The sequence below is a fragment of the Cryptomeria japonica genome, chromosome 2, assembly GCF_030272615.1.
Source record: "Cryptomeria japonica chromosome 2, Sugi_1.0, whole genome shotgun sequence".
Lineage (NCBI taxonomy): Eukaryota > Viridiplantae > Streptophyta > Pinopsida > Cupressales > Cupressaceae > Cryptomeria > Cryptomeria japonica.
In genome coordinates, this window is record NC_081406.1 from 284496787 (window position 1) to 284568875 (window position 72089).

At 36.0% G+C, this 72089-nt stretch overlaps 1 protein-coding gene across 1 annotated transcript; it reads right to left on the reverse strand.

Moving 5' to 3' along the window:
- Positions 1-35914: 35914 nt before the first annotated feature.
- Positions 35915-36313, reverse strand: LOC131859972 (uncharacterized). Its single transcript, XM_059214290.1, has one exon. The coding sequence runs from the start codon at positions 36311-36313 to the stop codon at positions 35915-35917; it is 399 nt and encodes a 132-aa protein (XP_059070273.1).
- Between the last annotated feature and the right edge of the window lie 35776 nt (positions 36314-72089).

Here is a 72089-nt window from a genome sequence, read left to right on the forward strand (position 1 = left end):
AGACTTCTAGGAGGAGAACGGGAAAGAGGCAATTGGACCAAGCATCGAAACCGCATGTCCTTGTCACTGCATCTGTTGTGTCTGATACAGATTGGTACTCTAGTGTCACCTGTAAGTGGTTTCTAAACATGTGAATGGTGCACGCATTTATTTAGTCATCATGTCTTGTAGTCGGTGAAAGTGATCCACACTTATGTGTGACAGTGTTCGACACCCCCTCAACACCTGACCATAGGAGTCATCATCGGCGATTAGCTTTTTATGGTCTTTTTGTTGGCTTATGATGAAGCAGTGATAGTGTATGTTATCATTAATGTCAATAAGTGAATTGATATATGATGCTCAAGTAGGTGAACCAGTATGAACCAGTGTGAAGACTGGAAGTAGCTATGGTCAACCGGGATGGAGTGGACCGGTGTCGGGGTTCACTAAGTGTGACTAATGGTTGGTAGTCTTTTGTTTAGCTCTAGGGTTTCCGGTTTGGCTTATGCGGTGCAACCGATGGTGTTTTGTGAACAATAAGGATAAGGATCATGATACCATGTCAGTTATGTACATATGAAGGATTTCCTTGAGGATCTTGCGTGTGATGATCGAATGCATTGAATGCCTACCTTAGGAATGCGTGATGTTCTGAGCGGTGTGTGAAGTGTGTGTGATGACTGATTTCCAGATGCGGTGAAGATTGGATGATGCAAAATGACTTGAGATCTCTTTTTAAATTGTTTCACTCTATGAAATATGTTTGGATGGTCAGAATTGGATCGCTTGTAATTGTAAACCTAAATTGTTTAGGGTTTAGGGTTTATGCTACCGACCTAATTTTTGTCTATAAGGTCAATGATGTTTGTTATTGTTTTTTGTTGGCAAATGTTATGTATGTTTCCGCATGTTGAGATACTTGCCAAACCAGAGTGTGGAATCTGCAGAGTGTGATTGCAGAGGAGAGGAGCTGAAAAGGATATGCCTTAGCAAGTAGTGCTATTATTAGATCAAAGCTTTACCTGTTGACTTCTAACTATTTCAACGGAAGGAGAATCCCTTGACCAGGTAGCTTTAATAGGTTTGTTGCAAATCCTCTAACCAGGTGACTCAAGTTCATTGAGTTCTTTAAATCCTCTAGCAAGGTAACCTTTAATAGGGTTTCAACCTTTAACAGGGTTTATAGCCATCCCTTAACCGAGTGATCCCTAACAGGATCGGTTCCTAATAGAACCTTATTGTAAAGCCTTTAATTGAACTAGGCTCCTAATAGAGCGAACTTCAAAAGAGTTCAAAACAAGCTTGTGGGTATTCATCCCCACCGTGGTTTTTCCCATTTGGGTTTGCACGTGAAAAATCTGTGTTATGGGTTGTGAGTTTTCATGTGATGATTGAGTAGTTTTTTATTAAAGTTGAATATGCATGTAGTGCTAAATGATTGTGGTATTATTGATGAAACTCATGCATGACTAAACTGGTAAAGTAGCTATCAAGATCTGAGATCTGTTGAATGTTGTTTTAAGTACTTTTGGTTAAATGGTTTAGCTATTTGAAGCATTTTTGTTTAACTGGTATTGTTATGGTTAACTACAGTGGTATAGACAATCGGTTATGTGTGTTAAGAGAGTGTCAAAATATTGAAGCAAGTTTTTATCTGTACTGATTCACCCCCCCTCTCAGTACCGATTAGGGTATTAGTTGTTCATCATTATTCATCACTTTTACGTGGATAGGGATCACATAATGATCCTCCCTGATACTAATTTTGGTATTATTTATTTAGATTAAGCTTTCTATTTGTAACTATGTCATATATGTGCTTGATGTTTAGCCATTCTTCATTCAACCTGTTGTGTAATATGGAACAACTTTGTTTATTGTAGTTGCATTGTAATGTTTACTATTACTATCCCTAACCATCGTTTATAATGTATCTTTGTATGCAGGTCCATTTTTTTTGCCATTTTTATCCCTTAATGGCTTTCACATACATGTCGGGTGACAGGCGTAGGTTTTATGCAACTTAATTTTCAATATTACACTTTTATGTCTTCAAATTATTGAATGCTCTTGTTAAATAATTAATACTCTTATGGTGTGATTATGTCTTGCATTTTTTAGTTCTTAACACTCTTATGTCTTACATTTATTGAATGCTATAGTTATATTACCAACACTCTTATCGTATGTATTTGCAGACTGCTACAGAGGTTGGCAGAGGACGACGAGGAGTCTGCCTTATTTCAGCACCTCCCGAATATCATCATTGCGGATATTATTTGAATGATAACTCCTAGACAAGCTGATGAGTGGACCATACGAATTTGAAGACATTATTTCGAGGACAATATGTACACCGTCCACATAGAAGAGGTGTTGTTGTTTGCCCAAACGTCGACTCCGGTGATCGTCACTTTGTATAGGCGACTATGGCTAGTGTATTTCACCCTTACATACTGGTCACTCACTCTCCCTCAGTTTCATGTACTGTGTGCTGACAGACCCCATTGGAGACGTGGACGGGCCCTGGTGCCACGCTTTGATGAAAATATCAAAGATGTCGTGTTAGTCTATTTTTCCGTTTTGTAGGCCAAAAGGAAATGGCGGCCTGCCATTTTGCAAATCAATGAAATAAACTAACACAACATGTTAGTCTATTTCGCTATTTCGTGGGGCAAAAGGAAATGACGGCCAGGCAGTCGGCGAATCAGAAAAATCGACTAACACGATGTTTTAGTCTATCTCGTCGTTTCGCGGGGCAAAAGGAAATAGCGGCCAGGTAGTCCGCGACTCAGCGAAATCGACTAAGACGTCGTGTTAGTCGATTTCATTGATTTGCGGACTGGTTTCCTGCCATTTCCTTTTGCCACACAAAATGGTGAAATAGACTAACATGTTGTGTTAGTCGATTTTGTTGTTTTCGTGAACCAAAAGGAAATGGCGGCCTGCTAGTCCCCGAATCAACGAAATCGACTAACACGACGTCTCAATCGATTTCGTCATTTCATGGGCCAAATGGAAATGGCGGCCTGCCAGTCCATGAATTAGCGAAATCGACTAACACGTTGTGTTAGTCAATTTTGCTGATTCGTGGATTGCCTAGCCGCTATTTACTTTTGCCCCGCAAAATGACAAAATAGACTAACACCCCATGTAAGTCATTTTTGCGGACTAGCAGGCCACCATTTCTTTTTGGCCCACAAAATGATGAAATCAACTAACACGACGTGTTAGTCTATTTCACCATTTCATGTGGCAAAAGGAAATGGCAGCCATGCAGTCCATGAATCAACAAAATTGACTAAGATGTCGTGTTAGTTGATTTCGTTGATTTGTGGACTGCCTGCCCACCATTTCCTTTTGCCACACGAAATGATGAAATAGACGAACACATCATGTTAGTCGATTTCACCGTTTTGCAGGCCAAAAGGAAAGGCCATGGCTATTCTGGCTCCAAAATGAACCTTTTGTACAATGTGATAGCGATGTGTTAGTCAATCGCACCCATTTATTGCAAAATTGATGGTGTAAAATGCGCGACTAAGACGCGTGTTAGTCAATCCATACTGTAAAGGAAATGGCAACCTGCCAGTTTGCGAATCAACAAAATTGACTAACACGATGTGGTAGTCGATTTCGCCATTTCATAGGGCAAAAGGAAATGGCATCTAGGCAGTTCGTGAATCAACGAAGGCGCATAACATGCTATCCTAGACACTTTCATCATTTGGCGAGGCCAAAGAAATTTAAAATGGAGTATGACAAGTTGTCGGTTTTTGAGGACATAAGTGATTGACAACACAACTTAAAAATTTCACAATTGATGGACAACACAACTTAAAAATTTCACAATTTATGGATAGTGCAACTTAAAAATTTCACAATTTATGGACAACACAACTTAAAAATTTCATAACTGATAACCCTATTTTCAGCTCCAAATTCTCATTCAACGACAGAAATTCGCGAGGGTCAGCGACAAAATTTGGGGAAAAAATTGGGTGGAAAATTGCAAGTAAGTATACAATCTCTCCCTCAACTTGATATCTATAGACGCATGTTTGCAAGTGAGAAATATGGAGAAAAATGCCTAAACAAAAAGTGAAAACTGGGGACGGAGAATGTCTAAAATGGGAGGTCAGCCTAGAAAAAAAACCTAGGATGGTAAACTCGGCCAAAAGGCCTATGAAAAAATCACTGTTAGATGCATTGCCTGGTTCTGCAGATAAATCAACCAAGTGTGTTTTATAAGACACTTTAGAGAGTTGCAGAGATGCTTTAATCCCAAATCCCAGAAAAGACCTGTTTTGGTTTTTCTATAAAAACATAAATGAGAAAATTCCAATATCAAACGCTTGGACATACGATGTAGCCAAATTAATTGTGCCTAATGTATTTATAGACCATGAGTTGATTCAGGTATTGGCTGACAATTACGACCCTGTCACTAATGTTGTGAGGATGCTGAGTGGGAAACCTTTGGTGGTAATTACTAGGTCTGTGATTATTGATTGTTTCACATTGAACAAAGAAGCCCTCACTAAGGTAGACCTAGAACAATTTAAAATGGAGTATGACAGGTTTTCAAGGACATACAGGAAAGATGAGCTCCCATATCATAGGAGATGGGGTTTGAAGAACCAACAGTTGATGGTTACAGGGAGCGAGCCATTCCTCATCGATGATTTCCTTGGGTATTTCTAGAAAAAACTACTTTGCCTTGTGTCAGATTCTGGGGGAGGATGCCAGTGAGTTTTATGTACATGGCTATGAGAATTCAAAACTCGGATGTCAATGTGGAGTTTGATTTTGCTTCCGAAATTGAGAGGATAACACGAGTGCAGTTGGTGGTGTGGAAAGAGAAGAGCACTGTTTTCCACCACTATTCCTTATTATGTCATCTTATCTTGTTTCAAAAAGGGCAGACATTTGTAGAAAGATTGAAATTAGGAATAGTTGACAAAAATGGATACAGGCTCCCAGTTCAGCTTTGGTGTTACCTATGGGATACAAGATGCAGGGATTCAGATTACAAGGTCTTCCGTGACTCCTTTGTTTGCAGTATTCTTGTTGTTTTCCATGGAGTGGTTGATAGATTGTCTCTTGGAATAAGGAAAGTATTGAGACCTTTGGCCTATAACCCTGAGAAGGGTCACACTCACAATTTTGCAAATTGGTTTTACATGGGTGAATATACTATTATTAGGGTCTATGGTTGTCCCCAGACTCCCCATTTGCTGCCCATGTTTGTACCGGAGAGGCTTGGATTTTTGGAATTTATATGGAAGATGTTATGGTTGGAAAGAGAGTTGATTATTCCAAGGAGGAAAGGGTCATTTATGCCTCATCATGTTACATTTGGTGGATTCTAAATCGAATCCAACATGCTCGAAAAGTTACAAAGTTACTTAAACATCAATTTCAAGCTCAGACATGGTAAGGAAAGAATGTGTGATCCTGAAAACCACATCGACTGTGTTATTAAGTCAATTTCACATGAGTTACTGATAGAAGAAGACCTGATTAGAAATCTCACATCAAATAGACAAATTATGGATAGAAGGAAGAAGTGGGAAATCATAGTAAGAGTTCAAGAGAAAAAGAAACAAAAGGATCCATCTTTCCCTGGGTTCTATGCTGGTGTGAGTGATGGGTTGGAGAGAATAGAATTATGTTTCCAAAATTTTGAAAATATTTATTGCAAATCAATAGGTGTGGAAGGCCCACCAGAAAAGGTTGATGGTCCACCAAAGAAACCCACAGGGGTTGTGATTCAAGAGATAATAGTTAACAAATCAACAAGAGAAGTGCATGAAGAGCAGGACGATACACTTGAAGTTGCTATTGCATTGAGGGCACCACGGATAGAGGAGCCATCTGATCAATCAAATATAGTTCCACCCAGGTACCAGGAAGAGGTACATGGCTATGAGGCCCAAGTAAGAAAAGAGGCAAATCCTACCAATACTAGCGATGAAAGAGTGGCCATGTCAATGAGGTTCGTTGATAATGAAAATTTCATCCATAGTCAGGAATTTAAAGATTTATGGTTAAAGACAAAAATGAAGAAATTTGAAGAGAGGAAATAAGTGATCCTGAGGGGAGTAGAGGAAACGAAACATGAAGAGTTGATTGCTCAAACTTTGAAAGAAACGAGATTGGATGAAACAAACTTGACCCTTGCAGAAGCAAGAGAAATGGTTTTAAACAATAGCATGCTCATAATTCTGGGGATGACCATGAAACAAACATTCTTATTGGATCAGGTCAGGCAACCGGATGATCCAATGCTAATTGCTGAATTTGATTTAGATGAAGGGGTGAGTGGAACAAGGTATAATCCCAAAACTGAGATATTAGCCTCATGGGCGCTCAAAAACTACTCGTAAGTTGAAGTTGGTTGATTTGGTAAAGGAATGTCAGGGGGCAACATTTTTCAAATCCATAAAAGAAACATCTCCATTAGAGGCCGCTACAATGACCATGCACTCTGCAATGTTTACGAGGGATACAGTAAAGAAAATGGAAGGAAAGTTACATGAACTAGAGGCTGGGCAAAAGAGTATGAATGATAAAATAAACAGGTTATATATTGAGAATGCTAAGTTGAGAGGAAAGCTAGAAGGTCAGCCTAACAATCAAAATAAGGCACTCGTTCTACATACGCATGCCCCTTCAAAGCAAATTGATAAAACAAGCGACAACAAAGAGTGGACTGAAGAAAAGAAGAAATATGAGAAAGAGATACTGGAGATGAGGGTGGCCAATGAGGAGATCGTACAAAAAATGGCACGAGAAACTCTATGAGTTTTTGAACAAATTATCCTACGCAAGGTCAAATTTATAGTTGATAAATTGGAAGAGATATATGGGAGTTATCAGACTTTGTTGAAGATGTTATAAGTGTTCAAAGAGAATAGGCCGAAATTGGAAAAGCTATCAAACAGGTGGCAACCTGCATATGGGACATTGGAAATGCTACGCAAGGCGACTCACAGAAACCCTGATGCTGAATCGAAAATAAAAAAAACTTGGCAAATGGTGCAAACAATCGAAAGTGGACTCAATGATGTCAGAAGTATGGAGAAAAAGGTGAGAGCAAAAATTGATTATTTCTACACGTTTGAGCATTGGACTATCCCTCGTATCATGGGCAATGACAAGCATATCTGGGACTTTGATGATTGGAAGAGAGACTTCACTCAAATTGTAGCAAAGATCACTGGACATTTGAAGGAGGAAGGAGATATCAATGTTGAGATCTTTCATGTGTTTCAAGATAAGATTATAAATGTGGATTTTGGTTACGCCAGGTTTGTTGCTGAAGTGAGGAATTTAACAGATAAGAGGTGGAAAGATCATTTGATGAACATGCCCATCATTCTGAACTTTCACTGGCCCACTGATTATGAAGCTTACCAATGGGAAGTGACTCATCTGAATGTGTCTGCAAACCGATAATAGAGATTTCCAGGCACGGAATCCGATAGTTGCAATCTTCTTCAAATTTTCATTTCTCCATTATGTCAATTAGTTATGAAGTTGTGTCTTGTAATGATCTGAACCTTGTTGGTTATCCTGATTTTGTATAAAATAGATAAACCAAGACCAATAGAAAACATAGTAGATCTTATGAGAATACCATAACAATATGTTGCACCTCATTTTAGTGGCGAAATCAATAGAAGAATCAGAAAACTTCTCACATATATATGAAGTGTTACTTTGAATTTCAGTTTGTTTGTTTAAAGAATACAAGTATAACTAACCTGCGTGTTATACTCCATCTTATTTGTGTGCTAAAGCTTAAATAGTTAAATACTCATTGATCTATATTTAATATTTACGAAGAAGAATACTCATTGAGCTATCTTATGCACTTGTGATCCAGTTTATCCTTCATTTATAAATAAGCATTTTTTAGTCTTCAATAAGTAGCTATTATAAGCAGGTGGAAGTTAAGAAAAATTGCCATCATACAATTACTGGTTCTTTAAAATCCGCTATATAAAAACCATTAACTACAGATTTAGGTTTCAGGTATAGGTTCACCCGCCTTGGTTTAGGCCTAAAGTGCAGGGGAATTTGATTTATCAATCATTCCCGTTTGTTCACCAAGACTGATTCAAAAGTCATTAAGAGAAGTACCAAAACCATTCATCATACAAGACGTGTAGAAAATCCACATATAACCATTTAGAAAGCATAAAAAAGTGTACAAGAAACCAATCATTAACCATTGAACATGTTTAAGTGAAGTCAATCACATTTATTGAAAATAACAATTCATGAAGCATACAAAGTGTTTTCTTAAATGAAAGAATATGTCTAATTACAAACAATCTACACCATTACTGACATTTTATTCAACAAGAGTCAACAATATACATCTAGAAAACTTTTGTAACATTACAAGCCTCTTATGGGGGTAGAGGTTCAGTATTTAAATGACTTTTGTTTCCCCCAGTGGTCGGAGTAAGGGGAGGCACATCATTCCCATCATCTTCATCAGTTACGAAGGAAGACACCTCCTCGTACCTCCATTTCCGATACTGAGTGTGTTGTGCACAAACATCTAGCATGCGCTGCATCTGGTCACTTATGATTTTGCTTCTTTTAGTGCACACCTCATGCACTACCTCTTGTCTCTCATTCACCATCTGCAATCTACGCACTTCCAGCTCAAGGTCTGTATTCTTATCGTCCAAGTCTATGACCTTGCTATTGAGTTCCATGCATTTCTTATTGAGTTTAGTCCATCTCCTTTTTACTTCAGTGAATCTCCATTCAAGATCAAAAAAAATCCCCTTCAGCCTTTCATTTTCAGCGTGGGCCATTTCGACCTTCTGCATTAGCAATTCTACATGCATGATGTCAAACTTCATTCTGTTCATCCCATTGTTCCGGTTTGCAAAGGGTGGTGGAGGTTATCTTGCAGACTTCCCTAAACCATCGTCAGAGGTGAGAACATTGGGTGTCCCATTCACCTTTGAATTCGTAGTAGGCATTTCATTCTGTGGAATAGATGTTTCAACACCCTTTCTTTTTCCCGTCCCTACTCTTCCCATTGCCATCGCTGCAAACAATGCCAAAAAAGAAGTATTAGTAGACAGGTGGGCAAGAAAACATGAAAAATACAGGAAACAATAGTTTATGTCAACACAAAATGAATAGGTATCTGTTACATTTTTGCATGAATAACATTATGTACAATACAAAAGTTAACGTGTTCACTAAACTAGGCACTTGGGTGGCAGGTTACCTACTAATTGGGAATCCATGTTTTGGGAAGATAACTCCATCACTCACCACTCCTCATCCTGTATCCAACTTATTACACATCTGCCATGAAACTATAACAAAAGTTTGATGTTTTTTAATTGATTTTTTTTGTTGTTAACTCATTGCACATTTAGTGTTAGAAAACAAACAATAACAATGGTATATTGAACTGTTGTAAGCTACAGTGGAAAGAACACATGGTTCACAATTTCAGTCAAACATTCCACTTGATTTGTATACATAAAAGAGTTGTATGAACCCTATTGCTACGCAATAACAAAACCTATGCATATGCAATAAGAGACCTTGAACAAAACTTGAACAATAAACGACTATCATCGACTTTATTTTACCGTCCACTATCATTATTAAAAATGTTGTGCACCAAAGACAAGTTTATAAAGTTATTAAAGGGTAGTTGATGGTGTAGGATCACCATGAAATAGTCCAACAAATCAAGCCTTTACAGTAATGTTGCTTAAAATAATAGGAAAGGTTGAAAATAAAGTACAATTCATTTAAAACGTAAACAATAATTGAGAGGGTTTAAACTATGGTAAGGTAAAATCCATATCAATATAGCATCTCCAAATCCCATCTAAATAGTCTATCAAGACTTATCTTCAACCACAGTATCTTGCTCTAAATATTAGGAAAGAGGAACAACAACACAGATGGAAAATATTATCGCCTTCGCTGTCTAGATTGCGAAATGGAGTTGACAACACTGTAAAATGCTTTACGCTTTTTCTCTTGCTTATGAAACTTAGGAGGGGTGATTCCAAGTGATCGTAGCCTTTGACTTACCCGTCTGATCACAGGGCCGCGTTTAACATCCTCTTTTTATGGCTAGACACTTTCGTCAACTTTATCCTGCCACATACAAATGACAACATACGAGTGTTGCCTATTTCATTCCATTGGAATAAGATAAATGATGGAATGAGAAGATAGAGGAAAGGATCTTTTCATCTTCAAAACTTATCACGGGTGGGGAATAAACTGGGTCTTCAATAGGCCACACCGCCCACGAGTTTAGGGAATCTGAAAGACATTGGCGAAAGGACCTGGGTGAGGCAGTTGGGCATTTGCATCAAAGACTTTGACAATGCAAAATTTAGCACAATCTCGTGGGACTGGAATAGTATGAAAAATTACAGCCTTCCCCAGGTCATCAACAATGCCTTCCCCAACGACTGCCCCACCCACTAGTAGGTGGAATTCAACTCTAATGAAAATAGCGTGAGCATCTTCATTGGCACACTCTTCTTTGTCTTCCACGGTTGCCTGCATCAGTAATGAGTGGACGCGGTCACTGAAATATAATTCTTTATACCTGACCATCAAGCATAGGCAAATCAATTCATGGAAATGCAATACAATAGTACCGGAATAGATATCTATCCCAGCCTATTGCCCCCATCATGGTCACGGTCTGCATTTGTATATCCATCATCATTTCTCCCAGACTCTTTCTCAATGCTTTCTTCTATCAGATTATGCTGCAAAAAGTGACACATTGTACATGAGTGTAAGTACACATTAAACCCATATGCCTACAAACACTACTGGACCAAGGCCAATGAATTTTACATGACTAAGGCAATAACAGGAACACATATAATGGACACAAACCACAACAACATAAAAATGCTTTGCAGTATAACACTGCCTCTCACCGCTTGTTATCCAAAATAAGAGCCCAATACCTGTTCATCTCTTCTCTTATCCTCCAATGTTTTCTCCAATTTAGTAGACTCCTCAGCAATCTTCTTGCCACTGCATGCACTCAAATTTTGATTGAACGTCTCCTTCAGCTTCTCCCTCCAAATAGACTTCTGAAGTTTCTCATCCAATACCACAGCTGATTGCATACAAAAAAGAGTTACTCTATAGTATAACACACCATGTGATGATATAACACTACATGTCATGCACAATGGCATCGCATTACCTATTCATCTTTGCACCTATCCTCCAACCTCTGCCCTAGTTCAAGAGACTGCTCTACAATCATCTTGCCACTGCATGCACTCGGTTTTTCAATCATCATCTCCTTCACCTTCTTCCTCCTAACAAACTTCCAAGATTTTGGAGTTGGTTTTTGGGGAACACTACAAATGGTGTCATTAGGCAACTGCATTGACTGTTCTTTGCTCCTATCATCCATCATCTACCCTAATTCAAGAGATTGCTCCGCAATCCTCTCGCCACTGCATGCACCCAATTTTTCATTCGACGTCTCCTTCAACTTCTTCAATGAAATAGATTGATACCTAACAGACAACCGAGGTTTTTGAATTACTTTTTTGGGCACACTACGTTCCATGTCATCCAATACCATGGGACAATCCATGCTCCCTCCACGGACCCCATCAAAATCAGACTACAATGACATGGATGAAATAGTCAACATACTACACAGTGGAGTGCAAAGCATACCATGCAATGAAAACACACATACGAACAGGGCAAAAGACAGTCACCTTCGATGACAAATGTGTTGCCTCATCTGAAGTCGAACTTGTTTTTTCTATGGCATTATTCTTTTCTTGCTTCCTCGATGAATCACATGCAGGCTCATTGATTGGAACGTTTGTTTAAGGATGTGAAGTCCGCCTTGTTTTTTCTGCAACATTCTTCTTTTTTTGGTTTCCTGAAAAAACAAATGCTCCCTCATTTGTTTTAGGATCTAAAGTCGGCCTTGTTTTTTCCGCAGCATTCTTCTTTTTTTGCTTCCCCAATGAAACAGATGCAACCTCATTCACTAGCACGTTTGTTTCGTGATTAACCTTCGATGCCATAACCTCCTTGCCATGGCCTGCACTGTCACTTAAACTCTAGGCAACAAGATAGGATAGCTCAATAAGTCATTCTTCAGATGTTTAAAGGAATTTAGTAAGCTGCAAAACAATACGATCACTAAAAATTACCTCTATTGCAATATTCTTTCTTTCTTGTAACTCTAAAACCTTCTTCCTTCTCACCTCCCTAACCGAACTACTGTCGTACACTCACATTGCTTCCTTTATCTCTTCCTTCCCTTCGGTAGGAAGCCCATCATGTGTTTTCTTGCCATATTTCATGCACACCCGGTCAATGATACATTTTTTTTGCATACTGTGTCGTACACCCATTTGGTATTCGATATTAGACTCCCTCTTTTTCAAGTGCATTAGCGATTTCTTCGTATGATCCGAAGTGCGTTGTCCACTACAACATGGTTGATGACTGCATTGTGCAATCCCTAATAATGGAAGTTTATATTCTCTAGCTCTATGCATATTAAGCCTCTCTTGATCCCAAAACTGATGGCCTCCATTTTCAGAACAATAACAGAAGAGACAAAATTAGTGCAACTTGCCATTATTATGTTCTCTTTTGTGATCGGCCTGTTGCTGTGCACAACCAACAGAGACAAAGCGTCACATTCAATTTTGCACTAATCAAGCATTATAAAGATAATCCAATATATAATGACTAATAGTGGACCTCCTTGTTACTGTTTGTGAGCGCTGACAAAATCACGTTGTCGTTCAGTCTCCTGCTCTATGCTCACCTCATGCTCACTACCAACATCCCCTTTTTCACTCTCACCGCTTGGAGCATCGGTATAATCACTCTCATATACATTTCCAATACCCTCATCTTCCTCACTAGCACAACCACTATCATAATGTTGTTCAATAAAATAGCACACATCATCGATGCTTTTTATGCCCATGTATATATCTACATTTCCACTTATAAGTCCCAACTTCCAGCAACCATGCCATGCAATGATGGAAAAAAAATATAATGCAATAATAAATAATTACCAATGTGGTTGTGTAGTCAATGAGAAGCTGACTTAACAATGGGTTCAAAATTGGAGACCCGACTCATCACTGATATGAATTTCCAACTCCTGACTCTTTTAGATTTGAATCCTCAACTAGTCCTGGATGTGAAAGTCTAACTCCAAAATCTTTTAGATTTGAATCCCCAACTGGTCGCGCATCTGAAAGCCCAACTCTTGACTCTTTCAGATTTGAATCCTCAACTAGTCCTGGATGCAAAAGCCCAACTCCTGAATCTTTCAGATTTGAATCTCCAACTGGTCACGCATCTAAAAGCCCAACTCTTGAATCTTTCAGATTTGAATCCTCAACTACTCCCAGATGTGAAAGCCCAACTCTTGAATCTTTCAGATCTGAATTCCAAACTAGTCCCGCGTATGAAAGCCCAACTCTCTCTTGGGTATACAAATTGGTTCTCCAGTCACAAGAATTAAACAGTGACAACACCAAGCAATACTACATGTTGCATAATCCATTAAAACTACTTATCTTATAGGCAGGTTGATGTCACGTGTAACTGGGAAGCAAACGTGACCAACTCCTAGGAGATTATCTGCCTTTAGCTCCAGTAACCCATAATCAAGATCAACAGTTTCCCTCAACCTTTTTCGCAAGGCAATTGACATGATTGAACTAAAAAAAATAAAAATGCAATTGATATTCTTCACACTATCAATAACACCACACATTCACCACAAATGACATAGCCAACACATTGGAACTTCTTCTCCAAGCGGTGGGAAAATTTTGCTTAGCAACTTCTGCAACTTTTGACAATTTTGTATTTTTGACATTTCAAAGTCCATGCTGACTGAATCCCATGGCTTGCTTGATATAGGCAAAGGAGTATACAAAATTGCATTTGAACTACTACCCTTGGCCTTTTGACTAATCATACAACCTTCCACATACTTTCTGATCTCAGTCTGCATCTTAGGCCAGAAATAGAATCTTCTAACCAACTCAAGGGTTTTGTCAATCCCAAAATGACCTACCAATCCCCCACAATGCTTCTCTTTCACAATGTTTTCTCTCATGGATCCTTTAGGGATGAAAAGTTGACTTCCCTTGAAAAGTAGACCTTCCTACAAAATAAAATTTGAGAAATCCTTGTGTTACGTGTCACCCATTTCCTTGCACACTTGGTATGCTTCTTTGAAATCCTCATCTCCTTATTACATATCCTTCATGGAATTGATGCCTATGCTCTCTAACTTAATCTCCTTCATTTTCAAGTTCCTCCTGCTAAGGGCATCAACTACCTTATTTGCTACTCCTTTCTTGTGCTTGATGGTGAAAGTAAATGCTTGAAGGTATTCCATCCACTTCACATGCTAGTGATTCAACTTGTCCTACCTATTCAAGAAACTCAGAGCATGTTTATTAGTATAGACTACAAATTATTTTGGCAGCAAATAATTCCTCCATTTCCTCAAAGATTGGACCATTGCATACATCTCTAAGTCATAGGTTGAGTACTTTTGTTTGGCTTCATTCAATTTTTCACTAAAGAAGGCTACTGGTCTACCTTCTTGGCTCAATACTCCTCCTATTGCCTTGTTAATTGCATTACATTCTATGGTGAGAACCTTATGGAAATCAGGTAGGACCAATATAGGTTGCTCTGCTACCCTTCTTTTCAAATACTCAAAGGACTTATCTGCTTCACTAGTCCATACAAACTGATATTTTTTACCCCCCTTGATAGTATCAATCATAGGTGCACATACACCACTAAAATTCTTAATAAAATTCCTATAGAAGCTTGCAAGACCATGAAAGATCTTTACCTCACTTGCATTTCTAGGTGTAGGCCAATTAAGGATTGCTTCCACCTTGGATGGATCCATCTTGAGGCTTCTCTTGGAGATCAAAAAACCAAGAAATACTAACTCCTCCTGCAAGAAGACACATTTTTCTAAATTGATGTTCAGCTACACTTCATTCAACTTTTTCAACACCAAATCCAAATGTATTAGATGCTCATCCCTATTCTTGCTAAAAATTAGAATATCATCTAAGTACACAACAACAAAATGATTGATAAAGGTTTCAAGACTTCATTAATGAGTCTCATGAATTTACTAGGAGCATTTGAAAGGCCAAATGGCATAACCAATCCTTCATTTGTTTTGAAGGTTGTCTTCCACTCATCTCCCTCTCTTATCCTGATTTGATGGTAACCGCTCTTCAAATCCACCTTAGAATAGTACTTGGCTCTTGTTAGATGGTCCATCAAGTCCTCTATCTAGGGAATAGGGAATCTATACTTGATTGTGATCTTGTTTATGGCTCTTGGGTCCATACATAATCTCCATGTACCTTCTTTCTTAGGGGCCAATATTGCAAGGACAACACAAGGGCTCATGCTCTTCCTTATGAACCCTTTCTCTAGAAAATCATGTAATTTTCTTGCAAGTTATTCATTTTGATCAAGGGTTAATTTATATGTTTCTTTGTTGGGCAATGTTGAGCCTGGTATGAGGTCAATACAACGACTTACATCTCTGAAAGGTGGCAAGGTCTCTGGTTTGCTTCTTGCAACTATACTCTTGTATCTTGGCAACAACAGTACTTTCTTGCACATTGTCTTCCTCTTTCTTCCTTACTTCTCCTCTTGGCTTCACCACTATGGAAAAGCATGGGGTATCCTTCTCTTTGATTGTCTACATAAAATCCTCTTTACCCGCTAACATGACACTACTCAAAACATGACTGTCCTTACCATCATTCGGTAGTGGAGTCATAGTGTATTGCACACCATTTTTGGTCAGCTTGTAGACATTTTTCCTCCCATCATGCCTTGAGCCTACATCATATTGCTATGGTCTTCCAAGGAGTAAATTGAAAGCATCCATCTCTGCAACATCACACAAAATATTATCTCTATATTCACCTATTTGAAAATCAACCCAAACTTGTTCACTTACCAAGGCTTGCTACTCTTTGCTCAACTAGAAGACTTTGTAGGGGTAGGGGTGAGGAAGTTTCTTCAATCCAAGCTTGCTGAACATCTTAGTTGAAGCAAGATTATCAGTTGACCTTGAGTCCACAATGACTCTACATACCTTTCCACTTACCTTGCAGGTAGTTCTAAACAATACCTTTCTTTGTGGTGGCTCCTTGACGGTTGGTACCTTAAAGAGGGTCATTTTGAACATTAGACACTCCCCTTACTCTAGATCTGCATGTCTTGAAGGTGAGTTCACACTTTGGGTGTCCTCCTCTTGTTCTAAATGAACTCTTCTTTCTCCACCTTGATTGCTAGAGCCTTTCTTTTCCGGGCATCTAAATGAGTGATGACCAACTTGATTACATGTGAAACACCTTTTGGTAAACACATTGGCTCCTCTACCTTGAAATCTACCTCAGTAATTTGGTCTCCTTCCTCTAAAAATACCCATATGACTTGGTTCTCCTTCTGATTCCTGATTACTTGAATCTTCTTGTGGTTTAGGAGATGTTACTCTTCCACCAAATCTGCCTCTTCCTCTACCTTGCTGGTCTCCCTTTCTTCTGAACTTTTCTTCAATTCTTAGTGCCATCTGATAGCATTTATGAATTTTCTCAGGATTGAAGAGACTTAGTTCATCTTGGATGACATACTTGAGGCCATTCATGTATCTTGCCAACTTTTGCTTCTCATTCTTTGGTACCTTTTCTCTTAAGGACAGTTTGTGAAACTCCTTTATATATCCATTGACATCCAAATACTTTTGTCTTAGGCTATGCAACTTTTTGTGCATTTTAACTTCATAATCCTCAGGTACAAATTGCCTTTTCACCTCTGCAACCATCCTCTTCCATGATGAGATGGGATTCTTTCCCTCTTCTACTCTCTCATTTTGCAAGAAGTTCTACTAACTAAGGGCGGATCCTTTAATCTTAGACTTAGTTGTCTTCAACTTTTTGTTCTTAGGAACATCTTCACACTCAAATTGGTTCTGTAAGGCCTCCAACCAATTCATGACCTCCTCTAGGTTCATCTTCTCAGTGAACATAGGTAGGCTTGCTTTGTCATCTGTGCTACCAACTCTCTCAAGGGCTTCAAGGAAACTTCTCTGGTCTATAGGTATCCTTTTTTCTTGACTGCAAAAGGGCATCATTCTCATTCCCTTTTCTTATTCTTCTTCAGAGTCTCCTTTATTCTTTTCCATCTTACCCTTCAACCTATCCAATTGTTTTCTCATCTCTTTGTTGGCTATTGCCTGCTCCCTTACCAACTTGGCCAATTCAAGGTTGGTCATCCTTCTCCAATCACTAGTGTCTTCTCTTTCTGACATCTTGTAAATATTATTCTTCCATCCTCAATAACCTTTAAGGCTCTGACACCACCTGACAAAGAGTGGGCAACAATAAGGTAAGAAGACTCAATTTCACCCTTATATGCCTATTTAAGGGCTTAATACAACCCCACAACTAGGGTTCTACACACACACACACACCAGTGTAACCAATCACCCACAACACTTCCTAAGGAGGTTTTGGACTATTTTAAAACCAAGGTCACTCACCCTAGTCTTCCAACTAAGTTTGGGAGACTTCCTGCTGCACCCGGGTCAAGAAACCCCTATTTAGGCCTATTTCTTGTAGCCCTACTAGACTGGTATTTTCCAAATAATTCAAAATTATCTCAAAATACCCTAGGAAAAAATTACATATTAGAGTACCCTTTTGGGGATTTTATCTAGTCCCAAGAGATAGAGACTTGAACCTGCTCCAGAATCCCTAAGCGCCTATTGGGTTTCCAGACCTAATAGGCCTAATTAAGCCATTTTTTCCAAAGCAACTACTTAAAGATGGGGTTTTAGAACCCAAATCACCACTTGGAAATGTTACTTATGCTTCTAATAGACCAAATCCACCATTAGACTGGTCACCAAACACTCACTAGGTGACTGTTTGTTCATTCCTCCTTATGGCTAGGTTAAACACATGGTTTTGTTTAACCTAGGTTTTGGTGGCCAGCACACGAATTCTCACTCCCAGATTCCACCCTTTTTAAATCTCAATGTACACACCCTCAATATGCATTTCCCAAAGGGTCATTGAATTCCTTAATAGGATTTGCAAGTTAGGGCCATGTCTTTGGTGAAACCCTATGAACTGGGTCTTTGAGTGACAATTTTTGTAACCTGTCCATAACTCATTCCAAACTCTACCAATTAGTGTTAGAACACTTGCATTCAAACCTTCACTCACACCACAATCCAACCACTTCAAAATTTTATGCCAATAAATCCTCTGTCAGATCCTACAGTACAGAAAAAACAAGAAAATTGGGCAAAATATGAGTTTTCTTGTTATTCAAACCACCAATTTTCACATACTTCATACAACCAATTCATATATGATCTCAAAGGAACAAATAGGCCTTCCCCCAATGGCTACAACTTTTTTCCAACTAGTTATGACCATTGGAACTTCTTCTCCAATTTGCAACTTTTGACAATATTGCATTTTTGACATTTCAAAGTCCCTAATGGAATTTTTAGACCTACCCTAGACCTAAAACAACTTAAGAAAAACTAACAACATACCTTCTACCCTACATGAACCCCATGGCCAATTTGGGTCTCTAGGTGTATAAATGACCTTAAAGCCAATTGACCTTACAATAGGTTCTTTATTACATTCATAGGATCCAAACTAATCCTAAACATCATCCTAGGGTCTAAGACCACCTACCAACACACAAAAAACAAATGAAATCCAAAACCAAGAGCTTCCCTACACCAAACCCTTTCTCCGTGACATTCTTAAATGGTTCTTTCAGTATGCCTTGGTCACCACACAATGATTTATAGTGGTCATGAAAAACTGTTACACCCATGTCCTCCAGTTTGCAGTGATTAAATGATATGACATCTGCAATGTGCAAAAATCCATACAGTACACTGGATAGGGCACTGACAAGGTCTATTTCTCTAATTTTAAAGGATGACATTTGAACTCCGGTTGTGGCCTCTCAGTCACATCAACAAGATACAGAGTATCCATACTAAAATATGCAAAATCTAGAAGCAAAGACTAAGATTTACTGATAAATACCTTTCCTTCTTTTGAACTAGGGTTCCACACCAACAAAACCTTCAATACTCAATCACTAATTCACAATGCACTTCCGATCACTTCAGATCTCTGCTAAACACACTGAATTCTACAATCAAAAACTTTCTCTACTCTGTTTGCTTTCCAGATAATCTCAAGATGGCAATGTGAGAAATGAAATTCAAAATGTTCTTTTTATTTTCTTTCTATCTATTGCATTAAATGTTTTAACCAAAAAAACCCTAAAATGCCTTAAAACACTCTTAAGCATATTACCGGTTGCTAAAATTGTATGTTATTTACCGGTTATGATTCAAAAAGACTTATAAACATCAAAATGCTTCAGAATATGCAGATTTAACTTACAATACTTCATCTAGCGGGTCAAGAGTTGACATTATGCTCACCCCAAGTTGTAGAAACAACTTAGTTTGTCGATGATGGATTCTCCACACTAGGTGAAGAATTTGATTCCTCAAATGGTTTGTCATCAGTCTTCTTCTAGATTCTATCCATCTTAGCTCTGGTTTCTTCAATATCAACTTTTTGCTTTCCTTTTCAATCTGCAAAATGATTCACCGGTTGGTTCTTCTGTGTTCTAAAAAACTTAGCAATGTGTCCCAGTTTGTTATAATGATAACATGTCATTTCAGATGCTCTCCATGGTCATGCATTACCTCTACATGTCCTTCTTCTAAAGCTCATTGCCACATGTTGATAATTGTTGCAGATTGAACAAATCACATCAACTCTTCTCTCCATCTCATAGGGACTAGACCGGTGAACATAGGGTCTTTGCCAATTAGTGCTTCTCCAGTCATTGGAATTCCTTCTCCAATCACCAACAGATCTTAGATTTATACGAGGTCTTGGATTATTAGCTCCATAACCGCATTCAATAGATCTATGCCCATACATGTTGCATGTATAATAGTAACCTTCAAATTTTCTAGGCGCATATCTAGTATTAGTTCTATAACTAGTATTACCATCAAATATGCTTCTACAAACATTAGCAATATTTCTTGGTTTATGACAATTAAAACAAATAGGTTTGTAAGCTTTCTTACTGGTAGGTTTATGAGGCTTAGTAGTTCTTTTACCTTCATGCATGTTGCTCTTGGTACCAGAAGGTTCTCCTTTCTCAAATGTATTGTATATTAAGCTAGATTTATCACCATTCATCCTCTAAGATTGGATATGTTCATCCATTATGGTAGAACTCTTGTTGAATTTTGCAATCTTCTCATTATCTTCTGCAAGCTCTTTAGTAATATCTTCATTCTGCTTCATAAGAGTCTCTCTAAGAGACATTTTCATACCAAATCTACCTTGATTTGTTCTTTCTCTTCTTTCTCCTCATGCCAGTGTGCATATAAAGTGCCATTTTCCTGATTTATCTTAAAGATCTCATGATCTTTCTCTTTGATCTTGTCTTCAACTACCCTCCTAGCTTCAAGTTCCTGACTCATCCATATTGTAAGGGCTTCAAGCTCTCTCCTTAGGTTAATTTTCTTACAATTTAGTTTCTCCACTTCCTTAACCAATGCATCTATGTTTTCTCCATCAGAAGAGCTACTTTCTTTGATCTCCAACAATTGTTCGGTGAATTCTTTCCTTTTAGCTAGTGATGCCTTATACTTGGCTCTTAGGGTTTCTAGGTCTTCCTTGGTTTCTGCAAGTTCCCTAACCATCTCTCTATAACTCATTCCTTCCCCCATATTTTCCTTAGGATAAGAGATCCCTTCCAAGTGGTTAAGTCTTAAGGAATTTTGGTTTTGATACCAATTGATGAACTTACAAGGCACTGAGAGGGGGGGGGGGTGAATCAGTGCAAGTAAAAACAATACAAATCTGATTATCAATTTCACCAACTTAAAACTCAATAGGCATATAAAAAATAACACCAAGTAAGCAATCACCACATAAATTATAAACCACATGACACAAGAGGTTATACGTGGAAAAACCAAATGGGAAAAAACATGATGGGAGTTAGTACCCACAAAGATCCACTATTTGCAGTATAGAGATCTGATCGGTTAAGGTCTACAACATCTGGTTAGGGGCACAACCTATTAGGAGTGTCTAAGCCTAGTTAAGAGCTATACAATAAGGCCTATGAGGACCAGCCCTGTTAGGAGCTACCCACATTATTGGGATTTGCAAACACAAGTTCATGTGTCACCTGGTTAGAGTATTTAATGATCAGACTTGTTAGGATCCAACAACACCCTGTTAGGAGTGACCTTGTGAGAGGATTTTTTCGCTGCAATTGTTAGGGAGACAACAAGTTCAAATGATCTCAGTATAACACCATTAGTGTCTGATAAGATCTGATTCACAACATTACAATATCACATGTACTTCATCTCATAACTCCTCTAATCACCACACTACCAAAAAGATGAAATTTGTTAACAATTTCTTACACATTCAAGCTCATACTCATATACATCTTCATACCTCATCACAAGTCTTAAAAATATCATTATGTCGGATAGAACCTTGTAATGATTACCTTGGTTCAATGAATCTAGATAAAATTGCATTGCACGCCTTACTTATGTCGGCCACCGACAAAAAATATCAAATTCTATGTCATTTTACCATCCCGAGTGATTTTCATCACTACCGGTTAAGTCTCTATCAACGTAACTACTCAGTCAATCAAATCTTGTTCATCCAATTGAATCTGCACATACGATCACAAACATAACTTCATCTGCCAGTTTTCTTTTCTGCTGCAAAAATGTATCATCCCATTATTCATAAATTTCTTGTACCGGTTTTCAGAATATTATTATGTCTGTCTTTTACCAGTTAAAGTCCTAATTACTGGTTCTGATAAAAACAGTCTCTGCTTACTGGTTAAGCCTTACCGGTTGAACTTTAGGACTCAGATGACTGTAGAAACATAGTTTCCATCAATGCCAACATATAATATAGTCATCATACAACAATATAATATCTTTACAAAACAAACATGTACCAGTTGTATCAAGCAAACAAACAATTATCGGTTCAGATCAAATGGTCAAATGCCAACATAGAATGGCTCCACACCCGATTCCAATTTTGGAACCTGATCTAGTAACTAAAGCCAAATGCCTTAGGGGGAAGCTTTTCATGTAACTCTTTAAAACCCTCTCTTGAGATTTGTAACCAGATGCAGAAGGTTGCAAAATATTCTAAGTGACGGTGCATTGATGTTGAATAATATCCAAAAGATTTCACGACGATCTGAGAATCCAGTGATGAATTTTTGGAAAGCAGGGTATTCAGAAAGCCTTTAGGGTTCCGCATTATTACAACTTAAAATTATTTTTTGGTAAATAAAAAGACATTCTATCATTCATTCTTCACATTGTGAATGAAGAGAAAGAGCAGGAGAACGAGGCAAATGAGATTGTGCAGCGAAAATAAAGCTGGAAGCGATCCGACAATGATTCCTACCATCTGGTTGAAATTGAAAAGATATTTATCCTTGTTCGAGCTATTTCTCATACCCTATTGTTGAAATGGAATCATCATCTGGTATAGCTACTCCATTGGTAGTAAAAATCACTGATAGGGCAAGGCTAGCATTCAAGAAACATTTGTTCAAATAAGTCGAAGATGATCCTAATGGAGCATTTTCCTCTATACCGTATGGAGTGTTGCATAATGAGGATATTAGGGCATATATTCATTGCAATATCAAAGATCTTGGAATGAAAACATGCTCTCATTATACACCAAGCATATGATGGATGATATGGGGAACTTGAATCCCTATTTCAAATCATTGCAAGTCAAGGGTTTTATCCAATTTGTTCACTTTCTAGTTTTCGATGAACCAGAATGGGTCAGGTATGTCTTGAGCCAAATTCATTATGAGTTTATATGGGTAGATAGACCTCATAAGATCACAAAGCAATCCATTCAAGTGATAATTTGTTTAAATGCAACCAGTGATATCCCCGGTCGAGACATGCCAAGAACACCGCTGTGACAGAGTTAACTGGATCCCAACATGACAACCAGTCGATGACAATCAATGATATAATTGAACATGATGTGATATTTTCTTCAATGGTGACAGAATATAAGGTGTACCGGTCCAACATACAAAATTCAGTATCCGGTATTGCAATATATGCAGCCTATCAGATACTCAAGGAAGACAAGAAATATGATCTGTGTGGAGTGCTTCTTAGTGAATTAATGAGTAATCTAAAGAAGATTATGGAAGATAAGAAGCATGCTTCAAAGTTTGGTTCTTTGATTATCTATTTGGCACTTTACTTTTTGAATGAAATTTCCGTTGTAGGAAAAGTACATTGGGCTTATGATAAATAGTTGGTTGTTCAAATTAAAGAAGGTTTGCAAGGATAGGGTGATGTAGTAGCACATAAATATGCTTTGTGAGGTTGTTTCAAATAATTTTAGGCTATGATGCAAATCAGAGAGAGGATTCCAAAGGATATTATAGAAAAATTGAAGATACCATATGCTTTATGGTAGACAAATATCAATGTCATATGGAGGCGGTAGAACCAATAATAGTATGGATTGAATGCCCATGGGGTATGAAGTAGATGGAAACACTCTTGATGCTTATGCACAACATCTTCTAGGTAAACTAGTAGATGAAAAGGAAGAGAGGTTTGGCATGCATAAGAAGTTCATTGAGCTCAAAAGAAAGAGGAAGGTAAAAAAAGAACTAGAAGAGCTTGTAGAACAAATGGGAATAACAAAGGAAGTTGTTCAAACAGTTAGGGAACAAAACATTTTGAAAGAGAAGGTTATGGTAAAGCCAAGAATACAAAATTAGTCTCCACTCCTCCCAAGAAAACCAATCCAAGGCAAACCAAGTCAACACCTCCAGTGCATAGAAGCCTATCCCTCCACCCAAGCCACAAGCCAAGTCAACTGATGAAGCAGAGAAGAGGAATAAGGAGAAGCCACAAAGGGTTTATGTTATAGTCACTATTGAAGATATAGAGATAGAGTATGAAAAATTAGTGAGAGGTGAAGAATACAACTACTTATGCTAGGGTGGTGAAGAAGCCTAAATCCGGTGAAGCCTAGCCTACCAAGAAATCAAGAACTGAAGTTGAGCCATCTGATAGACCTAGATCCAACAGAAAGTCAAAGTTAGAATTTGATGAAGCTTTGAAATATGGTAAAGATGAAGGTACTTATAGTGTTGTGACCCCAATGACATTACGTGAAATAATTGAAGTGGTAAAGGTAGCAATTTAAAAAAACATATCTATATATTATGAAAATTATGATGATAATGATCAAAGTGATATAGAGGAATTTGTTGTATAGTATATGAAGGTAAATATAAAAGCATTAATAGAGTTATGATCTATGATACCCAAGAGCCTATATGAGATTTTGGATGAGAGAATGCGTACAACTAGTCTTGAGGATGAGAGAATAAAAGAATATGTGTTAGTTAATTTGAGTTCTGTAATTTCTAAAGCTGAAGTTGATAGACTTCTTAAGATTGCAAAAGACAGATTCAGGAGAAAAAAGAGACTTAATAAGACCATGCTTAGGAAGATAGATGAAGTGGCTAAAGAGACCGAAATAATTTTGAAACAATTTTTGCAAGAGCAAAAGTATGAATTAAATTTGACAAAAGCTGACACCCCTCTGGAAGTGCATGTACAAGATGATACCTCCACTCTGGATGTGCAGACAAGTGTGCAAGACACAGTTGCAAATGATACTGATACTACTAAGGTTAATGACTTTGTTGAAGGTGAACAAAATCCTCTGGTGATAGAGGTTGGCTCAGAAAAGGTAGTTGAGGAGATTAGAGATGGTAAAGTAGAACTTGATGATGAAAAGGAAAAAATTGCATAGGATGATGCAAGTGCAGAGGTGGCAGAGAAGAAAAAAGGAGAAGAGAAGGATGACCAGGTTTCGGTGATAGTGGCAAGAGACTCTACAATAGACAAGGGAAAGCATATTGTTATTGACTCGAATGATTTCACTACTGGAGTTCATTATCCCCTATTCAAGCACTAAAGCTAGCAACTCTTGCTCAAGCAAAAGCAAGTGAGGACTTACTTAAGTCCCACACTGAAGAAAAAGATTTGATAACTTTGGCCATAAATGTTTTGGAGAAAATTTTCCATCCTTTAAGTAGGATTCCAGTGATACTCCCTCAGGTAAGCTTAGAAGCATGCTTAATGCAGTAGACTCTCATTTTGTGTCTTTGGAGAGAGTGACAAATGTTAGAATTTTGACTTAGTTTAGTGCTATGATATTGAGGACAATTTTGAAGATGATTAAAGGAGATAGGGCCAATTTGACAACCGCCATGAAGAGAATACAAGATGCATTAGACGAAGGCAATCAAATATATAAGTTATGTCTAATTTTGCCTAAGTTTACTATTGACATTGACAAAAAAATAAAAGAGTGTGAAGGATAGCTAGGTAGCATATTTTAGTCCTATGCACCTCAATCAGTCTCCGCTAGAAATTTTGAAGCTCAAGTTATGGGTATACTTGATAAGATAAAGAGCTAAAATTAGAAGAAGGACATAATTTTAGGTAGAGTGAAAGAATTTAGAAGCCTTATCACTCCCCGACTAGATTCATTGATCAGTAGTAAGCAAGATGCAATGAATGCTCTGAAGAAGAGTGTTCCTTTCAACCTAAGAGGAGAAAAGATGCATGCCTACTTGTTCAATGCTCTGATAAAAAAATTGGATAACCTGAAGAAAGGTTGGGATCAACACCTGAAGTCCTTGAAGGCAATTTTGATGATATCTTCAAATATTTGTAAGCCACTGTATATATCCTTGTACATAAATTTTGGCAGATTCCTATTTTTGGTATTGCTATCAAAGGGGGAGAGAGTGAAGTGAAAAATGGTGTATATTCTCAGGGGGATCTTGTTGAGTCTTGGAGAGTTTTGGCATTTTGCAGCTTTGAGTGTACAATTTCTTTTTTCACAGTGTTGCCATCAATGCCAAAGGGGGAGATTGTTGGTAAGAGACACTATTCCAGTGAAGATTGATGCATGAGAGATGTTTAGGAGTTGTCATTGATGACAAATGAGTTAAAAAATCATATCCATTATGCATAGATTTTATTTACTGAAAGTTGTATTATTCATTAGGCATAAGTCTAGAAACTAGAATACAGTATTCGACAGAGTGAGTACACTGTGCAGATATTGATTTTGGTTGCATAAATTGGGTTGCGGTAATAGATGCAGATGATTTGAGGTTCGAGGAAACTTAATTTGTAATCCTAGTATCTAGTGTTGATTCATGAGTGAGAATGAAGGTCTGGTATCCGATAATTCCAGTAAAATAGAGTTATTTTCATGTTAAGTAATGTAACGCGTGATTTGGAATCTTTGGGATGATTTTAGTGGTTGTTGTTGAGTTCAAGGTAGTTGTGTTGACATGGGAGAAGATTGTTATCATATTGTTTAGGTCTGCATATTAATTTATGGATGAATTGAGCCAACTTGTTGGTACACATTTCATGTTGCGTGTTATGCGATTTTTGGAAGCTAACGTGGGAATTGATGTATTTCAGTAGTGCAGATATATAAGATCAGCTTATATGATTATTTTGGTATAGTAGATGTATGGTAGATGTGCGAATGTTGATGTGTGATGAGTGAACGAGCATCAGTATGCAAATTTGGTGCTCTGATATATGATTGTGTAACATAATAGAGCATATTAGCATAACAAAGGAAGATAGTCAGACCGTGCTTAACCCAAACTTCTTTTTGGCATATGTAGATGCTCCTATTTAGTTCAAACATTATTTTTTATCAATTGTAATAATTTGCAAGACAATGATCCTTCCTCCGGGTTGTATCCCTCTTTGTAATTGAGCAGTGAGCTCTAGGTAGGGTGCCTGAATGCAAGTGCATTCCCCTTTTGTAATATTATCATACTCCTGATCAAAGTATAATAATATTGTGGATTCAAATCCCACTATGGTTTTTTCCTTTCTGGGTTTCCACGTAAGAAAAATTGTGTTATGGTTTTGTGGTTGATTGGCCTATGTTTCTGCACTTTTCTTTCATTCTTATGCATCCGGTGGTTTAAGAATTAGTTTAATAAATTTGTGAATTACATAAACTGATTCACCGCCCACCCCTCCCCCCCCTCTCAATGTTCATTGATTCCAACAGGACATGTATTGTGTATTACTAAATTCTAGCAACATTGGTGGTATTAATTCTCCAATGTGGAAGAGACAAATAAAACTAAAGAAGATAAAGAAGAAGAACTAGAGAAAGCAATCAAGACCCTAAAATATGTGCAGAGGAACCATTTAGAAGATCAGATAATTGGAGACATAAACAAAGGAGTCCAAATAAGAAGTATTATAGAGGTAAATGAGCAAGAAAATCATTATTTTCTTTCACTTATTAAACCTAAATCATACAAAGAAAGAAAAGAATAAAGTTGGGTAAAAGAAATGGAAGAGAAATTGAATCAAATACAAAAGGATTAGGCTTAGGAGCTGGTATCTAGACCAGTGGACAAAAATGTGATAGGAACTAAGTAGGTTTTTCAAAACAAACTTAATGAACAAGGATAGGTCACAAGGAACAAGGTGAGATTGCTATGTAAAGGTTATTATCATGTAGAAGGTATTGAATTTTAGGAAAAAAATTCTCTAGTAGCTAGGATGGAAGCTATTAGAATGTTTCTTTCTTTTTCAGCATTTCAAGGTATATCAAATGGATGTTAAGTTAACATTTTTGAATGGAGAAGAAGAAGAAGTTTACATTGAGAAACTAGAAGATTTATCTTGTCAGAAGATCCATATATGGTTTGTAGGTTAAAAAAGGCATTGTATGGACTTAAACAAGCACTTAGAGCATGGTTTGCTACATTGGATATATATTTGTTACAACAAAACTTTAGGAAAGGTACTACAGACAATAATCTTTATTTCAAGGTTGAAAGTAATAAGTTGTTTATTATTGTTGTTTATGTTGATGATATTATTTTTGGAGGAAATGATTGTTTGTGTAAAACAAATTATAGAAGAGATACAAAAGGAATTTGAGATGTCTATGTTTGGAGACATGTCATTCTTTCTTGGTCTAAAAGTAACTCAATTGGATGGTGGAATCTTTATTTCTCAAGCTAAATATGTCAAAGAAATGTTAATGAAGATTGATATGGAGAATTGTAAACCTATTACTACCACTTTAGCTAAATTGGTTTCAAAATAGGAAAAGATGATACATCTCTAGATGTTGATCAAAATAAGTACAAATCTATGATTGGAGGATTTTAATATCTAATTACCTTTGGACTAGATATTATGCGGGTTGTATGTTTAGTTGTGATATTTTAGGATACTTTGAAGAATACTCATGATCAAGCAGCAAAGAGGACTTTTAGGTATCTGAAAAGAACTCAAGATTTTGGTCTATGGTACAAGAAGGATGGAGATTTCATGTTGAAATATTATACAGATAATGATGGGTCTAGAAGCATCGATGACAAGAAAATTACTAGTGGCGGTGTATTCTTTTTGGGAGACAAATTAGTTTCATGGATAAGTAAGAAGCAAGAATCAATGTCTTTATCTATTCTAGAAGTAGAATTCATTGTAGTAGCGTCTTATTGTACTCAAGTGATGTGGATGATACAAAATCTTAAGGATATCATAGTTGTTATGATGAAGATATTCCTATTATGTATAATAATACCTGCTCTATAAACATTTTAAAGAATCTGGTTATCCATTCAAGAACAAAACATATCTTAATTTGTTATCATTCCTTAAGAGAGAAGGTTGTAGAGAAAGGATTTATATTGGAATACATTTATACAAAAGAATAGCTAGCAAACATTTCCACTAAGGCATTGGTGAAGGATACTTTTGAGTATCTCAGGGAGAAACTTGAAACTATTTCCCTTCCTTTTTCTAATTGTATGCATTATTGCAGTGCAAATTTCTAGGGGGAGATTCGATACTTATCCTTTATCTCCTAGATTGATGCTATTGTTTCTCTCAGGGGGAGAAGTGGTAAGCGTTGTTCCATATGCTATGCAACACCCTTTGTCATTGTTGTCAAAGGGGAAGATATTTGTTGTGAGATTGTTGGAGAGAGTTTTTGTATGTGTGTGTGAGTGTGTGTGAGAGAGTGAGAGAGAGAGAGAGAGAGAGAGAGAGAGAGAGAGAGAGAGAGAGAGAGAGAGAGAGAGAGAGAGAGAGAGAGAGAGAGTGTGTGTGTGTGTGTGTGTGTGTGAGAGAGAGAGAGAGAGAGAGAGAGAGAGAGAGAGAGAGAGAGAGAGTTGATTTGTTCAAGTCTTGTAATCAAATTTTGTTATCAATGACAAAGGGGGAGATTATTGGAAGCATAAGCTTGTATGGTAGTCATTGATGTCAAACTTGGTTATCCAGATGGATATTCGTCTGGATATGCTTTTGGTTATTGCAGTTATGTTTGTGTTGTAGATATCATTCAATGTATTTGGTGTTGGTTGTGGCATTTTGTTTTGGGTAGTTATCTTTGTTCTCTGGAAGAGAGTGTGTCTGTCAGAATGGTCGGAGAATCCTTTATTTTCTTCTAGATATATTGCATATTGTTTTATGGTCTAGTGGATATGGTTTCATGGCATTTTTAGTATTCTTAGTATATTTATCAAATGGTTTTTTGTTTAAGAAATATTTGTTGATATATGTTTGAGATATTTAGTTATGTTATGACTTGATGTGTCCGATTAAGTTATCTTAATTGGATCACATTCTTTTGGAATACACATTATGTTCAGTAACAACTTTGGAGAATATATTAGCATGTGTGGATTGTTGGATTAATCTTGGAAGGGTGTATTTTGGTTCCCTTCTTCTCTTGGAGTGGATTGTTTTGAGTATTTTTGGTCTGGGTGGCTTATTTGTGTAATATTGCTTATTTTATTTTGGTCGACCCTCTATTAGGATTTCAATGTTGTATCTCATATTTAAGAAGTGCAGATTGACAAGTTGTGTGGGAATGGAAAAATGGATTGTGAGTGAATTGATGAGAAGTGTATGTGAATGATATGCAAGAAGATTTGAGTTTGTGAATGTGTGAAAGTTAGATTGAGAAGAGATTTAAAGGTGACGTATTTAGTAAGAAAATGTGTTGTGATAGTGGAGATTATCAGAGATGTTTGCCATGATTTTGGTCACTTGATCTAGTTGTTCAAGGATAATTTCTTAGGAGAATCCTTCTTAGTTTCAATTCATCTATTTCCTTCGATGTTGATTAACAGTGAGTGCTTTGGCAATAGTTTGTATCTTGCCCCGAAGAAGTGATCTTCAGTTGTGCAAGTCCTTATCTTGTATCTTGCCTAAGGTTGTGCACCTTATTCTACAAGTATGGAGTTGTAAGCTCTTTGAGAGGAAGCCCTATTCATTGTAAATAATTGATATATATTGTGTTAGATTCTCATCATGGTTTTTCCATGAAAATCTGATGTTCATGTGTTGATGGTTGATGCTCATGTGTTGTTGATTAATATTTTGTTGCTAAATTAGTTGATGTTGTTTATAGTTAATCTATTTTGAAGTTTGGGACTGATTCACCCCCCTCAATCCTACCATGTGTTCAACATAGCAATCATGGACCCTAGGCTCATTTGGCTCATGGCCAATTTCACCTTGGCAAGTTAACCCCATGTACCTGTAATGCCTAACCAACATGTAGATAACATAAAAAGTCATACCAAAAAATAACTCCTTTCTTTTGATATTAAGGAATTATGTCTATATTTTATCACTTAATAGCCTAGCCAAATGAATCTTCTTTTGATTAAGAAAAAATTATTGAATGTAATAAAAAATCCACTCTTCATTTGTTGAATATGTATAAATTCCCATGACCCTACTAAGAAAAGTGATTATATCATTGGCTTTAGGTATAAAATCATCTTTGTAGTATATTTTTGTCTTCTTTGAAGGTTTGGGGCTTTTCAATTAGTAATATGCCATTAGCTTGTGACATATGTTAGGTCCACAGTTGTATATTTATTTTGCATCCTCCTTGGTGATGTTATCATAGTGGGATACATAGGAATCCAAAATTCTTCAGCTATTTCTTTAGGAGTAAAAATCAGCAATCACCCTTTCATCCAAGGTGAAGACTTTCCTTGTATTTGGGTCATATTGCCTACATTCTATAATAATCTTTTCACATTGTACTGAAGGAAGAAAAACAATAGCTTGGTCAATCCCTTAAATATCATTTTCCTAGCCTTTTTTTGGTGATTTTATTTCCATACATTAATTCTCTAAATTCATTTATCTATGTGACCAAGGTTTGTATGTCTAACACATCTCCAAGTTAATGCCAATTTTGATTGACACTGTACTCCATGAAACTCATAGTTCACTTGAGTAGTTCTTGAAACTTTTGGGGTCTTTCGAGCCTTCTTTAGTTGATATGGACCTACCTTTGTTTATTCCTATGCTTTATATTCTCTTGTCATTGATCCTAAAAAAATTGATGATTCATAATGAAAACCACAAGATTACTCCCCATTCTTTTAATTCATTTAAGATTTTCCCTTTATACCTTTATATTTTAAGAAACAATAATCATAAAGGTCAATTTCTCCTAATTGTACATATATGGGTATGTATTCTCACTACTATATTTGAGTCTAATGTTTTTAAGTAGAATTTTTAGGCATAATTCCTTATGAAACAAGGTATAAGATTTCACAATCTACATCACATTGAGATGCAGAAATTTGATGATTACTTTCTTTCTGACAATGTTGGAAATGAATTTTGTCTTTCTGCACTTCATAAATTTGAGTGTTTTTTCACTACAGACTTTGATGAACTTTCATTTATGTTGTTATCCTTGTTTTCGTTCAAGGTGAAAATAAGATAACCCCCTATGAATTTTTATTTAAATTTGTTCTCATTTCTCTAAGAGTTAGTTTTACGAGGAATTTTGGTTGCCTCGTTGGTCTTTGAATATTTTGTATTCATTTTTTTAATTCTTATTTTGTTAAAATTTAAAATTAAAATGAGTTTTTGATGTTTTCGTGCAGAATCAGGTTCTAAACCCAATTTTACACAATCTTTGGCTTGTTAGGTGTAAAGCGGACTTAGAACCCGACATTGCACGTAGTGGTCTAAGTTAGGTGTATTTTGAACTTACAAGTCTGACTTAGACCTCTTTGGGTCTAATGGTGCAAATTTGACTTGTAAGTTCAAAATACACCATTATTATGCATGCATTTGCATTTAATATCTTGCAAGTGTTTGATTTCACTTTGTAACATGCATAACTTTAAATGAAGCATTTAAACATAATGTAACTTACTGAAATGGAAATAGTCGTTAACAAATATAGTTGTTAACATGATCATTTACAACTTAGCATATAAAGGAAGAGATTTTTTTTTTTTTTTTTTTTGAGATAACAATATCTGTAACTAATTACATTGATCTAAACCAATCTTAAACGTAAGATAATAAATTAAATAGAATTTAAACCAATCTTAAACGTAAGATAATAAATTAAATAGAATTGTATTAATTGAAAGAGAGAGGGTTTAGAAAGTACATTTCATCTTATCCTAACACTCTGAACTTCATAACTTTATCAAGTTACCAGTGAGGAGGGAAAGTATCATCAGAGCGCTTTTCTGCCCAACCACGAACTATCTAGTCCCCTGTGCCATATCCAACTGGATTGGATCGACCCTTCAGAAGGAGGTAACAAGAAGTGTAACTCAATGCCATCTGAGGCTTGGTGTTAAGACCTACATGCATTAGTCGATCATACACTAAGGGTACCTCCCTATTAGTATGAATCTCCTGACTAGAAGTGTATCTGGTACTAATGATCATATGGATGCATGCAATACACAACACCACCTTGGCCAAGGTTTAACACTGCAAGCATGAATTAATGCACTTTCAATGATCACACCCTTCTCGGCATGGATTTAAGGTCAAATGGGTTTGACTGAACTCATATAGGAACTATGACCATACGTATGTTTAAATTTTCATTTGTTATCAGCTATAGTACTCCTAAAGTTATAATTTATTTCTTCTCTTTAAATATTGTAATGATTTGTGATTGTTCAACTAAATCCCTGACATGGGAAAATAGGGGTCATAAGAGCCACCGGTTGTACATCCAACTCATAAGTATGGAATATAAACTTTGCCAGACATTACTCTGCTGTCCTAAGCATCTTGAGAGTAATCTCTCAATGGTGATGCTATATGCATCGAAGTACAACGGATCCTTTCTACCCACTACCTTCCTAGGCTAGGGTATGTGTGTGTATATACATGTATATGTACATGATATACATATATACATATATACATGATATACATATATACATATATACATATATACATATATATATATATATATTATATATCTATACATATACATATACATATACATATATGTATATGTATATGTATATGCATATATATATGTATACATACATACATATATATGTATACACACACATATATACACACACACACATGCATATATATAAATATAGACATATACATACATATACATATACATATACATATATGTATATATGTGTGTGTATATATGTATATATATGTGTGTGCATATGTATATATATATGTATATGTATATGTGTGGATATATATATGTATATGTATATGTATATGTATACATATACATCTATATATATGTGTGTGTGTGTGTGTGTGTGTGTGTATTACATAAGCATCCATGTATGAGAACCAGTTAATTCACTCAAAGCTTCCTAAATTCCAAAAACAGTAAGCAAATATGGTTAAATACATAACACTACAGAAGTAGTACATATTTCATTTTAAATTTGTATAAGGGTTAACTCTTGCCCACACTCAAACACTTTTAGACATTCAAACCACAAATTGTGAATAATCCAGAAATTCAAGACATAATAAAGATTATTTTGCATTTTGTGCTTTCCCTTTATCTATTTGTTTTTTTTTAAAACTTAAATAAAAAGAGGAAAAAGAAATAATAAATTCGTAGGGTATAAGCTAGATTACATGACCTGGTTATTTATTATATATGAAGAATGCTTGAATGGTGCTTCCCAACACTGTTCCCTACAACAAACCTTCAGCTCTAAGATGCTAAACCAAAAATGAAATTTGCAGAGCTTAAAACCCTTATTTTTGTGGATGAAAAAGATAAGAATCCCCTCCTATTTCCCCAAGGTTTCTTATGTATTTATAAACACGTTTTTCCTCCTTCATACACCTTTCTACCAAGCAGAATTCCAAATCCACACAGGAGAAAGAGTCACACCATTTCCATGTTTGAGCTTCCTGAAGAAGACTCTCCACTCATGCCAAAAGTCTTTCATCCCTAGGAAGCTTCTAAAACATTTTCTTTTTAATATCCATGATTTCCAATATGCCCAATAAAGATTGTATAATAAAGTTATGTGATAATATTATTTTATATGCATATCATTTTCTTAAGTCAAACCTCCTTTATTGCCTGATAAATATCATCACCAAATAACAAGGAGGTTATAATGTATTGCGTTTTAGAAGGTTTCATAATTCCTTAAAAATATTCCAAGCCAAACTCACTTAGCGGCTTAGGGGTGATTAAATAACATGCTTCCCCCTTTTACACCCAATTTATAGTATCACCAAAATAATAGTTGGCCAAAGTTTTTTTTTTTTAATTGAACTTACCTTAGCTTAAAATTGTGTAAATATATTCATATATTTATCTATATGAATATATATGCCTTAATCCCGCATGCCTATGGGGGCACACATATTGTCAGTATATGTATTGTCATATTTATGCTATGCCTAAGATGTATACATTGATATATATACATACATAAATATATTTACATGATAAAACATGAGCCTCAACGAGATTCAAAATAATTAATTAATTAAATAATAAATTAAAATTTCCTTAAAATAATAATAAGCTACCTCAAAACGCAAACATAACCTAGGGTTATGAACCCTAAAAACTTTGTGTAGACCATCTAGGGATACCTGACACGACGACCAACAAGGTTCGACAAGGTCAATCATAAGTCTACCTGCCTTAGGGTTATAGTTTCAGAAGGCATGAGTTCTTTCTTCCCTTTACCTCCCGACCTGATGATACTTTCCCTCCCTTTGCGAAGGACGATGATCTCCTGCACACACTTGGCCAATTAAATCAGTTAGATCAAAAATCTTGTCATGTTCTGACATTTCATAATTCATTGACAATGGTAAAACATCATGTTACAATATTAACTATCAATTCATCAATTTACCAATTAAAATCCATCAAATCATGATTATAAGCATAGTTGACATAATTTAGTTATGCATGACATCTGAATATATATATTCAATTAAAGTATGAAAACTAGGGCACATTCATTCCATTTAAACTTGAAAACTAGGGCATGCTAAACATCTTGCAAGTATAGCATAAATGCATTAGGGCAAACATATATCAGAGCATAAATACTACATATTAACACCTAGGGAACAAGTGGGATGTAACATATCCTTCCCCTTGTGAATCGTCATCCTCGATGATTTTAAGTATCATTTAAAATAAATATGAACATAACATTGTTTATACAACATTAAAACAAATTATATTTAACTGTTAAAAATATTGAACAAATGGGCGAAACACTGATGGATTTCATTATAATCCTCCCAAGTGGCACTGTCCTCAGTGTACTGGTCTCACTGGACCTTGCACTGAGTAACTTCTTTGTTATGTAAGCACTACTTACGTACCTCGAGCACCCTGATTGGCTCGATCATGACAACTCTTGGGTCCTGTACCTGCAAGGAGTTCCAGTCAATCATATGTACAATATTTGAAACATACTTTTTCAAATAAGAAACATGAAATACATCATGCAACCATGCAAGAGTTGGTGTTAGACCAATTTTGTATGCAACTAGGTTAATAATTTCTACAACTTCAAAAGGTCTCGCATATTGTGGAACCAGTTTGAAAGACTTTCCAAATTTTATACTACTTTTGTTTGGTTTAACTCGTGGAAGCACTTTCTCTCCCACTATAAACTGTCTAGGAGTACGCTTTGCATCTGCATAGCTTTTCTGCCGATCATTAGCTTCTGCTAACCTTTTTCTGATCAGCTTAACTTGCTCCTCCATCTCTAAGAGAATTTCTGGACCGAGGGTTATCTTATCTTCCAACTTATCTTAGCTAGTAGAAGTTCTACACCTACTTCCATATAGTTCTTTGAAGGGCTCCATCCTAATAGATGACTGGTAAGAATTGTTATAGGCAAATTCGACCAAGGGAAGATAATCTTCTCACTTGTACCGTTGATTCATGTAATACATTCTTAAGAGATCCTCTAAAACCTGGTTGACTCTTTCTGTCTAACCATCTATTTCAAGGTGATAAGCCAAACTAATGTTCAACTGAGTTCCTAAAGCTGCAAGAAGAGTTTGCCAAAATCAGGATGTCATTCTGGCATCCCTATCTGAGATTATTTTCTCTGGTACTCCATGTAACCAAAATATCTCTTGCACAAATTTATAAGCTATGGTAGGTGCTCCATTTGATAAGTTTCCCAATATAAAGTGATCCACTTTGGTTAATCTATCCACCACTACTAGAATGACATTATGTTTGTTCTTGGACATAGGCAATCCCTAGACAAAGTCCATGCAAATTATATGCCATTTCTAGTTAGGTATTGTGTTAGGTTGTAAAAACCCTCTTGGGTGTTGGTGTTCAGTCTTAACTCGTCGACATTCAAAACAGCTGGCCACTTCCTTTTTCATTCCTAGATGTCTGGAGTAAGGTCTAGAAATATAAAGGTTTAATGACAACAAGTAGTTTAGTTACTCCTAGATGTCCGGAGTAAGGTGTAGAGTGTACTTCCTTCAACACTAAATTCCTCAACTCGGCCGACTTAGGTATATACATCCTACCTTGGTATCTTAATACTCCATTTGTCTCAATTCAGAAACCTTCATACATTGTATCATGGAAATCTAATCATAGAGCTTATTTTACCTGCTGGTAAAATCTATCCCCTCCTAACAACTGTAGGACATGATTTCTAAAATATGTATGGACTGTAGTGATGGCATTGATATGGTGTCTATGAATCAATACATCTTCCACTTGATTTTCTTTACCCTTGATGTAGCTGATATGAAAAATCATAATCTAAGATTAGTTCTAACCATCATCTATGTCGCACATTGAGATTGGGTTGTGTGAAAATATATTTCAACCCTTCGTGATCTGAACGAAGCTCAAATGGCTTGCCTAGAAAATAGTGATGCCACATTTGCAGAGCATGCACTATTGTTGCGAGCTCTAAATCATGTGGTGCATAGTTTTGTTCATAATTTTTAAACTTCCTGGACTCAGGCAATTACTTGTCCTTTTTGCATCAGGACTCCGCCCAGTCCTTCTCCTGAAGCATCATTCACTACTAAGAATTGGTCATCTAGATCTGACACTTTTAGAATTGGTACCATGGTCAATTTCTCTTTAAGGAGTTCAAAAGCCACCTGGCATTTTTCAGACCACTCAAATCTTTTACCCTTCCTTTGCAATGATGTGTTGGGGTGTGCAAAGTGCAAGAAGTTCATTACAAACTTCCTGTAGTATCCAGCTAACCCCATGAAGCTTCTGAATTCATTCACATTCCTTGGAATTGGCCACTCAGAAATGGCTTTAATCTTTGTTGGATCTACTGCTATTCCCTTGGCTGAAATAATATGCCCTAGGTATTGTATTTCCCTTTGGAAGAAAGCACACTTAGATAATTTTTCATATAACTTGTTTTCCCACAAGTGTTGTAAAACAAACTGCACATGTTGTAGGTGTTCTTCTTAATTCTTGGAGTATATTAAAATCTCATCTAAGAATAACAAGACAATGTTTTTGAGGCAGTCGTCGAATATGTTGTTCATTAAATTCATGAAAGTAGCCAGGACATTGGTGAGTCCAAATGGTAGAACAATGAAATTGTAATGCCTATAATGAGTTTCGAAAGCGGTTTTATTGATATCCTCATCCTTCAATCTCAACTGATGGTACCCTAATCGCAAATTGATCTTGGAGAAAACCACTGCTCCATGCATTTGATCAAATAAATCATCAATGTGTGGTAGAGGATACTTGTTTCAGATTGTCATCTTATTCAAAATCTTTTAATCTATGCATAGTCGAAGAGTCCCATCCTTCTTTTTGACAAAGATTACTAGTGCACTTCATGGCGACACACTAGGTCTTATCAAACCTTTGTCTAGAAGTTCCTGAACCTAAGCCTTTAACTCCATCAACTCGACCATTGTCATATGGTAATGAGCTTTAGATACTGGAGCTTCCCCTAGTATTAATTCGATGGAAAAATCAAATATCCTTTTTGGTAGTAAACTAGGTAGTTCTTCTAGAAATACATCCTAGTAATCTTGAAGGTAAGGGTATTTCACTTTGAAAGGATCTTTTGGTTCCTCATCCTCATCAAGATCTTATGCATGATGATTATAATTTTCATACATCATCATGTCATCCTAATACTTGACATCCTTTGTTTAGTTAATTTATTCAATTTTTACTACAAACACCTGACATCCTTTCTTTTCGCTTTGCCTCAAGTGCATGGTAGAAAGTTGTTGCAACCTATTTTCCCATTGGATTCCTTGCAAGAATACCATGTTGTCATAATCATTGTGACACTCAACTAACTTGTCAAAATAATTTACCCTTTTCCTATGTTGCCCCAACCACCTCATACCTAAAATGACATCATATGTGCCTAGCGGTGCTATAAACAAGCCCACTTCGGTGGTAAAGTTTGGAAAATCTATTATTGCCCCAAATAGGCATTTCTCTACTAGATATCTTGACCGGTTGGCATATTCTATAGTCCATGAGTTAGCCATATAGCCATCTCTCCTAGGAAACTTACTAAGTAGCCTTGGTGAAATAAAATTCTCAATGGCTCCTATATCAATGAGTATAGTAATAAGGACACCATATAAATTACCTGGAGTCTCCACTAGTGTGAACTGATACTTATCTTGATGGTTATCAACTGCTGCATGAATTTTCTATTGGAACACTACCTACTGAGGTGGAAATGGGTTTCTTTGTTGCTGCCCTCCTTGTTGTTTCGTCGGGACTTGGTTGGTGTAATGATGACCACCACAATTAAAGAAAACTCCTGGCGGATCCTTCATTTTTGATTTGTTGTTGTTTCCCCCATTGTCTCTTCTAGGTTTATCAAAGCCTTTTCTATCTCCTTGGTTGTTTTTCTGACCTCCTTTGTACCCTTTGTTTTTTTTATTGTTGGATCCATATTTATCTTCCTTCTTTTTGATGTTCCAAGAAGACTGTACCCAATTGTTCATTTTCCCGTTTCTATCTCTTGTGGAATCATCCTTACAAAGTTTCTGCTCTTGCCTAACAACTTTTTCATATGCTTCATACATGGTTGTCGGAGCTAGAATATCTATTGATCCTCTTATACGGTTATTTAAACCCATGATGAACTTCCTAATCTTATACTTATCGTCTACTTGGAAGTAAGGTGCATACTTCAGAAGACATGTGAATTTTTCCCAATATGCATGAACATAAAGTTCCCCTTGATTTAAGTCTTGAAAGTCTGTCAGTTTTTTCTCAAAAAATAACTTTGGCAGCCACATTTTCCTAAAAAGCTCTACAAACTTACTCCAAGTTATGTTATATGATTTAAGGCCAAGTTCACACTTTTTGTTTTCCCACCAATCGATAACTTCTTCGGTTATTTGATAGGCTCCCCAAACAACCTTCATGTTCTTGGTGTAATCTCTGATTTTAAAATATTTTTCCATGCCTGTAAGTTAGGCTTCGGTGACATCTCCTCCTTCAAACCCATCATGTTGTGGAGGTTTAACTTTCTTCATAGCATCTGATACGACCCCCATAAGTTGTTTATCCTTACGGTTTTGGGTATGGGTTTGTGTTTCTTAGAACCGACTCAAACGAGTGTGCTCCTGCTTAGTATGCTAGTCTTTGAATTGAGACTCATATTCAACACTTGGGGTTTTCGTGTGACCACTTGCCCTTTGCTCCAAGATTTGGAGTGGGAGATTGTTGGCATTATAATAGACAATAAGAGATTGTTGGCATTATAATAGACAATAAGAGATTGCTGGCATTTCAATTAGGATATTGAGAAGGTTGTTGATAATTATGGATATAACTGATTAAGGATGTTTACTATCTTCACAATATTATTTTGTCATTGATGTCAAGAAATTGATTTTTTGATTTAGTAGGATGTTGCCATATCTTAAGAAGTATGTTTTGAAGAGAATTAAGATGTCGGTAAAAGACACAGAAAGAATGTGATGAATAAGGGGAGGAATAAGTTATTCAATGGGCAACTATTACCGAGTTAGACAATGATGAGATCATGTTGTTTAGATTATTTTGATATCCTACATATGCTATTGTTTGTAAGGTTAATACTATACTATGTTACCGAGCAAGGAACCTAGTCGGTAAACCCTAAGGTTATCACTATCGGTTAATGAAGGCGGAATGTCTACCGAGTGAAGTTTAGTATTTACCAAGTTGCAACCGAGTAATAACAGAATGCATTGGATGTATACATGTGTTATTTAATGATGGAAGCTAATGATTTGGATATGATTAAATGATTGATACAACATGTATGAAGTTTGTTAAGGATCTATGGCAATGGAAGATCGGCAGGAAGATCTATAGCTCAGATTAAACCGCAATACCCTAGCACAAGTTCCAAGAAATGTATGCAAGTTCCAAGGTGAGGTAAAATGTTTTTTGATCAAAGGATACATTGAACCTGGTCAAGATTGAAGATCTGATGGCTATGATTGATCATGGGAAATGTGATCAAAGAGATTAAGCAGTTAGCAAATTGTTTATAAGTAAGGAACTATTGATAAACAATGAATGCGGGCAAGTGTAAGCACATGGATGCTACATAGTGATTACCGAGCACAAAATCTTGAAGACCTGTTTGAATAACAGAGTAAGGAGCCCAGCAGAGGGACAAGATAAGTCCTATGACTAGATTGTATTGAGCAAATAAGAATCTACTTTATCATTTTAGATGCAAAGTTGTAGACATACTCATTACTGTTGTTTATTTGTAAGTGACAGAAAATCTCTTAACCGAGTGGACTTAACAGTCTTATTTGTAAATCCTCTAGCAAGGTGACATTCTGATTGAGTGTTTGAAACCCTTTAACAAGGTCACTTCTAACAAGGTGAAGATCCGAACAGATTTGAGGGAAATCCCTTAACCGGGTCACATCTAGCAATGTGTTTGTAATCTTTAACAAGATTTGCTTTTAACCGAGCATACTCTAGAAGAGTATATTTCTTAGTGGGTCCAAAATCCCACAGTGGTTTTTCCCTATTTGGGTTTCCATGTTAAATATGGTGTTATGAGTATTGTTATGATTATGTGTTCTTAAGGTTGCATGTTTTACAATTTTGATTACATATATCTATTTAAGCTATCGAGGTTGAATCTGTTGAATATATTGAAGATTAAGTTTGTATGATTCACCCCCCCCTCTCATCTTATTAACTATTAGCTTCAGAATTATCCGTTTTATGTGTTTTCTACCAATCAAATGAGTTTGTCTAACTTATCCATTGAAGTTTCTGGATTCTCCCTCACCTTCTTGGTGATGAGACATGTTATAGTTTCTTGTTATACCAGTTATTTTAGAATATGAAGTTTTAGTTTTCTATTTAATTCCATCAATAAGAGCCTGAAATGAAAACATAAATTTTACCATCTAACTATCCACACACACACACACACACACACACACACACACACACACACACACACACACACATATATATATATATATATATATCATGTAAATTATTATTTGAAACTGTTGTCAAACTGTAAGGGGAGTTTTGTTTCAATATATACAATGTAAACCTATCTAGAGTTACTCTCAAAAATAGTTTGGGGTTTTAGTCTTTCATTATATAAAAAGTAAGGCTCTCTCTAATAGCTACTATCTAATTTTGTAATGGGCTCTAAACCAGGTCTAGGTATCCGAACCTTCTTTAGTTACTAAGGCTCAAGATGGATGACATCTATGTTGTATTTCATCTCATCAATTATAGTTTTAACCGGTTTAGGTGCTTTTTTAGCTAGTATCTTGGTTCGTATCGCTGCCTTCCTGGCAGCAATCCAAGGTTGTCTTTCCTTAACAATCCTTTTCATGGCATCTGCCAAGGTTTTGCCATCAAACATCATAGAGAAGTAGGAATAGTCATACTTGTGATTTATTACCTTCCACAGCTGTAGGTAGACTGGATCACGTGCTTGTTTTTGTTTTGTTGTGCAGAACATCTTGGACAATGCCAAAATATTTTGTTTCAGTTCTTTATCCTAGGTTTTTGTTGTTGTTGTGGTGAGCCCTAGGTTCAGTGTCGAACTCGGTGCTTTGATACCATGTGTAACATGCATAAATCTAAATTAAGCATTTAAACATAATGTAACTTATTGAAATAAGGTCCTGGTTTATAAAATGCTAAAGGGGAAGTGCATTGAAAAGCCTATCAAAGGGAAAAATGCTAGAGACAAAACTACATAAAGTAAGGATAGTGGCTTTAATTTTGACTCAGAAACTAAGGGAGAGTCAGAGGAAACTAGCAAGAAAGGGAGGATTAGGGCCAAGAAAAGGAGGATTATTGTGGATTCTGATATGTCGGACTCTACAACTGAATCCCTTGAGGAAAAATATGCTAAAAAAAGGAAAGGGAAAACCACTGGAAAGAAGGCTCAGAAAAAGAACATTAAAAAGGGGAACAATTCCGACTTCAATCATGTTCAGATTGAATCAGAAGAGGAGGCTGAAGAAAACAAGGAGGTTGATAGTCAGGATAAAGAAGGGGAGGGTAACCTAGTGATGGATAATTTGGAGACCGTGAATACCACGAATCTGCATAAGGAGGAAAAAGGGGATAAAAGTGACAACGGTGACAAAGACATGTTGGTAAACGGATTTGTTGCTTTAAGAAACTTTCTTGAAAAACTCTGTTTTGCCCTGTAATTAGCAACAAAGCGTTCACAATAGTTGAAGAATCACAAAAACAAAAGAATGGTAATTCTTCTCTGCGTTTGAGAGGGGCAGCTCCCTCGTATAATGGGGGTATTTGGATTTTTCAAAAATTTAAAGAACGAACAATAAAGAAAGATTGAACGCCATACAAGGTATGAATCTAGTTTAAAATAAATTCCATATAATCAAGTTTGAGATACCACAACTTGAAATAATCTTCTTCACATTCAATGTTAAAGGGAAAGTATTAGGTAATCATCAATTAAACATAAGAACATTGATAATAACCCATGAGAATAAGTTGAACACACATCCAAATTGATCTCTATTGCTTAAGTTCTCGAATAATACTATTCAAGTCTCTCATACAAAGCTTGTGAAAAAGTGGAATCTCCTTTACATTGAATAATAATGAGGTATATATAGGTGAAGTGGTAACCACCTGAGGTAACTACCCTAACCACCTTTATAACTACTTTATAACTTCCTCAACTACTTGAAAAAACTTCCTCAACTTTGGGAGAAATAACTACTTAGAATAACTACCCAAAATGAGAACTTAGGATAACTACCTCATATGAAAAGAGCCAAGATTATCCTTTATTACAATACAGAAATAGAGATGAGAGAAAGGAAACTCGATTATGAGAGTTATTTACAAAGAAAGACAAAAACACGATGCGAGTAACACAACAAAAATGAAGACTATACAAAATGCAACCCTGCACTTATTCTAAGCTAACTCCTTGCATTGCCGATGAGGTTGTTGCTTCTGTAGGCACATTAGGTTGTCCAGGTCCTTTGTCTCTGAAGATTCTGAAAAGTCGAATGGCCGAAGTGATAGATTTTCCTTTGGGAATTAGGATGTTAGCTATCCTCATTTTCCATGTCTTCAAGTTTCTATGAATGCCACTTAGTTCTGTCACCATGCTGAGTGTCTGAGGAATAGAAGTTCTCAAGGAATAGTAAATATCAATCAACCTTTCGATGGTATTTTCACTGAAGTTTGTCTTGTTAAAAAGCTGCTGATCTACCATGTTCTGGAAGCTATTCTGTAACACCTGCAAATCTTGCATCAATGTCACATCTGGGAGAAGAGTAGTGAGTTATCCTTGGAGTTTGGTACACACTTGATCACATGAAAGCATGAGCTTTTCTAACTCTGATGAAATTTGATCTATGATCACTAGTTTCCAGTTAATGCTTTCTATCCATATCTCTGGATAATCTTTTTCATTACTAGGCAAGATTTTCTCGGCTGCAAGGGTGTCCATTCCAATTTCTATCATTTGTTTAAAATCATTCACAATTTCTTTCCAGGCTGCCTCCTCTTTCTTGACATTCCTCAAGTCTTTCTCAATAGTATTTTTCTTTATTAAGGCCTCATCATGGATAGATTTTGCTTGGACTAGGAATTCACATGCGAGAGTTTTGACCTTTTCTACCCATCCTTCAGTTACCTTTCCATAGGCTTGGTACTTTTGAAGATTATCCATAACATTCTTTTCAATTACTCCTTCTGGTGTAAACATAATTGGCTGACGATCTACACTTAGTGGCATAGTGGAGGTATCAACTACGGATCTCAAGTAATAAGACAAAGTGTGCACTTGTTGTTTCAGTTGATCCTTGGATTGCTTATCCTTTTCACTTCTCTCCACCATTCTGGCTGCCATCACATTAAAGTTCTGAATATCAGACTCATGAGAAGAAGGTCCCATATCAATCTTTGTCATAACAAAGTCCGCAGAGGTGGCCTCATTTGTATCCTTCTCAGATATGGGTTGAGCAATCTCTAAGAACATATTCCTTGAATTTGGATCAGTCTTTATTCTTGAGGATACTTTGAGTTTCTTCGGTTTTTCAGCTCTTTCAAAAAGATCAGATATGCTACTAAATTCAGGTACCACTAGCTTTTCTACCCTCCTCTTCTTCAATAGACTTTGTTCTAACCATGGGAATGAAGAATTTTCTGTGGACTCTTGGATGTTTTCCTGTCTTGCTACCAGTGTTGTAGTCACCTCTCTGATTTCTTCAAATTGATCGCTTGGATTGCTTGGAAATGATGAATCCATGACTAAAGTATTTTGTTGTGCTTCTTGTCGTAGGGATTCAATAGGAACTGAGGGAGATATGGAATGCATTCCATCATCAAATCTTGTGTCATCCAGAATTTCCATTGGAACTTGATCCTTTACTTGACTTGCAATAGAATTTTCTTCTATGTCTTTTGCTCTGGATTTCTTCCTCTTTTGTCAGGGTTCATCACCACATGTGTTTTGAAGATTGTTCCTCCTTGGAGGGTCTTCATCTCCATCACTTCCTTGAGTATTCTGGTAAGAAGGAGTATCCCTAGCTGGAGTATGGGAAGAATGCAATGACGTGGAGCTCTCAAGTTGACTTCCTTTCCTTCTTGGAGTTTACTTTGTTGGTCTGGTAGCAGTCATTTGAGTAATCTTCTTCTTAATCTAGGCTTCGGAATTCTTGATTACAAAACTTGTTCTTTCTCTGATATCTCTCATTTCCAGATCTGCCCAATTCAAACTGGGAAGTGGCTGAGACTGGACTTGCTCAAAATAGATAGGATCAATCAAATCAGATCCATCATCTTCAATGCCTTCTATGGTCCAATCCATCTTGAAATCTTTCATTTGCTTCAAAGTTAACCTGGTCCAATCTCTTCTTCTAACCTCGAACTTGTCTTCGCAATCCTCCCAAAAGTCTTCGAGATTAGGAAAATGAAAATAGCCAGGGCCTAACTTTAAGCTTCTCTTGACATAATCCTTACTATCAAAAGGAAACCTCATCTGATATGGATACAAGTTGACCTTGGATAAAGCTTTTTCTGTCTCATCTGCTCTTGAACTTGACTCACATCTATAGTGCCCGAGACAAATGGGAAAGGCTACCCCTTTATTCTTTCTATCTCTGCATTTCTTTTGAATTGAAACCAATTGCTGACAAAGCTCAACTAAAATGAGCTTATCATCAACATATCTGGGTAGCTTGTGTGGATAACCTTCAAATCCTCCTACTCGGAGATAGGTAAATCTCAGAAACTGGATGAAGAAACTTCCATATTTCTTTATCAATTTAGTGGCTTCCTTTGATATCCTGGTGGCAATGTCTCCTTGTAATAACCTTACTGCCCACATTGTGAAAGCATCATTCACCCGCCTGAAATACACAAAGCTTTCCTCAAGTTGCAATTGCTTGTAATAATGGTAAACTTGAGTTTCTTGATTCAGGACACCATTAGTACTTAACCCTGGCCATGACCTCAAATTAGCAATAGCATATATCAAGTAAGAGATCATATGGAAACGTTGACTTGTTTTGAAGTGCACTAACTGGTCATGTATGCAGTTGCTGATGAGATGGCCCCAGTCAATGAATTGTTTACCGACAGAGATGACTGTTATGAAGAGATACATCCACATTTCAAACTCAGTGGAGTCAAGACTTCGTGTCACTCTATGGAGTAACAAAATCAAGTAACAAATCTCTTTGATGAAAAGAGAACGATGGAGTGTTTTTGGAAGCTGAGACTGTCCTCCCCATGGCGCAACCATCCATTCTTTAGCCAGATTGTTGAGGCATTTGCTTCTATTGTCGCTGAAGTATTTATAAGCTTTTTGCTTATCGATGTGAGTGAACTTTTCCTTATATGGCAAATGAAAAATAATAGCTATTGAAATTCCGTCTAGTTTGGCCATTAAGGATTCGTCTGCAGCTCTTATCTCTCTTGCATCGGGATTATATCTTTTTGAGCATTCTAGTACCAAATCTGCACATTGAATTGATATGGGAAAACATGCTGCTTCAATCAAGCCACTTCCCGCCACTCTACAAGACAATTTTGATCTGTCACCTTCCATGAAGAACCTTTTGATCTCCTGCAAATTTATGTGCCCAATCTTGGTATCATGAACCTCTGGAAGCATGGTGGTGATCATCGGAGCGTACTCGTACTCCTGAGCCTTGTACTTCATGATGGTATTTTCGCAAACCCTTTGTATTGAAGTCCTCTATGTCAATGTTACTGAAACTTTGAGACTTTGAAGATTTGTGACTGACTTGATTAAGTGACTATGTCTCGCCCATAAGTAAGATCTACCCACTGTCTTTATCATGGATGATCCATTTGTTCCTCCTTGAATGGCTGCTCATAGAATTTGATATTACTTTATTGGCCTTTAAGTGACCATCATAATGATTCTTAGCTAGCATCTGATATTAATCTGCTCATGACTATCTTGACTATCAATGACACAATGTTACCTTCTTCAAACTGAGGTTTGTGATTGACCTCTCTGTCACTTCTTTGAATGGAAAAATGACTTTTCCTTTGGTGTTTTGGGGCTGATTATGACAAAGACTCAGACCATTATCTTCTCACTGTTTATTGAACTGTGCATTAGATCTATTGGGGTTGTTGTGATAGCTGTGACCATGCCTGATAGATTCGCCGCTCATTGATGATTTCTATCAACCATCCATGTTGTCAATGTCTTCAGTATTGTGAGTCAATTGTCCAATAGCTTGGACTGCACTACCATTGTGTCTTGGTTTTTTTTTATTTTTTTTTGTCTAAGCCTCTTATCATTGTCTGTGCAACTTTATTGGGCTATTCCAAACTATCTTCTGTCTCTCACATGGTGCCTATCGATGTGTCTCTGGGTCAGTGTAAACTCACTATCCTTCATATACGACTGCACTTTGCTACCTGTAGATTGCTCACACAAACCCTTATTCTTTCTCGTGGCGATGAAGTGCTATCTTCTAAAGACCCTAGGCATTCACACCGAGATCTTCCTACGTTCCGGTGGGCACCATCGCAACTATATTCATTATGCAAAATGTGCAGGAAACTCTACAGTGCGGGCATTCTGCATGAACTATTATCGCAGTTGTTTTGGCTGCAGATAACATGTAAATAGTCACGCACAACATACACTCTCCGGTCTTTCATCGATAACTTGCAGAATACACCACGAAAAGCAATACTTCATCTTTAAAATTTGCAAGTGCGAGTAGAGTTAAGGGAGACGATAGCATGCAGGTCGACCAGAGCATTTGTAACTGTGATATCTGATATACATCTTCCTCCCATCGATGGTTTGGTGGATGTTTGCAACCTATTCCATGTTTGCAGAGCCTGGCGCTATGTTTGCAATTCCATTCACTTGGAAATGAATACCTCTACACCCGCCTAAAAGGAACCATGCAGAAATAAGGCATTTAAACACTTCTTATCCAACCTCTGCGAGTGGTCTTCAACTTGTGAGTGGAGTCTAGAGAGCACGATAGCAGGCATATATATCGGTATGCAAAACAAACGGTGAAGGTAGTTATAAAACCAGTTTTCACCTTCTTTTTTGGCCACGCGGTAGGTTTCTTCTGCCAAATGGACGTTCAAATGAGCTTGGTGGAGCGATTTCCCAGTTGGAGAAGGATCGACATGTTAGCCAACTTAGCCAAGCTGCCGATAGCAATCCAAAACATAACTTAAAATAGTTAGTTGGCTATCGATATTGGCTTGTTTACCCTTTGGTCAACTTGCCGATATCTTTCATGCATAAGTGAGTTCGATGCAAAATGCTTGGTAACTTGATAAAGTTAGCCAACTCACCGATGAAGAAGATGTCAATGTTTAAACCTTGCATAAAGAAACATATCGGTCACTTGATGATTTTTACCAACTTGATGATAATTTCTCATTCGCAACTCGAAGTTGGTGTTCATTGGTCCCTTTAACCATTTTACCATGTTGCCGCTAACACTTGGTCAACTATCAGCGTAGACCATTGATGATCATGTTTACTTTAAACTCTTCGAAAATGCCAATAACAATCCTAGACAATACAATATTATCATTCATTTATTGGCGATTCGAGGGATCATTTAACTTGGAGTTTAGAAGTCAACATGTTATTTTGAATCATATCCTTTACTTTGAAAACGTTCATAGGATTACAAATACAAATACAAAGAGTTTCTCGATTTTCTCAAAAACATGATTTGCGACCCTTCACCATCATGATGTGAAGTACAATTATAACTTGGGCGAACTTTGGGAATTCACATATAGTCCTTTTTTTTTTTTTTTTACAAATACATCCAAATATTTGACGAACCATTCACACTAAAATGACCCGCTATTACATGGAAACGAAGAAGAATTATAGTTGTCAAATTTACAATTAGGATCAACAAGACACTATTAAGGCCTTCTGTGAGACCATTGCTACTATGGTGAAGGATGCTAACAATTTGAAAACTGATACACAGGCCATTGCAAGAATTACAGTTGGTGACAAGCCCTTGGTGAAACATGTTAAAGAACTGGTAGCCGTTCTGCATAGTGCACAAGCTATTGAATGCATGGTTGCAAAAATTATGGCAACGAAGAAAAAGGTCAACCAGATGGGAGATCCTAAGGAAATGGAAAACAAAATGAAAGATTTCAGCACCAGAATTGACAAGCTGGAGCTCAATGTAAAGAAGATAGCCGACCAAAACTTCCAAATCCTCAAATCCTCGGTGGACAACATGAACATCCTTATTAACAGGTTCAAGAATGATGCAGATAAGGATGGTGATAAAGAGTAGTTGAACAAGAAAGGGCATGAAAGGAGGACCAGAGCGAACACAAAGAAAAAAGGTGACATCGAAGGTCGCGAGCTGGAGGATCTGAAGACCTCAGCGAACAACATGAAACAAATGGTTGTTCACGCTAAGGAAATTATGACTAGTATTTAGTTTCTATTGTTGTCCCTGTTTAGGTCTCTTTGCTGTCTTTATGCTTTCCTTTTGCTGTCTGTACCGAGATACTTTATTATGTAATGTTGTGTTTAGTTGATCCCTTTTGGTGGGTTCATTTTGTTTTTTTGAAGTGACCAGGCACTTTTTAGCAGTTCTCTCTCTTGGCTTGTTCAAGGTTCGAGTACCTTTCAAATACCTACTTTTACTTAATCAAAACTTATTGAAATAAAAGTAGTCATTAAAATGACCAATAACAAGTATAAAGGAAGAGATTTATTTTTATTTTTATTTTTTTTGAGATAGCAATATCTGTAAATAATTACATTGATCTAAACCAATCTTAAACATAAGATAAGAAATTAAATAACATTGCATTAATTGAAAGAGAGAGGGTTTAGAAAGTATATTTCATCTGATGCTAACATTATGAAGTTCAAAACTTTATCAAGTTACCAGTAAGGAGGGAAAGTATCATCAGGGCACTTTTCCACCCAACCACAAACTATCTAGTCCCTCGTGCCATATCCAACTTGATTGGACCAACCCTTCATAGGGAGGTTATGGGAAGTGGAATTGAATGCCATCTGAGACTTGGTGTTAGGACCTACATGCATTAGTCGGTCATACACTAAGGGTAACTCCCTACTAGTATGATACTCTTGACTAAAGGTGTATCTAGCACTAATGATCAAACAGATGCATGTATTACCTAGCTCCACCTTGGCCAATGTTTAACATTGTAAGCATGAATTAAAATGCTGTCAATGATCACACCCTTCTTGGTATGGATTTAAGGTCAAATGGGTTCAATTGAACTCATAACTATGACCATATGTATGTTTAAATTTTTATTTGTTATCAGCTATAGTAACCTTAAAGTTACTCTTTATTTTTTCTCTTTAAAGATTGAAATTATTTGTGATGGTTCAACTAAATCCCTGGCATTGGAAAATAGGGGGTATAGGGGGCCGCTAGTTGTACATACAACTCATAAGTATGGAATATAAGCTTTGCTTGACATGACTCTACTGTCCTAGGCATCTTGAGAGTAATCGCTTAATGGTGATGCTATCTGCATCAAAGTATAATGGATCCTTTCTACCCACTACCTTCTTAGCCTAGGGGATTAGTTTGTTTCAAAGTCCAGAGATGATAATCTCAATTAGATGCATTTTATGATACTGTTGTCTTGATGTGTTTCAAACTTGAACAAATCTGAAAATGCTCATAAAGAATTAAGAAATCTTCTTATTTCAAGTCTTAGGAAGAGCATCCTCTCTAAACTAAGAGGTATTGTTAAAAATATTTAACTAGATTACTTTGCTGATTACTAGTTATAAACCATTTTGATATATGCTTACCATATATGCTAATGTACATCTACAAGAATACATCTATACAAATACCTTCACATACACATTAAGTGTTACCAGTTATAAACCATACTAATATACACTTATCGGTATATATTAGTATACATATACAAGTATACACGAGTATCCATACCTTCACATATATATTAAGTATTACTAGATACTTCGTATTTAGGCTTAATTTACTTAAAGCATCCGTAACAAACTGCTCTTATTCAAGGGTTTCTAAATTTTTTTACTCTAAATTAAGGAAGACTGCTGCTACAATCTAAGTATATAACAGAGAGAGTATATTTAACATCCAGGCACATATATAAATGTTGAACCGGACATTCTATCAAGGGACTCAAATAACTATTGACTGCCCACAAATTTTTATGAAAGAAACAGAGGTTCTGTTATTCAGATTTTTATTTCAATTTTAGTCAAATTTAAGATTATTCATCTATGAAGTTATATTCTCATAATGCAATCTTGGGTATGCAAACCCCCTTTTCGGTATGGTATACAATAATATTTTCACAATAGACATAACATAATAATAGCATTCACTAAGCTATATATATATACATATACATGTATATATGTATATACATGTATACATATACATATTGTATACATGTATATGTATATATACATATATACATGTATACATATACATATACATGTACATGTACATGTACATGTATATGTATATACATATACATGTACATGTATATACATATACATATACATGTACATGTACATGTATATGTATATGTATACATATACATGTACATGTATATACATATGTATACATGTACATGTACATGTATATACATATACATATACATGTACATGTACATGTATATGTATATGTATACATATACATGTACATGTATATACATATGTATATACATGTACATGTATATGTATACATATACATATACATGTACATGTATACATATGTATATACATGTACATGTATATGTATACATATACATATACATGTACATGTACATGTATATGTATATGTATATACATGTACATGTACATGTATACATATACATATACATGTATATATATATGTATATATAGATATGTGTGTGTGTGTGTGTATGTATGTATATGTATATGTATATATGTATATATCTATATATATATATAGATATGTGTGTGTGTGTGTATATCTCTTTATGTGTATGTATGTATATATGTATGTATGTATATACATGTATGTATGTATATGTATGTATGTATGTATGTATGTATATATAGAAACATACATACATACATACATATATATACATACACACATACATACATGTATATATACACATAAATACATACATGTATATACATACATACATACATATATACATACACATATACACACATGCATACATACATATATACATACACACATACATACATACATATATATACATACATACATACATACACATACATAAATGTATATATACATACATACATACATATATATATATATATATATATACACACATATATACATATATATACACATACATACATACACATAGACATACACACACACATGCATACATATATACACAAACACACACACATATATATATGTATATATATACATAGATATATATATCTATGTGTCTGTGTATATATTTATACTAATACTATACACACACATATGTGTGTCTGTGTATATATTTATACGTATACACATGTATTACATAAGTATATAGGTATGAGAACCAGTTAATTCACTCAAACCTTCCTAAATTCTAAAAACAGTAAGCAAATTTAGTTAAATACAGAATACTACAGAAGTAGTTCACATTTCATTTTAAATCTGCATAAGGGTTAACTCTTACCCACACTCAAACACTTTCAGATAGTCAAACCACAAATTGTGAATAATCCAGAAATTCAAGACATAATAAAGAACATTTTGCATTTTGTGCTTTCCCTCTATCTATTTTTTTTTGAACTTAAATAAGAAGAGGAAAAAGAAATTATAAATTCACACGGTATAATCCAGATTACATGATATGGTTATTTATTATAGATGAAGAATGCCTGAATAGTGCTTCCCAACATTATTCCCTAAAATAAACCTTCAGCTCTAAGACACTAAACTGAAAATAAAACTCACGGAGCTTAAAAACCTTATTTTCATGGATGAAAAAGATAAGAATCCCCTACTACTTTCCCAAGTTTTCTTATGTATTTGGAAACACATTTTTCCTCCTTCATACGCCCTACTACCAGACGGAATTTCAAATCCACAAGGAGAAAGAGTCACGCCATTTCCATGTTTGAGCTTCGTGAAGAAGACTCTCCACTCATGCCAAAAGTCTTTCATCCCTGGGAAGACTCTAAAATGTTTTCTTTTTAATATCCATGCTTTCCAAAATGCCTGATAAAGATTGTATAATAAAGTTATGTGACAATATTGTTTTATATGCATATCGTTTTCTTAAGGCAAACATCCTTTATTGCCCGATAAATATCATCACCAAATAATAAGGAGGTTATAATATATTGCATTTTAAAACGTTTCCTAATTCCTTTAAAATATTCCAAACCAAACTCACTTAGTGGCTTAGGGGTGATTAAGTAACATGCTTCCCCCTTTTACACCCAATTTATAATATCACCAAAATAATAGTTGGCCTAAGGTTTTTTTTTAATTGAACTTACCTTAGCTTAAAATTGTGTAAATATATTCATATATTTATCTATATGAATATATACGCCTTAAGCCTGCATGCCTATGGGGGCACACATACTTTCGGTATACGTACTCTCATATTCATGCTATGCCTAAGATGTATACATTGATATATAAACATACATAGATATATTTACATGATAAAACATGAGCCTCAACGAGATTCAAAATAATTAATTAATTAATTAATCAATTAAATTTTCCTTAAAATAATAATAACGAGTTACCTCGAAATGCAAACATAACCTAGGGTTATGAACCATAAAAAATTTGCACGGACCATCTAGGGACACCTGACGTGACGACCAACAAGGTTTGACAAGGGCAATCATAAGTCTACCTGACTCAAGCTTAGAGTTTCAAAAGGTGCGAGTTATTTCTTCCCTTTACCTCCCGACCTGATGATAATTTCCCTCACTTCGTAGAGGACGACGATCTCCTGCACACACTTGGCCAATTAAATCAATTAGATCCAAAAACTTGTCATGTTCTGACATTTCATAATTTATTGAAAATGGTAAAACATCATGTCACAATATTAACTATCAATTCATCAATTTACGAATTAAAATCCATCAAATCATCTTTATAAGCATAGTTGACATTATTCAATTATGCATGACATCTTAACATATACATTCAATTAAAGTATGAAAACTAAGGGACATTCAATCCATTTAAACATGAAAACTAGGGCATGTCAAACATCTTGCAAGTATAGCATAAATGCACTAGGACAAAAATGTATCAGGGTGTAAATACTGCATATTAACAACTAGGGCACAAGTGGGATGTAACACACTTCAACTTCTTTTCCCTTTATTTTCATTTTCGGTTATTGTTTCTTCTCATATTGCTTGGAGTTGTTCATGAGACTTAGAGGTTTTTTTTTTTTTTTGAGTTCGGGCCTATCTTTTACCTAGTATGTTTTTTTCTCCATCTTCATTCATACTTTCACAATATTCTTTGCTTGTTTGGCCTTGAATTTAATGGCCTTTTAGTGTAGGTCGGGATAAAAATCCCGACATACACCCAAGATAGTTTTGGATGCATGTTTCTATTATTGCCTCGCCCTACACTATTATTTAAATATTCTTTCAATTCTCTTTGGAAGAATTAGGATGCGTGTTAGGTTTTTAAACCCGACATACATCAGGTATTTCTTTCTATCAATACCCTAGTTTTGGTGCATGTCGGAGTTACAACTCTGACACACACCAAAGCCCTAGCTTTTGATATGTGTTGGGGTTTACCCCCAACTTGCATCATTGTGTTTTGACCATATTACCCAATCGTTGGATGGTGGATTCATGACCTTGTTGGCATTCTACACTCACATGAGAATGGTTGATGTTGTCATTCATGGCAACCAATCGGTAACGGGATTCTACAGGTTCACCGGCAACACATACATCATTCACCAGAACCGGTAGGCACAACAAGTTTATTCATTGACATCTAGTTTACACCGACAATGAAGCATACAAGCATCTAGGCCGACATGAGACAAATTTTGTTTATGTGAATTTTATTGTAATGAAATTAATTATTTGTAAGCCGACATGATGTATTGTAAAGACTCATATATGTATGAGATCTTATAGGTCATTTTTGATATAGCATGGAGAGGAAACTATATAGAATGGTGTTATGTATAAGATAGCGAAAATATTTTGTAGTAAGGCAAATAGGTTATGTAAATGAATATCATTCACCGACAGGTTTTTAGTTATGGTTTCCAACAGAGCTTAAACCAATACTGAATCAAGTATTGTAGATGCTATTTTGAGTAGTACATTGCGTTGGATTTAATTATCCATTTTGTAGTCAGTGAGATTCTTTCATTGAGCAGTGAGCTCTAGGCTGTTGGCCTTCCTGCATGTGCATGCCCCTATTGTAAGTAATATTTATTCATATTGGGCAGTGAGTAAATATTGTGGGTCAGAAATCCCATTGAGTTACCGGGTTTCCTTCGCAAAATATCTTGTGTTATGGTGTGCATTTATGTTGTCTCTGTTATTTCTATTTGCTGCATTATTACTTGTTTACCGGTACATTAATTCGAGTTGCAAAGTTATAAATAAGTCCAAATATTCCATTAACCGGTTAGACATTGATTCACCCCCCTCTCAGTGTCTTTGGGACTGTCATTGCATCTACCAATTGGTATCAGAGTGTGGTCCTCTATTTGCAAAAGCCTAACAACTTGAGGAAGATTCTGAAACCGATATTGATGAAGAGTTTGAGAAAATAGTTGGAAGGAGCTCTTGAAGATTTTGATGCAGAAAAATTGAAAAATATCAAACTTGAAGATGATCTGAGGACTGCCTAGGAATTCATTAAAGGACTTCAGGAGAACCTGGTTATAGCACAGAACAAGAGGAAAAAACTTCATGAGAAAATGCAGAAACATGATGATGAAAAGGAAACTCTTAGAGATATTGCAGAGAAGTTGAGGAAAGAGAACACTAAAATGAGGAATGAAATGCAAGATTTAACCATGAGGCCATGTAAGGATATTGAGGATCGAAAGAAGAATGAAGAAGACTTGACTAGGAGACTTAATGATGGAGGAAATGAAAATCTGAGACTTTTTCATGAAAATGATATGCTAAAAATAGATTTGATTCACATGCAACATGATAAAGAGGAGCTTAGGAGACAAATTGGCATTCTGGAAAATGAGTTGATCACTACAAATGAACACAAAGAAAAATTCAAGAAAAGTTCAGAAAGGCTTGATGACATGCTGAAAAGATAAAAACCCGATGGAGATACAATTGGACTTTGATTTGAACATGGAGAAAGTTTCAGGACTACAAATAATTAAGATCACAACAAATCAGTAAGACAACCTAATGCTTATAAATTTAATGGGAAATGTTTTAATTGTAATAAATTTGGTCATAGAGAAAATCAGTACAGATTTAGAAATATTCAGAATACAAATTTACCCATTGGTCAATGTTCCAAATACAATAAAGCTGGTCATAACTCAGAAAATTGCAGAATGAATGTGGAATGCTATGTTTGTGGTAGATTTGGACATTTATCTAATCAATGCAGAACACAAACTGGTCAATGATATGGAAAGGCTATTCAGAGGAATAATGTAACTTGTTATGCATGTAACAAGATTGGGCATATTGCAAAATTTTGTAGAAGCAAGACTATACCAGTGAACAACAAAGGATCTAATTAGAAAGGAAAGGAAAGGAAAAAGTAAACAAAATAAAGGAAGAATTTTCAAAACAATGGATTAAGAAGAGAGATCATAGAGTTGATGAATCTGTCTTTGCACCGGTAGAACAGAGTAACCCTCCACCGGTAGGAGATTATTCATCTAACTAAGGAATAATCCTTAGAGGGTATGGCAAAAAACTAAAAAATCATGCATTCTACCCTCGGTTGATGGTAAGAAGTTATATTTCTTCTTTACCGATAGATGTGTTCAGACTTGACTTAACCGGAAAGCATTTAATGCGATTTTTGAAGAACTTTTTGGTTATAAAGCACCAAAAAACCCCTATTTCAAACCACCAAGAATCCAAGCATTCGAAGAGCGCAAAGAGAGAGCAAAGGAATCCCTAAGGCGAAGCAACAAGGTGTTTTCAAGCATTCAAGGATTTCACAAGTGAAAAAGTATTTTCCGAAATGGAATCTTCATCTTTTGCACCTAAATTTATTGCAAACCCTACTATGGTAGAAAACATTAAGTGCCCTAGACCTATATTAAAATCATCCCTGAGATTGCTAAGCAAGATGATTCCATTAGAGCCTTTTCTAAGATTTCGAAGGGAGTTACTTTTGCCGAAGACTTGAGGATTTATATTCACTGCGACATAGAGAATTTAGGGTTAGATGACTTGAGGTACATGTACAAAGATGTTTTAACAAATGAACAAGGTTTAGTCAACCCAGAGAATAAGATTGTTAAGGATTTAGGATTTGTTGAAATTCTGAACATTCCTGAATTTCTGGATAAATAATTCATCTTTTTCTGAGCATTGTTCATGGGGAGTTTATGTGGCTAGACTCCGTTTTTTAAATCACTAAGGAAGCAGTTAAGGCAGTTACTGGTTTACCCTCAATCGGCTAGACCTGACAAAAAGAAGAAGATACAAAACAAGGGTGTTATGGACCTAACTGGAGCTACATTTGACAACAGATCTCTTAGGGTTAATGATATCATTGATGCAAATGTGAAATATGTGAGCATGGTATTTAGATACAGAGTTACACATGCAAATAGGTTAAATTTTCTTTCTAGTTTATGTATTGATAGTGCATGTGAGATGGTTAAGAAAAATGCTAAAATTGACATATGTGAGTGGCTTAAGGATGAATTGCTAGATAACTTGAAGAAGATTAAGGGAGACAAGAAGGGGACATTCTATTTTGGGAATCTACTTGTGTGTTTAATGATTTACTTCATAAAGGAGATACCTGGCATTGGTCACAAGGACTTTGCATATGACATCCCAGTAGGTAGACAGATCAAGGAAGCTATTACCGACATTGGTGCTAACAGTGATGACATGATAAAAGCCTATTTTGAAAATTTTCAAACCAAAATGAAGGCTAGAGAAAGGATACCGCAGAGCATTATGGATAATTATGATAAGCAAATTTATTTTGTAATCAAAAGAGATGAAACATGGATGGAATTTGTTACTCCTAGAACTATTTAGATAACAGAGATGAGATATGAAGTTGATTTGAATATTCTTGAGGCTTATATTAAGACACTTCTTGATGCACCTAGGGAACCTTCAGAAGAAATTTTTGGAAGTGCTGAGACTATTGAGAGTGTTGTTTTGATACAAAAGCAGAGAAAAAGAAGAGAAAAATTTATCAGATATGCATCCAAGATGGCTAAAGAAGTCAAGGAAATGTGATGAACTTGAGTGGTATTTGTGCTAGTGAACTAGAAGGACTAGAACCGGTAGCTCATGTTTCACCAGTTATCACTTCTTCGGATACAGACAGTGGTGAGATAGCAGAGTTCAAGAGAGTTGAAAGGAAGAAGAGGAAACCTTCATCAGTACCTTCTCCTTCTCCTAAAAAAGGAAAGAACATTAAGGAAGAAGTAGCAGGCTATAAGGGAGCCTAAGAAGAAGATAACTCCAAAGAAGAAACAACCCAAGGCACCAAATACCCTTACACCGGAGGAACTAGTAAATGAGATAACACAAGATGCTAATCTTTGAAATGTAAATAAACTTTATCATTCATTCAAGGATTTTGATAGGGAAACAATAGAGGAGAGCATCATTTTGTATCTTAACATCTACAAGAAAGTTTTGATTGAGGTTGTAGATGATTTGCCTAATGAATTGTACATAAGATTAGAAGCAAAAAGCATGTCGGTTATGAAATTGGACAAACAGTTAAAGGTTGAAGCATTGTTGGATGTTCACCCCATTAATTCCAGGGAGGAGATTGATGAACTGATTACTGAAGCCAACTGGTCAATTTTTATGAGTGGTCACCAGTAGGTTAGCCTAATGGTTGGGAGAGTGCAAGAGATAGTTGATGAAACCACTGACAAATGGGACATATTTTTTGTTGAAAAAGAAAAGAAAGAGGAAAGAGGGAGACAAAAAATGGACAAATATTTTGTGAAGGTATACCAAAAGGACAAAGGTAAAAGAAAAATTAGTAGTGTACCTGTTATAAAGGTCATAGATAACCTTTCTCCACCGACATAAGACACCCCTCCAATAACTTCAGGAACACCGGTACATACAGACAGTCAACCGAATAAGGAGGCTGAAGAAATAACATATGATGATACCAATCCAGATTTTGAAATTCTCTTTAGTATGAATGTAGATAAACAAGATGTTAATATTGTAATGGATAAAGAGACTACAGAGGTTAAGACTGTTGATGCTACAAACATTGAGATCTCTAAGTCACCGGTTAACATTGCTGACTCTCAGAACATTGAAATACTAGCAAAAGATAAGAAGCCAGAGACTGAGAAACTAGAAGATGCAAAGGTACATATTTAGACTGAGAAACTAGTAGAAGCAGAGGTAATAACAAAGAGTGAGAAACTAGCAGCAACTGTAAATAAAGAGGAAACAAATGATGGTAACAAGGAAGAAATTGTTAAGGTAATTGGTCTAGATTCTGTGGAAAAGAAAGTTATTGCAGAACCGAGCACATCTACTAAAGACTTCAGACCTACAAATGTAACAAATATTCTTTTGGATTCAATTAAGAGGATCATAGAGTGCAATGCCTTAGCATACAAGGCCATTGATGATACATTGCCTATTTTGAAAATGATTGCATCGACATGTAGGTTAGATCATATTGATGGTTCTTTGAGTAAATTGGATGCAAATTTATTGCTTCAAATGTTCTAACTGTAGATAAGGTCAATGAAGAAACTATTAAGAAAAGGGTAAATAAAGAAAAAGGTGAATTCTTTGAGAAGACTATCAAGGACTATACTAAGCATTCCTTATTACCGGTAGTTAATTCCACAATTTTGGAATACAAAGAATTGTATAGGGAAGCTTGTAAGCCTCACTACCCAACTAAAGACTTTGATGAGAAGATCAAGGAAACACAAAAGGATATAGATAACATAGAAGATAATATGATAGGTTTTTCAAAACTTACCTCATCTCTTGATCAAAAGATGGCAATTTTTGAGGAGAAGATAGACGAACTGGAGCAGGAAAAAGAAAGGATAAGGTTGAAGGCCCAGGAGCTGAAAAACAAACTTGGTCCAATATTGGACAGTCTTATAACTTAGCGGGTTGAGCTATCTAAGGCATTAATTCAAGGAGAACGATCACCAGAGCAACAAATGCATTATCTGTCTGGCATGATCCAGCATAAATAAACCATTATCTCTGATAGTAATAAATTCATGCAGAGCCTGAATCTAATATTGGCATATATCTTTCAAATTGTAAACAACCGGTTACAAGCTATGAGGTAGAATTTTTGTATTCTTTGATTCTTTTTGACATCCTTTATCATTGATTCCAAAGGGGGAGTAGTATGGAGAAAAATCTATGGAATAAAATGCACAGAAGAAATCACTTGCTCAGGGAGAGCACTCTCTTTTTTGGGGATCAGTTTTTGGACTTCATTTTTGGACAACAATTTTTGGATTTTTCTCATGAGTGTTGCCATCAATGCCAAAGGGGGAGATTGTTGGAATTCTAAACTCACATGAGAATGGTTGATGTTGTCATTGATGACAACCAACTAGTCACAAGATTCTACAGGTTCATCGACAACGCAGACACCATTCACTGACACTGGCAAGTACAACAAGTTTATTCATCGACATCTAGTTTACACCGACAATGAAGCATACCGACATCTAGGCCGACATGAGACAAGTTTTGTTTATGTAAATTATCTTGCAATGCAATTAATTATTTGTAAGCTGACATGATGTATTGTAAAGACTCATATATGTATGAGATCTTATAGGTCATTTTTTATATAGCATGGAGAGGAAATTATATAGGATGGTGTTATGTAGAAGATAGTGAAAAGATTTTGTAGTAAGGCAGATAGGTTATGTAAGTGAATATCATTCATCGACAGGTTTTTCATTATGGTTTTTGATAGAGCTTAAATCGGTACTGAATCAAGCATTGCAGATGCTATTTTGAGCAGTACATTGTCTTGGACTTAATTATCCATTTTGTAGTCAGTGAGACTCTTTCATTGAGCAGTGAGCTCTAGGTTGTTGGCCTTCCTGCATGTGCAAGCCCTTATTGTAAGTAATATTTATTCATATTGGCCAGTGAGTGAATATTGTGGGTCACGAATCCCACTGAGGTTTTTCCCTTACTGGGTTTCCTTGCCAAATTATCTTGTGTTATGGTGTGCATTTATGTTGTCTCTGTTATTTCTATTTGCTACATTATTACTTGTTTACCAGTACATTAATTTGAGTTGCAAAGTTATAAATAAGTTCAAATATTCTATTAACTAGTTATCATTGCATCTAACAGACCTCACCATGCACCAGAGACTTAACCAACAATGCATGTCAGGGCCCTAGCTCTGCCATACACCATTCTATGCACAATTCCTTTCACTGCGTTTTTGCTAAGTGCTTAATGTGGGTGCTATTAGGATTCCCAAAGATACTGATTGGGGGGGGGGGGGGGGGGTGAATCAGTATGTAACCAGTTAATGGATTTTATGAACTTATTAAATGAATTGCATTTCAAAACAGTGTACCGATAAACAAGAATTAATGCAGTAAATAAGAACAATAGACACAACATAAAAAACACACCATAACACAATATTTTTGGCGAGGAAACCCAGTGTGGGAAAAACCTCAGTGGGATTTGTGACCCACAATATTCGCTCACTGGCCAATAAGTGAATATTACTACAAAAGATGGGGCCTGCACATGCAACAAGGCTCACTTCCTAGAGCTCACTACTCAAATACAAACGAAGTCTCACTGACTTACAAAAGTGGATTATAGAAATCCAAAGTGATGTACTGCTACAAAAAGCATCTGCTATGCCAAATTTAGTACCGGTTTAAGCTCTTGCAATAATCATAAACCTTACATCAATATTCGCTCATCATATCCATCTACCATGTCCTTACTTACACCTTACAAAATGATCCTACAAGATCTCATACTTATATGAGTCTTATTTACAATATGCCATGTCGACTTACAAAAGATATTGCAATTAAATATATTAAGCGATAAACAAAATTATGTCGGCTTAGGGTGCCGGTAATCAATCTTTTTGTTGTCAGTGAGCTGTATGTCGGTGTAGAGTATGTCGGTGCTGGTGCTTGCCGGTGTCATAAGATTGTAAGGTTGCCATCAATGACAATACCTTCAATCACGTACAATTTTTGATTGGATTGTGCATTTGCAAACAACCTCCCCCTTTAGCATTGATGGCAACACTCATGAGAAAAATCCAAAAAAGTGTTGTCCAAAAATCTTACCAAAACTATCAAAAATGTGTTACCAAAATTGTCTGCTCCAAAATTGTGTGCTTCCCCTGAACAAATGATCTCTTCTATCATACATTTTTCTACTCCTTATTCCTTTTTCTCATCCTCTACTACTCCCCCTTTGGCATCAATGACAAAGGTTGTCATTTAATGTCAATTGAGTGTAGTTCCTACCAAGATGCCTATAACCGGTGGGTTACAATCTGATAAAGATCCGCTAATGCAAAATTTAGGTTGTTATAGAACCTCTCACTATCCTTTAGTGTCGTTTCTGTTCTTTGGATTGTACCGGTGAGTATGTGCATTTTCTCTTCCGGTGTCTTAAGTCCTAGAACAAGAGCCTCAGAAATCTCTTCTCTCAAAGAGATGAGGATATCTAGTTTAGGGCCTAGTTTGCATTTCAGTTCCTTTCCCTTAAACTTTATTCTATCCTTATCTTTTTCAAGTTTTTCATTTTTTCTCTTCAAATCCCGCAATTTCCTGTTCTACTACCGATATGGAGTCTGATGAACCTATTAAATTATCAACAATATCATTTATTTCCTTTTGAGCTTTGCTGATCTCTTTATCTATATCCTTTGTCAAAATGTTGGTCTTACATGTATCTCTATACAATTTCTTGAAGCCCAAAATTGTCTTGCCTAGTACTGATAATAATGTATCAATATGCTCCTTACTCTTCCTTATTGTCTCCTCAAAGAATTTTTCCTTCTCTTTATTTATTTTCTCTCTGAAAGTCTCCTCATTGATCTGATCAATTGTTAGTAGGTTTCTAGTTATATACTTAGACAATGTGTCTAATTGGATTAAAGAATCTTTGTTTTCTATGTTACACTTGGGTGTAATCATCTTCAAAATTGGAATGGTATCATCTATTGACTTATATGCAAATGTATTGCAATCAGTTATTTTATTAATTGAATCAAGCAATACCTCTGTTACATTGGTTGGCCGGAATTTTGTCAGTGAAGAACCAAATGATTAACCAACTGCCTTAACAATTTGTAATCCGCAGGTGTGAGGAACCTCTTTTCTTATGGTGACCTCTAGTAGGTCAGTTTGAGTCTAGATTTCTACAAGAAAGGGTTTTGGTTTCTCAACTGATTCCGGTAGCACAGTCTTTGTCTGAACCTTTACTTCATCCTTCTTTTCTGATTTCTCAGTGTGTACCTCTATCTTCTTCTCAGAGCTTTCCACTGCTAGTTTCTCTAATTGTGATTCTAGGTTTTCTACCAGTTTCTCTATGTTTAACTCTAAATTGTATACTGTCGGTATCTCAACAGATTTTTCAGTGTCAACAGTTGCCGGTTGCTCAGTAGATACATCAGTATGTACACTAGTTGTATCTGCCTTTCATGTATCTAGGGAATTAGTTGCCTATTTAGTTTGTTGCTCTATCCCAATTTCAATATTGCCAACTGTATCCTTAATATTTGTCTCAACTATAATGTTTTCTACCGATGGCTCAGTTGCCACATCACTCTTCTCACTTGTTTCCTTATCCACCACAATGTTGACTTCCCGTGTGTCAATATTTATTGTATACAACACTGTTGGCAAATGCACACTCCAATGAGACATTGTAGGTGATTGAAGGTTTTGTCATTGATGGAAACCTTACAATCCTATGACACCGACAAGGCATTCCACCGGCACTAGCAAGATCAGACTCTACACCAACACCATCAACGAAAGGAAGCATGCCGACACAAGAAGCTGACAAGATTTTTGTTATAACATATTTTGTTTATTATTGTAAAAACATTGTAAGCCGACTTGGCAAGATGTAAAATGACTCTTATTTAAGAGAGTTCATTGTAGAACATTGTAAGAATGATGTAGGATTATTATGGAGGAATGTAATTAGGCGAGATAAGGCAGACCTATTATGTGAATTATAGGTTAAGGTTTATGTAAGAAGCAGAGCAGAAACCGGTACTGGATTTGGCATTATAGATGCTATTTTGAAGCAATACAAGAGACTGGATTTATATAATCCATTTTGTAAGTCAGTGAGACTTCCTAGTTTGCATTTGAGCAGTGAGCTCTAGGCACTTGGCCTTCCTGCATGTGCAGCCCCCTCTTGTAGCAGTAATATTCTCTTATTGGCTAGTAAGTGAATATTGTGGGTCACAAATCCCACCGAGGTTTTTCCCACACCGGGTTTCCTCGTTAAATCATTGTGTTATGGTGTGTTTTTCATGTGGTTGATGTTATCTCTATTTATTGCATTACTTTCTATTTACTGGTACACAATATTAATATGTTCTGCATGTTTTAAGTTGAAAAATTGCTCATACCAGTTAGATACTGATTCACCCCCCCCTCTCAGTATCTGTGGGAATCCTAACAATTGGTATCAGAGCCTGGTCCTCTATTTTCAGAAGCCTAACAACTTGAGGAAGATTTTGACATTGATAGAGATGGAAAACTTGATGAAGCAACTTGAAGCAGGTCTCTCAGACTATGATGGAGAAAAATTGAAAAATATCAAACTTGAAGATGATCTAAAAGCAACTCAAGATATTATTCAAGCACTTCAAGAAAATCTTACTATTGCAAGAAACAAGAGAAGAGAACTTTGTGAAAAATGCAATTTGAGAATGATGAAAAGAAAACTCTTAATGATATGATAAACAAGCTAAAGCTAGAGAACATAACAACAAAGAATGAGATGCAGGATATGACCATGAGATTTTGTAAGGAAATTGAAGATATAAAGAAGAATGAAGAAGATTTGACTAGAAGACTAAGTGATGCAGCAAATGAGAACACAATTAGCTATGAAAATGATTTGTTGAAAACAGATCTGATGCACACACAGAATGATTCAAATGAACTGACGAGACAGAAAGAAATCTTAGAAAGAGAACTAGATACTGCAAATCAGCACAAAGAGAAATTCAAGAAAAGCTTAGAAGAACTTGGTGACTTGTTGAAGATTCGGAAACCTAAAGGTGACACTTGTGGAATTGGCTTTGAAGTTGGTGAAATCTCTGGTACTGCAAACACACAGGATTATAGCAAACCGGTAAGACAACCTACTACTTATAAATTCAATGGAAAATGCTTTAACTATAACAAGTATGGTCATAGAGAAAATCAATGTAGATCTAGAAGTTATCAGAATACCAATACACCCACCAGTCAATGTTCAAAATGCAACAAAGTTGGTCATAATTCTGAAAATTGTAGAATGAATGTGAGATGTTATATATGTGGAAGATTTGGACACTTATCTAATCAATGTAGAACACAAATTGACATAGGTTATGGAAAGGCTATTCAGAAAAATAATGTGACTTGTTATGCATGTAAAAAAATTGGGCATATTGCTAAATTTTGTAGAAGCAAGTCCTCACCGGCAAACAACAAAGGTCCTAGCTTGAAAGGAAAAGAAAAAGTTGAAGAAGTTAAGCATGAATTTTCAAAACAATAGATCAGGAAATCAGAACTGAATGTGGATACGAATACTCCTCCACCGGTAGAACCAAGCAACACTCCACTGACATAACAGATTAGCACTCCACCGGTAGGAGTCTCTTCATCCAATTGAAGAAGTTTCTTTGAGGGTTTGGCAATCAATGTGAAATATGCTATTATTCCCTCGGTTGATGGTGAAAAGTAGAAATTACTTCTATACCAGCAAATAAAGTTAAGTGACTACTTAACCGGCATGCATTAAATGTGGTAGTTGGCAAATTAACATTATAAATTAGTGATTTTGGGTCCATTTCACTTCACCGAGCATTCAAACATTCGAAGAGCATGAAATTTCCAGAGCTAAGGCATTTCGAGCAAAGAAGCAAGGCATTTCATCAATCAATCTTTCCAAAGGCAGAAAACGGTATTTATAATCATGGCATCCTCTTTTGTACCTGAATTCATAGCAAACCCTACTATAGTGGAAGTGATCAAATGCCCTAGGCCAGTATTTTAGCTAGTTCCCGAGATAGCAAAGAAAGACAATAATGTTGGTGCTTTTTCCCAAATTCCCAAAGGAGTAGTTTATGTAGAAGACCCCAAAATTTATATCCATTCCCATATAGAAGAATTAGGAGATGAAGAAATCAAGAACATGTACAAAACTGTTATCTGTGATGATTCTGGTAATGTAAAACCTGAACACCAAATTATTGAAACCCTAGGATTCATTGAAATACTCAGCATTCTGGATTTCCCCAAGGAAGTTATTAGGATAGTATTGAGTAGGGTACATGGTGAATTCTTTTGTCTAGATTCGGTTCATAAAATTACCAAGGAAGTTGTGAAAGTTGTGACAGGGTTACCCTCCACCGGTAACAGACCAGACAAAACAAAGAACGTCTCAAATGACCTAGTAATGAATCTAACAGGTGCAACATCCAACAAAAGGTCCTGAAGGGTTAATGATGTGACTGACATAAATGTGATATTTATTAGCATGATTTTAGGATACAAAACCACACATGCAAAATGACTGAACTCAGTTTCTAGCTTATGCATAAAAAGTGCACATGATATGATTAATGAAAATGTGAAAATTGATGTATGTGAATGGCTAAAAGATGAATTGATTGATAATCTAGGAAAGATCAAGAAGAATAAGAAAGGGACATTTAGATTTGGCAATTTACTTGTATGTCTGATCCTACATATAACAAAACAGGTTCCCAGTATAGGTAACAAAAACCTTGGATTTGACATACCGGTAGGAAAATAGTTAGCTGACTTATTGAACAATATGGGTGAAAACAAGGAGAAAAATATCAATGAATATTTTCTAGCACTAAAGGCCAGAATGAACACCACAGTCAGATTGTCATAGGAAATTATGAACAAATACAAGGATGAGATATGTTTTGTTATCAATAAAGATCAGATCTGGATGGAAGTAGTGATCCCAAGAACAATTTGGGTTACTGAAATGGGTTATGAGACTCATGACCACATCATTGAGACATATGCAAAAGCCCTTCTAGAAGCACCCAAGGAACCTAAGGAAGAGGTTTTTGGCAGTGCTGAAACCATTGACATCAAATTCAATCCAAAAAGAGAGTGAAGAAAGTAGAAGCAACTACGAGGAGAGGTTCAAGACAAGCTAAGGCTATCAAAGAAGATGTACTCAAACAAACCGGTATCACTGAAGATGAGTTGGAGGCTCTACAGCCTGAAACTCACCTTTCTCCAGTAGCCACTTCTTCAGAGAGTGATATTCCTACAACGTTTAAAAGAGTTGTAAGGAAAAGAGAACCTTCACTGGTATCCACACCTTCACCTAGAAGAAACAGGCAAAAACAACAAGCAGTGAGGTCTTCGGTCAAGAAGACAACTCCTAAGAAGAAGAAGTTGACACCAAAGAAAAAGACTCAACAAAATATTTCTCCGATTGACAGACTGTTAGAAGAAATCACAGAAGAAGGAAAACTCAAAAACATCAACAAACTATATGACTCACTATCAGTTGATGATAAAGAAAAGGTTGAAAACAGTGTTATTTTACACTTGGATATTTACAAGAAGTTCTTAATGCAAGTTGTAGATGAACTACCAAATGAACTATTCAAGAGATTAGAAGCAAGAAGACAAGCTATGGTAGAGCTTAACAAGAAAATAAAAATTGAAAAATTACTTGTTGTCTACCTAGTTAACTCACCGAAGGAAATAGATGATCTAATTGCAGAAGCTAATCAGTTAGTATTCTCTACTGCACACTGACATATTGCACTAATGGTTGGAAGAATAAATGAGGTTGCAGAGGAAACTACAAATGGATGGGATATATTCCTTGTTGAGAAGGAAAAATAGGAAGAGTATAGAAACCCCAAGCTAATCAAAGTTTACCAAAAGGACAAAGATAAAGGAAAAGGGAAGGTTGGTGGACCTCCAAGCATCAAAATAAGAGATAATTTATCCCCACTACCTCTAACTAATCCACTGGTAGCAACTGTAGACACCCAAAATTGTCATGTTTAATTAAATAAATATTTTATTTATTTAATAAGCCTAATTCTTCTATTAATTAAATAAATCCTTATTTATTTAATTAATTCATTTATCCTCTTCTAGCCTTATTTCTCATTTAAATAAATACATTTATTTATTTAAATTATCCCTTTCCTAAATTAAATAAATATTTTATTTATTTAATTATCCTACTTCTTCTATTAATTAAATAAATTTTTATTTATTTAATTAATTCATTATCTTTTTCTACACATGACACATGTCATTCATCTCTTAATTCCTACACTACCTACCTCTTTCATTATTTTGGTATTTCTTTTACCTACCCTCTAATCCTAGCCGACCTCTCTTTTTACACCTCTCAATCTTATCCCTCCATTTCATATTGTGTCTTCTATTTAAGGAGATGCCTCCTTCATTGTCAAACCCTAATGATGCATCCTAATCACTCATGCTAATGATCATTTTGACTACACTACGATCCTACTTGCAACCACATTCCGTTCTTTGTTGAGCTCTTGTGCATATAAAAATCTGAGAGCAAATATATCAAGCAAGATCAATGGAGATAGGAAGAATGGAGATCAAAACCCTATTGGACATGTGATGGTATAATCTTTGTGATTTTGTTTTATTTTGCATTGTCTTAGGTAATCTTCATATGTTATGGTGGATCTTTGTTGTTGTTAGGCTAGGGTTTTTGTGGTTGGATTCATTTAGCCTTTCAATATTGATATTATTGTTATCCATTTTCACCATATACAGCAACAACTGAAGATCAACCGGCTGATGAGAGTATGGATGTATCACAAGAGGATACAAATCCTAATTTTGAGGTACTATATACAATAGATGTTGATACTCAAAAAGTCAACATTGTGGTAGACAAGGACACAACCGGTAAGATTGATTTGGCTAGTGAGCCACTGGTAACTAATAACACTGATAACACATAAAAAAAACTGGCAGATGATAACACAGGGCAACAAACATAACAACAAACAGAGCAACAGGCTCTAGAACAGCAACAGGGTAATGCAAAATCAGTGCCACCAGCAACAAGTGAACAAGGAAAACCATTACTTAAAGAAATGGAAACACAGACTGACCTACCAGAGGTCCCTACAAGCAAGGTTATTTCTCCCATCGATGGAATTCAGAATGTTGGTTCCTCCTCTGCAGGATTTAAATCAACTAATGTAACTGAAGTCCTTTTAGATTCCTTAAAGAAAATAATAGATTGTAGTTCACGGGCTTATAAAGCTATAGATGACATAATTCCAATTTTGAAGATGATAGCTCCAAAATGCAATGTAGATAATAAGGATTCATTGAGTCAACTTGACACTTTGTCTAAGTATATTACTGACAACACAGTGACAGTTGAACAAATAAAGGAAGATGCATTCAAAGAGAAGTTAGAAAAAGAAAAACATAAATTCTTTGAGGATCAAATAAAGAAGTGTACGAGGGAATTTGACACACTTCTACCAGAACTGTGCATCACACTTAAAGAATGCAAAACTTTGTACAGAGATATTTGCAAGACAAACTTTTTGACAGTTGACATTGACAAGAAAATGAGCAAGATACAGAAGGAAATTAATAAGCTAGCTGACAATTTTATTAATTCATCCGATTCATTATCAATTTTTGAGTGAAAGATAATAGGTTTTGAGGAAGAGTTACTAAAGCTAGAAAGAGAAAAGGAAAGAATAAAAAGTAAGGCACAGGATCTTAAATGGAGACTAAGTCCAAAATTGGACTACCTAGCATCTTTAAGGAAAGAAATATCTGAGGCACTAGTACAAGGACAGAAAACACCGATAGAGAAAATGCAGCACCTCAATGGTACAGTTCAAAGAACAGAGGCAGCAATAAAAGATAGTAAAAAGTTTCTTGAAAGTCTAAACTTAGTTTTGGCAGATCTTTTTCAAATTGTAACCACCCGATTGCAAGGTTGAGACAAGAAACCACACTCTATTGACACTTTGACAACCTTTGTCATTGATGCCAAAGGGGGAGTAGTGGAATGAGAAAAATATAATTTGCAAAATACTCATCTGCTCAGGGGGAGTACACATTCTTTTGGTACACAATTTTTGGTAAGACAATTCCGACAGATTCTTTTTTGATGACAGTTTTTGGATTTTTCTCATGAGTGTTTCCATCAATGCCAAAGGGGGAGATTGTTGGCAAATTCACACTCCAATGAGACATTGTAGGTGACTGAAGGTTTTGTCATTGATGGTAACCTTACAATCCTATGACACCAGCAAGGCATTCCACTGGCACTCAGACCACCATCACCGGCAGCAAAAGGAAGCATACCGGCACAAGAAGCTGACAAGATTTTTGTTATAACATATTTTGTTTATTATTGTAAAAACATTGTAAGCCGGTTTGGCAAGATGTAAAATGACTCTTATATAAGAGAGTTCATTGTAGAACATTGTAAGAATGATGTAGGATTATTATGGAGGAATGTAATTAGGCGAAATAAGGTAGACCTATTATGTGAATTATAGGTTAAGGGTTTATGTAAGAAGCATAGCAGAAACCGGTATTAGATCTGGCATTATAGATGCTATTTTGAAGCAGTACAAGACACTGGATTTATATAATCCATTTTGTAAGTCAATGAGACTTCCTATTTTGTATTTGAGCAGTGAGCTCTAGGCACTTGGCCTTCCTGCATGTGCAGACCCCTCTTGTAGCAGTAATATTCTCTTATTGGCCAGTAAGTGAATATTGTAGGTCACAAATCCCACCGAGGTTTTTCCCACACTGGGTTTCCTCGTTAAAGCATTATGTTATGGTGTGTTTTTCATGTGGTTGCTATTATCTCTGTTTATTGCATTACTTTCTGTTTACTGGTACACAGTATTAATATGTTCTACATGTTTTAAGTTGAAAAATTGCTCATACCGGTTAGATACTAATTCACCCCCCCCCCCTCTCAATATTTATGGGAATCCTAACAAACACTTTTGAATCAATATTTGTGTCCTCATGTGTTGTCTCCATACTCTTTGTTGCCGGTGGTGTATCAACAGTTTGTGC

What these genes read in the sequence shown, in the direction of transcription:
- LOC131859972 (XM_059214290.1), bottom strand. Translation starts at nt 36,313, where the DNA reads ATGGAGGAGCAAGTTAAGCTGATCAGAAAAAGGTTAGCAGAAGCTAAT.